This window comes from Tinamus guttatus, unplaced genomic scaffold, assembly GCF_059628265.1.
Source record: "Tinamus guttatus ecotype Peru unplaced genomic scaffold, ASM5962826v1 Tinamus_guttatus_pri_ptg000142l, whole genome shotgun sequence".
NCBI classification, from domain to species: domain Eukaryota; kingdom Metazoa; phylum Chordata; class Aves; order Tinamiformes; family Tinamidae; genus Tinamus; species Tinamus guttatus.
In genome coordinates, this window is record NW_028288676.1 from 138639 (window position 1) to 199586 (window position 60948).

General features: G+C 40.3%; 2 protein-coding genes across 9 annotated transcripts; one reads left to right on the plus strand and one right to left on the minus strand.

Moving 5' to 3' along the window:
* Nucleotides 1-5859: 5859 nt before the first annotated feature.
* Nucleotides 5860-40773, minus strand: PPIP5K2 (diphosphoinositol pentakisphosphate kinase 2). Of its 8 annotated transcripts, XM_088522000.1 has the most exons (30): nt 40592-40773; nt 38899-39094; nt 38090-38180; nt 36713-36798; nt 35316-35470; nt 34661-34762; nt 32755-32916; nt 31858-31979; nt 31016-31117; nt 30390-30476; nt 29315-29394; nt 29117-29222; nt 28386-28471; nt 27563-27688; nt 27334-27455; nt 26463-26645; nt 25601-25742; nt 24948-25171; nt 23375-23502; nt 23075-23189; nt 21864-21971; nt 21664-21780; nt 20766-20939; nt 18297-18470; nt 16972-17041; nt 14830-14949; nt 13864-13926; nt 9901-10032; nt 8588-8716; nt 5860-6169 (listed from the first exon to the last, which is right to left on the minus strand). In XM_088522000.1, the coding sequence occupies exons 1-30, from the start codon at nt 40733-40735 to the stop codon at nt 6066-6068; spliced, it is 3750 nt and encodes a 1249-aa protein (XP_088378126.1). In that variant the 5' UTR covers nt 40736-40773; the 3' UTR covers nt 5860-6065. The 8 variants fall into 8 exon arrangements, with proteins under 8 accessions (XP_088378126.1, XP_088378119.1, XP_088378122.1 ...); XM_088521993.1 differs by lacking the exon at nt 40592-40773 and having other exon boundaries at nt 9886-10032; nt 38899-39109; XM_088521996.1 differs by lacking the exons at nt 18297-18470; nt 40592-40773 and having other exon boundaries at nt 9886-10032; nt 38899-39109.
* An 11725-nt stretch (nt 40774-52498) lies between these two features.
* Nucleotides 52499-59536, plus strand: GIN1 (gypsy retrotransposon integrase 1). The gene is made up of 7 exons (XM_088521990.1): nt 52499-52644; nt 53481-53674; nt 54250-54555; nt 55054-55242; nt 55348-55515; nt 55954-56242; nt 59149-59536. The coding sequence occupies exons 1-7, from the start codon at nt 52506-52508 to the stop codon at nt 59445-59447; spliced, it is 1584 nt and encodes a 527-aa protein (XP_088378116.1). The 5' UTR covers nt 52499-52505; the 3' UTR covers nt 59448-59536.
* The last annotated feature ends 1412 nt before the right edge of the window (nt 59537-60948 follow it).

The window sequence follows — 60948 nt, forward strand, 5'->3', positions numbered from 1 at the left end:
GCTGCCCTGCCCACAGGAGTCCAAAACGGCTACCCCGAAACAAAAAAACACCCCATTGTTTTAAAAGTGGCTTTGGTGGCTATGTGGCCACACTGCCATGGGGTAACGGCTAACCCTGGCGCCCCTCGCCCTTGACGGAGCTGCCACGTTTGGGGTGGACTCCCACCTAGTGGCCAAGGGCGAAACGAGGGGAAAGTTGTGGCCGAGGCCCGCAGGAGAGGATGGATCTTCACCATTTAATAAACTTCAGTCTAACAGAATTGATGTGGTACCAAACTGCCTTTGAAATTTCTAAGCACTAAAGCAAGGTAATGCTAAATGCTTCCCAATGCTGGTAACTTAGCTCCACAACAAGTATTTGAAAGTATAAAATGTCTCAACTTTCAAACTTGTGCATTCTCCATGCAACAACCAAGACCACTGCTCTTCACTTTTGCAGTGCTCTTAAAATTGTCCAAGATTTTACATCCTGAACAAAGATACAATGAGGTACCACGTACCACTTAAAAATGAGTTAAAAGCTTGGGTACTGCTTCAAAGCAGAGAAAGACACACACATTAGTACTTCAGATTTCCCTGCATCATCATCCTTGACAAAATATCGGCGACCTCAGTCCTACAGTGGCTTTGACCACTAATAGGTTCCTGCATCAGTAGCAGTCAACTCCACCGCCAATTTAAACCATTTTTTCCTAAGTATTAAAGATGAAAGAGAAAGGGTTTTACTTCTTTTTCAATATCTGTAACCTCTATTATTATTATTATTTATTACCTTGGGAGAGCTTTTATCAAAATATTTTTCCTCCTTGCTTTTGTATATTCCAGGCTTATATATTGGAAACTGTTAAGATGATTTGAACATTAATGAAGTTACTAAATCATGAAGGCTGAAAGCTGAACCACTGAAAGAATCTGCACTCTCTGTCTTTCTTTCATGAATTTAATTCCAAAGCCTAATAGGACAAACAACATCTTTTATTAAATATCCAGTTCATTTTCCCATATTAAAGACTGTAGTCCTGTATCCTGAAGCCCTGCTTTAGTTGGGAAACTATAAGATAAAGATAAAAACTATAAGATAAAAACTATATCTTTTTCAAGATAAAATGCAAAATACTTGTTTTCAGGACAAAAAAAAGAAGGAAAAAAAGGCCACAATTCTTGGAACATCTTCAACTCACAAAAGTACGTAATATTAAAAATACATGCATCAAATTTAAAAGTAGGCAAAATTAGTTTTAAAATTCTAAGGCAAGTTAAACAAAGATTGGTTATAAGAGAACATATATTCCATACTCGAAACTGAATAACAGCTTCCTAAACTTGCAATTAGCTAGGCAAAAACTACCACCACAATGGAATAAAGCAGCAAAAGGCTAGCAGTGCAGCAACAGAGAGCAGCATGTTTGAAATAAACACTACAACTTTTCCACTGAAAAAAAAACAAAAACAAAACAAAAAAACCCCTAAATGTTCTTCTGTTTAGTCAACAGTGAGAAGTAGCAATATTATCTATTGCCACAAGATTTATCAACTTTTGCTAACCCAACCCAAAAGCTTAGTTATTTTTTAAACAGATATTAAAAGGACATTGGGCTAAGTTAAAAGGAAGTTACTGAAAATCTAACCTGAATATCTGAAGTACGCTATTGAATAAAATCCTATCCTTATCTTTTATGCAGCAGTAGTAATACAAATTTTAGAGAATGTGAAAAATATTCCTTGATTTCCGTTCTGAGCCAAATTTGCTTTTAGCATAATTAAGCTGACTTTGGGAGGAATTATTGCTACTCATGAAAGGCTGAATTTGTTCCTTTGTATCCGACAGAGGAGGTAAAAAAAAACATGAAAAAGGAAAGATGGACTGTCCAACATGGTAATATTTAACAATTACTGGGAAAGAGAAGTAGAGTATCACTTTTGGTTTGATTTCCCCTGTGCCGAGCTCAGTACTTTATAACTCTTCACTTAACTATGCAAGTCTTCTTTAAAAATGACTACTTTCCCTTAGGTCAAATTCATAAATAATTTTAAATATTTCCCAGACTACTGTCCTTCGAGATCATTTAGAAAGGCTTTTGAAGCAATGTTTTAAGTCCAAAAATATTCCAGCTTAACTCTGTCCCACCAAAGAAAAATTAGAATTTTTTCAAGAATCTGAAGGCAAATAAAGCAGAAGGCTCGAGTGATCTTTACATAAAGATTTATATATTATATGTATATATATATGTAATTTTTAACAAAGAGGAGCTTTAGTGCCATATATTATAGTAATAAATAAGTGAAAGCAATAGCTATCTCCTGTTCTGGAGAGAAATGTGTTACAAAAAGAGATGAGTCAGTGGGACGTGCGCACCCACCCAGACCAAATAGGCTTTTTTGGAAGCGAAGAGGTTGCGACACTACTAACATGATCCTTGGGCTGCTAAAAAATGCACATTACCCAATTATCTTATTTTTCCTTTGTTGCTGATTTCTGTCCCTTCTAGCATAGAGAATGGGAATACGTAGTGTGATGCTGCAGAGGATGGCTTTGATGGTATTTCTGTTTTATTCAGAGACAGCAGCTTATATGGATCAAGACTGTTGCATGAAAATGGATTTCTCAAAAGTATGTTGGATAAATGTATTCAGGCCAAAAATAACCTCAATTTCTCCCTTTCAAGCTAAACTTGAGATACCTACATAAAATATGTGACTTTTCCCCCCCTCCCTTTTACTTCTCATTTACCAGAAGGAATTTACTAGCAACTGTCAGACACAGAGTCCTATATACATCAGAGCAAGCATCACCAAAAGAGGCTCTTTATGAAAGAGCAAACAATCAGCAAACTTATGATCATTTTCAAAAAAGATAAAGGCTCTTCCTTTCCAATGTCTTTGCAACAGATGGATAAATATACAGTGCTGTCGGTGTAGCTCGGGAAAAGACAACAACATGATTTTAACTTGAGTTCAGTGTTATTTCAGAAAGATCATGTTTGTCATCTCTCAGCTGCTAACAGCAGTCATATGAAAATCTGTAACTCTTGTAAGTCTGGACTGGAATATCCATTCATACACTATGTGCTAGGGTAAAAAACTTTTCAGCCCTCCTGTTCTCTCTAGAAGCAAGCAGGTATTAGGAAGTTTTTTGTGAATGCAAAAACATTCAGCTTCTTCTAAGATTTTGAGATTGCCAGCAGTTGAGAGGTCAAATACTGGATTTCTGCCTTTCCTAGAGGATCTGTATTCAACTAGACAACAGCACTGCTACATTTAAAAGGATGAGTTAAAATGCTGAGAGATACTGCGCTGTTCTGTATTGACAAATACAAGTTTAAATGTTTATTTTTTGCTAGGCACCTGCATTCTGCCCCATGCATGTTACAGTGCGTTGAAACAGCTCCCAGTCTTCGCTGTGTCTCACGTCTCCTGCTGCCTGCCTTTATCTTCTGCTGCACTTGCTACTGTTGGTGAGTCCCCTGTGGACTATTTGCATCCATTTCTAGATGGGCCCTCTTCCACTCTCCCCATGCTACTTCATATGCCTTCCCACTAAATTTCCCACTCATCTGAAATATAAAAGCACTTTCCCATAACAAATTTCACCTATTAGCATAACTATATACAAAGCTTAAATTTATGTCTTCATTATAATTTAAAAGCATAAAACAGATAACATAAGGCTTAGAAAAAAAAGTATGCATTTAAAGAAAAAACTTTGCTTTTTCTCCAGAAGATCTCTGGCAAAAATGCTTCCTTTTTGAAATAGATATTAAACGTTTACTTAATTTACATATTAGAATGGGAGTACTACAGGAATCACAGCCATATTCCAGCACTGGCTTTATGTGAACTCAATCTCTGAGACCCCCTCGCTTTCAAACCTGGCCAGAACAGGCCGTACAGTCCAAAGTTTAATGTCAGGGAGAGTCCACTGCCTAAATAAAACTGGACTAAAACAGGTTGTGAAGCTCAGAGTACTCAGCCAAGCAGCTGGACACAGCCCACATTGTTCCTTACGGCCAGAGTAGTAAGAGGAAAGAGAGAAGCACTCACAGCTGCTACATACTTGATGTTACCACGCAAGACCTTTGGAAAGCACTGCAGAGTAAGTGACTGTTCTGTCCACCCTTTTGAAAGCTGATTTCTACAACAGAGAATGATAAAATCCTAATTTTTTTAACAAGCTGTTTCACCTACTGCCCAGAGAAATTTTGGCTTTTCCATACATTAATAGCTTATTCTTCGCTACTGAGACTACTCAACATACTTCACATAGACTCATAAAAGAGAAAACAAAATGGATAGAAGCTGCCAGGGATCTTGTATTTTTATTTAGGAGCACATAAAAAAGTTATGCCACAGCTTTGGTTGACTGGAATGATATGCATATGTAAGTTTTAACAATATTTTTCTTCAACGGTAAACATAACATGTACATTCAGTTGTGTGCAAGACAAACACAGTCAATAACACATTTACACCATAGAAAATGAAATGTTTTAAGTACAGAACTGTGAAATGCTTCATATTTTTGGTATTTAATTGGTATTCTGTCAAATTAGTGTGTTGAAACAATTTCACCTACTGTAAGTTTAAACACTCGGACTCTGTGGCGGTGTGAACATCATTAGAGTTGTGGCAAAAGCCTTATTTGCTTGAAAATACTACCTGGAAGTTGTCTCTCCTGCAACTTAAATGTGAAAGGAATTAGCTAACCAGGAGTTTAGTACATTTATTAATAATCAGCCACCTGAACTTAGGACAGTGGACAATATTTACATACATTTGCGATAATTTTAAACATTCAGAAATTTGTCATGCCACAGCAAATCAGGAGAACCACTGAAACAGGAGGATTCCTCTACATAACCCAATGGCTCAAAGCACAATGGACTTGCCAAAGCTTCTCACAGCTCTTGTAAGGTCTTGAATGACTTTTAATGAGAGCTGCTGACAACCACCTGAATTAGGAGAGAGGTATGAAAACCCCAACAGGGCCATCCTGGAGCCTGAGTATTGTGTTACACGTTGCATGTAACGTCAAGCATTGAGTTCTGGCTGGACCACAGTCCCTGTCTGCTTTGAAGGACTGCTAAAAAAACATAGATGGGATATTTACAATTTTCAGGATAAACTTACTACCAGACCAGCTGCAACCATTTCTCTTTTTATAAACCCTGCTTTTTCAATGTCACCCTTTGTACAAACAGATGGGGAAGCAAATAATGCTGTCTTTTCTTAGTAAAAAAAAAAAAGAAAAAAAAAAGATTTTTTGATAAAAACATATAAAAGACAATTTTATCTGCTGGATGATACACAGGTACTTACATATAAGTACAAATATTAAACAGCAAAAGAGAAGGTATTTTAGAATGTTTTATGTCTGATGTAAACACAGAATGAAAGTATGGAGACTCCAAAGTGAAAATACATCAACTTACTCCATTATGCCTAGTTATTGCAGCACATAGGATACAAAATCATTCAAATGCAGAAAACACCTGCTTACTCTCAAAAAGAGGCAAAGTGATTTCTTTGGAAATGTAGTTAAATTAAAAAAAAAAGGAAAGAAAAAAAAAAGAGAGAAAAAAAAAGCTCCTATCAAAGACATGTGTTACCTTTCAGCCCCCAAAAGAAACTCACAGGCAAATTATAAACTCCTGAAAATAGAAGTTTATAATGACAACAGATAATGCTTCATTACAGCAGCATCAACAATGCCACCATAACATATCACTGGACAGGTTTTATATTTTTGTACATGTTTATAGCAAATATTTGAAGACACGAAAAAGATTATTGTGCAGCTTTTCCATTAAAGGTGTGCAGTTTATCCAGCTGATAAATATTTCCTTAAATGTTTTTAAAAACTGAGATCTTTGACCTAAATATGTAGAGCACACACTAGTTGTCCTTAGTCTATATGGGATTAAGTGCACTATGAAATGCAGACACAAATGGCTTTTGAAAGCTCAACCATCATTTAGTCTGTTTCTCCACAATCAAACGCACATTACAGAATTGTTTAAGAAGGTGCTTCCAATTTCTCTGCCCAATTTCATTTCTTCTCACCAATTTCATTTCTTCTCAGAAAGAGTTTCAGCACTAACTTTTACATTGTGGGAGGTTTCTTCTGGAGACAGCTTAACACTAGTTTCACAGCCAGCAGATCCACTGGTAGCTGCAAAGATAAGAGAAGAAATTATTAGATTTTATAGATATTTTTCTATTTTTTCTTTATGGTTATACATATTTTCTTTATGTTTATAAGAACATCCATGGTAAAAAGATTTTAAAAGCAAAGCAAATGCAACAAAAGTTACCTAGCACAGAAACATACGCAATGTTACAATAAGTAGAAGATCTTAAAGTAAAAAGACCTTTAAGTTACACATTTATCAATCCATCACTATTAAAAATTCATTATGCGAACACTAAAATAGTAAATAAACCTCAAAACCACACATATTATCAGTAGGATAAGTACTTGGTTTGACCAAGTGAGCCTATCAGTAAAAACCCTGGATTTTAATAGATAAAACAGAAGAAAGCAGGTTTGAAAACCCTAGAAAGCAAGAAATTAACTCAGAACAGAAAAGCCAAAGCTGGCAGGGGTCAGAAAAAGAGCAAACAAACAAAAACATTCTTGGAGCTGCAGTACAATAAAAATCATTTCAAGTATAAGAAAGGGACTAATAATTCAACCTTCCCTATTCGCATAAATCTATCAACCTTTCCCAAGGAAAGGCTTCTAACATAGACAAGTCTAAGCAAAAGTAGTATAACTTTTTCTAAGCAAAAGTTAAAAAAAAAAGGGGGGGGGGGGGAAAAAACAAAGTAGTAAATATCAGTGTTTACCTTCAAACTCCATGACCCAACAGAGAGTAAAGTCAGCAAGTTCTTTCCGAGCAGGCTTGACCAGCTAGTTTATACCAGCAGGGCTGTCTTTAAGAGGCCCGAAATGCAACCTGACCTTGTTCTCAAAGCCTTTAAAGCAGCGCGGATGCCCAAGAGCAGACAGCGTGGCCAGCTGGCAGTTCAAGCTGCATGTGCTGCACACACCCAAAGCTGTCAGCTGCTTTCACCCAGCAGGAACGGGGAGTCCGACTGACCTCTCATGGTGCCACCCTTCCAACAGAATAGTATTGACCCAAGTATCACAGAAAAGAGGAGGAGGAACTTCCTAATAGATGCCACAGCTTACTTCCTACAAGTTATACTTACACATTTTGAAATATTAACATCTTTCAGAAAATCTTTTATTTAGTAGCTCCTTGAAACACAGGAGGTTCCATCTCTGTGTGAGGAAGATGGAACTCATTACTGTGGGGGTGACAGAGCCCTGGAACAGGCTGCCCAGGGAGGTTGTGGAGTCTCCTCTGGAGATTTTCCAAACCCGCCTGGATGCCACCCTGTGCCACGTGCTCTAGGTGTCCCTGCTGGAGCAGGGGGGTTGGACTAGATGATCTCCCTTTCAACCTCAACCAGTCTGATTCTTCTCTGTTTAAATAAACATTGTTTGGTATTAAGAGTTTGCACTGTTGGAGGGACATTACCCAATCTACTTAGCAGTAGTACTAAGCTAAAGAAAAAATCCAAAATGTACCATTAGAGCAAATGCCTAAGGATTCTTATCTGAACACACAGTTTGTAATAAAACCACATTTGGATGAAAAACTACAAAGCATGGAATAGTAATGACAAACTGGGGGGCATCCACAAACAGCCCAACTCAAAGGGAAAAAAAAAAAAAAGAATCAAGCAAGGTCACATTAGTAGTTTAAAGTCGAGAAATGATCAAAAAATAAAATAATTAAAATTATTATTTAATTGCTTTTCAAGCAATGTTGCAACTTCCAGGCCCACATAACAATGAGCAGCAAAATTCTGAAGTAGTCAAATGAAATGAAAAAAAAAGAAGAAAAAAGGAGAAAGCTTTTAACTGTAATCACATACATATGCTCCCTGCTCATGCGTATACATTTTAATCAGTAAAGGAAGTGTATTTTGTGTGTGCAGTAAGCTAGTGTTATTGATCAAAACATCAAAAAATGATTTTGTTTGAGTCTTATTGGTCTTTTTCCTCTTTCTTAATTTCCCTGTTACAAAGTTTGTGAGGAATCCTGCCTTTGAACAGTCAATTTTCAAGATGCACAGCATCAACCATTTGAATTTCCCGGGTCATTTTTCTTCTTTTCCCTATTTTGTAAATAGTAGATCTTCAGTTAGGATTTTTTTTTGTTCATTATTACTATTCATATTTGCAATGCTGTCATTTAAATAAATACCTCTGTTCATCTAAGAAAGACTAGAAAACCTGACATACTTAAAGAATAAGACAAAAATATGTGAATTTTCAGATTGCAACATTTCTTTCAAACACTCTGGAGCATAAGAGAAATCAGCTTTTAACAAAGCTTTACTGTTAGGATAACATGGGCAATGCTATGAATTCTACATGACTACTAAAATGCTCCCACCTACATATGTAGGGAATGCTACGAAAGAGTGGAGAAATTACACAATATGTAAGAAGAGAAATCCTGCAAGAAACAATTAAATGAGGTTTGTTATTCTACCTCTGCCAGAAGTTACTTACATGTGGGTATTTTCTCTATTGCTAGCCTTTCAGGCAAAGCTTCAAGTGGTGTTGGGAGAATTTTTGCAGGGGTGTATGTATTTAACAAACTCTTCCTTCCTGACAGTGGACTCATGCAAGTTGGAGAAGCTGAAAGGGGGCAGGGAAAAGATACACATCACAAATATTAAAAATACCATTATTAATAGCAAAATGCTAAAAATAACAGTGACAGAACCATGTATCTGTCTATCAAAAATCCAACAGCATGACCTTTTTTTTGGTATTTTCTCCCTTCTTGTAAATTGACAGTTCTTTACAGCTTTTAAAAGGCATCATCTTTCCCAAACCTAAACAATATAACAAAACTTTTTAAATACCGAAGAACTTTAAAATATTTATGAGCTGCGCTGATTTATCAGTAACACCAGTTTTCTTAAGATTACCTTCCCTCCTAGATGCAGAAAGCCTGCACTATCAAGTTAGCTGCTGATTCAAATCTAAAGCATATAAACTTAAAACCCCAGTTTTAAGAAAGAAGCAAACCCCCTGGCATTTATATTACTCTTGTATCAGTACTAGCACGCACAAGTTTTCTCAATGAAAGTATAATTCTTTAAACTTTTCCTCAAAACAACTGTTTTTCCACTTACCTGGCACACAAATTACAACCATCCTACTAAACAATAAAGGGGAACTAACTGAAAAACAGTTTGCAAAAAGCAATGGGAGAATTGCAAGAGGAAAGCATCTTCCCCCACACATGCACACGGACAGAACTTGCACTTTGTTTCAGGATCACACAAAACATGAAACATGCAGCTCAACTTATTAAGGGAAAAAAAAAAAAGTAATTGCAGGGCCCCCTGCATGTGAAGCAGCAAGTAGTGTCGAAGACACAGGACATCACAGCGCTTCTAGGTATAAAAAGCAGCACTGCGTCTTTACAGGACAGCGGTACAGCATGAAGCTGAAAGCACATGCTCAGTGGTAGTAAAAAGCATTCAGTGGTAGTAAAAAGCATTCACTATAATCCAGCTGCAACTGATGGGACCTTAGCGTGAGAAAATAAACCTAGTATTTCATAAAATTTTTGGTCCATTTTACCAATGAGTAGGGAAATTACCTCAATGGATTATGATAACTTTCATATAGCAAGAGGATACCAAAAAAGTTAATACTGCAGTTAATCTATGTTGTGGGTTTTTTTCTTCCTTTTCTCCTTTAAAAGAAACAACATTCTCAGTTTAATCATTTGCTATAAAATAGTGAAAAGATTAGCTAGAAAATATTTAACAATTTAAGATGAGTATAATTACAACTAAAAGCAGTACATGTCTCCTGGAGATTTTCACTTGATGGAGCAGCAACAGAGGCAAGAAATTCATCCACCTGCTTTAGAGACAGGGAATTGTGTAGGGTTTCCAAAGGGCATATAGAAGGCACCATGGAATACAGTTCAAAACCTGCAAAAAAAAATAATAAAAGAAGATTTCCAAACATAAGACAGGAATTAAGCTATTGCATGGGCAAGCATTAATGCATAAAACAAAATACTTATTTTAAAATAATCAATACATGCAGACATAATACTCCTGAAATCCTGATGTTAATACAACATGGAGTTGAAAAAAGGTGGGCCAATTTCCAGAATAAACTAAAGTTCCATGTAACGGGAACATGGGATACAAGTCCCATGCACATGTACAAGTCACATATACAAAACTGGTTTACAAACATCATATCAGTTCATGAAGAATAACCTTCCTTTAAGATTAAGTCACTAAAAGAAGTGAAGAAATGGCAGTATTTCTCCTACTCATTCTCATCTGAGGCAGAACACTGAACAGATAACTCATTCATGCAAGTGGACAGCTGTGTTGTCAACAGCTGGCTGAGACAGAAGAGCTAAAATGCTAAAGCTCTCAATGAGAAATATTTGAATAAGTCGCCTTCTATCATCTCAAGTATTCTGTGAAAACAATTGTTGTCTCAAGTATCCATGGAAAACCATGATTAGCACTCATGTACTTTTAGGTTACAGGTTTACAGATTTACACCTACCTTTGTGGATTTAAAAATCAGTACTTAAAACACTAAAAGTTTTATATATTAGCACAGGTAAGTATACCAAACGAAAATCTAGAATTTACTGTAGAATTACTCTTCTACATTAGTATTTATCATAAACCAACCATGCATATTTGTATTACTAACATATCAAACGCATTTAAACACATTGTGGCATAAAACTGCACTTCTATAAACTGAGCAAGTTGGATAACTCAGCTCTCTTCATCCAATTGCATTTCAAGAGAGGAAAATGTGTCCATTAGCGTTCTCACATATAGCTTTAACATTCCATTCAATACTATAAATGTATAGTTGCTACATTTCCTTTACGATACTTAAATGAAGAAACAATAGTGAATGAAATAATGTTTAGAATTTCAGTTCAAGGTACATTTTTTTTTTCTTTTTAAAGAAACAGCAATCTAACTGTGAGCTGTTCCCTCCCACAAAATAACAAGCATCAATATTCCTCTGCTAGCCAGGGTTCCCCATTTGATCCTCCCTTAGTGATTTACATAGAAAAAATAACTCCACAAAATTTCAACCCAAGGATGTCTGGGTTCATATTTGGATGCACCATGGCCATACTCAAATTTGAGGGAGAGCCACGCCAGCTATACAATCAACTGCAGCGTGCTTATGCCAGCTTCACTAAAGTAAAGAAAAACATTGCATTTCTGGGAAACTTTCCATGTGCAAAAGAAACACCAACACATTCTTCAGTTGTATTTTTTTTTTCTTAAAAAGACAGCAGCTAAGCTTTAGTGTAAGCACTAGAAAGGCTCGCACACATGTTAATAGCCTGTATAACTGTGCATGCATGCAAAGCGCAAACCCTTTCTTTGCATTGCAGTAAGATGCACAAGAGTTCTCTCTCTATCCTGGCAGAAGTGTCACCAGCAGCTGAATTCATTTTTTCACTTTTCAATCTTACTCTTGCACAGAATGCAGTGGGACACTGTCAGGTTCACTTTTTTTAAATACCTATTAATGTTTCAGTGCAATATTTAAAACCTGAAAGGAAATTCAAAATGGACCCTGAAAAAAAGAGGAAAAAAAAGAAAACAGCTCTTTACTTTTAGGAATTCTCCCTCTTCAGGTCTGGAGACCTCTGCTATCAGATAGCCATACCCCAGCCATACAGTATTGTAATACTTTTATATCTAAAGTATATGACTTAGAAACGCAGAAAATCTACCTAACGTGTTTTATTTGATGATTTTATGATAAGTTCTGGTAGGCATAATGAATTTGAGAAACTTAGCCAAATATTTAATAACAAAGAAGACTGACAGTATCCGTTTAATGGAGCCATTTCCTGCAAACTAACATCCTTTGGTGTTTGGCTGTATTCACTCTTTGCCCTCCAAGTGCAAGGCAAGGAAAGGGTTAACGCAGCACTTCCAAAAGCCACCCTGCTGTCTTAGGTTTAAGAGCTAGAGACACATACCACAGGAGCCTAGAAATTCCACAGAGGCATCGGACCAGCACCTAAAGAGGTGTGGGTGCTCTGCACAGAGGCCCAGAAAACAAGGTAAAGCTCCGTCAGAAGGTAAACTGTTTCACCATGTTCCTTGAACTAAAGATGAGGGGAGGGGGAAGGCTGGGGAGTGAGTCAGAAGGTGAGAGAACAATATAAAAGGAAGAGGAGGAGAGTGAAAGGGACACAGAGAATCAGAATGACAGGCCAGGAGACAGACAAAATGACACCTCTATGTTTGCATGTTAGTAGGGGAGCTCTCAGAAACCTTTATGTTTCATGGGAGCTCACATGGCATGCGATAGCTCGTGAAAGATGTGTGGTAAAACAGCTTCATTAAATGAATCAGAACCACCAATGCATTCATTAAAAGCAATTTGGATGGATCTATTTTTAAAGAATGCAGTCACAAAAGAATGCTGAGTGGAACAGAAAGTAATCCAGCTAATAAGCATCTATACTCAAATGCAGCCCTTACTTTCTGCCTTCGTAAAGTTTTGGAAATACTATCCAATTAGATTCTAAAGATAAAGAAAAGGTTCCTACATATCGTATTTGAAATATAAGGCTATAGTGGGCCTTTCTAGAGCAAATCCAAACGTCAGTCTTACTATGCCAGCTTCCTTCAGGAAACACTGCAGTGCAGCTCCCTAGGAGCTCCAAATGCAGGTAGTTAAGGAGCATTTTGCTTCATGGCAAAATGAAGCGAACACTCACTTTTCCTCAGCCTCACTCCTAAACAGGTGCATTTTGAATCTAACACAACCGTGCTGATGCTTTCCACTGCACTTGCCATGATATATCATCATTACCGTCCTTGGCCCGCAGTCGGGTGCCTTAAAACTGAAATTGAGAAATCTGGAAAAGGTACGTTAAGATCTGGTGTATGCTGAAGACCACGTGTGGTTTCCATGAGCAGGATACATTTGGGGTCTATTTAATCACGTAGAAAGTTAGGCACGAAATATTTTGCTGTGGAAGACAAAGATATAGCTCCATCCTTTGTGTTAAACCAGACTCCTACATATTTTTTTTTTTTTTTTTTTTAAAAAAAGTAGACTGAAGACAAGTTCTCTTTCATCCTTGATTCTCAAAAGGCCAATGGAAGCGACAGGCAACCCTTTCCCTGTAATTTTTTAGTGCAATATTGCAGTAATTTGCACACCCAATGAACAGAGGAGAAGTATGATCAGGTAAATTTTTGGTTCATTGACAGGTATTGTGATTCAGCAGGAATGGAACTAGAACTTCTGCTCTAATTCTTTTTTTTTTTTTTTTAATTTAGCATCACCTCAAGAAGACAGTCATGAAGTTGATTTGTCAGCTCCATTATTTGCTTTGGAATGGGAGGGAAATAGCTCAGCAAAAGGAGACAAAGAAGCAGCAGCAGCTATCAAGAAGTGTATACCCAATAAAGATCCGATACGATTGTTTTTATCTTGTACCATACAGTCTGATCACATGAGAAATGGGGGAGAATAATTTATTAGAGATCATGATTAACAGCAGCATTTCAATTTTTGAAGATTTTTCTGATGAATGAATTTTGACATCGTATTTATACTAATGGATGATAAAGAAGAGATTTAGGATATCTAATGATTACAGATATATTTGGAGTTGTGCTTGAAGTTAGGAACGACAGACGGTTGGATGATACTGTACACCCCATATTTGAAATAAAAATAAAAGGGATGAAGCAAGGAACCTTTTGTTTTCGTTTTAAAATAAAAGCAAAACGTACCATTGGTTGGGTGTCGAGCAAATGAGATAGAAAACCTTTTAACAGCAGAACCGCGTGTGGTGTCTGAGAAAGAGAAAAACAGGTACCTGAAATTCGTAACAGCTACCAAAAGAGGGACATTTTCAAAAAAGGAGAGGAAGAGGAAAGACAAAAAAAGAAAACAAAATAACCAACAAAGGAGATAAGAAGGTGTTAGAACTGAGTGGCATGCAGAGGGGATCAGGGAAAAGGGCTAAAATCTAAATAGAGGTTAAAAGAAGAAAATTTGGGCTGTTGGTAACTACAAGATGTGTCATGAAGTGTATGAAAACAAGCAGAATGAGCTGGTGATTCTGGCATAGGAGGTTATATCAGGTTAGAGTTGAACATTGAGTAGTGATTTTTTTGGGGGGAAAAACAGCAGGAATACTGTTTCATCTCAATGTTATAAAGGGATTTACATTCTGAAATCTATGGAAAGAGTTTCTGCTCTACCCCAGATTATACAAAACTGAAAACCTCCTGCTCTTCAGTAAGCCAAACCCCACCAGAATAGAGTCAGGAATCCTAAAATTTTCACCATCAGTATTTTTAAGTTAGTTTATCATTTCTCTTATTCCTTGTGTATGCTGTAAGCAATTTAGTTCAAGACCAATAAGAAATGATAAAACCAGAAGCTTGAAATGAGAAAAAGAATTTCAAAACGTAAAATTTAGTGTATTGAAAAGGGGCACTTGCTGAAATCTCTTGGCATGTATTGCAAGCCTGTGAGCTAGTGTTCAATTCAGGAGAGTAACAAGAATTAACTACGCTATTAAATCAAACACAAGCAAGCTACGGGCAATACAGAAGCAACGGAAACTCATACAATTAATACTAAGGCAAAGGATTCTAGGATTCCATGAAAATCAGTAACCTCGGATTTATCTTTAGAAGCTTAATGTGGCCCGTGGGTTGGTGCGTGCATGTGCGCGAGTGTGCACATACCATCTATGAAGCCAGAAGAAGTCAGCTTTTTACGATGAGTACGAGCATAATCCTGTAGGTTAGGTGCACTCGAAGAACCCCCGAGCACTGAGGTGCTAAACAGGCCCGCACACTGAGACCCTGATGGGAGTTAGAGAAAATACATACAACAACCAGGTGTTCGTCCATTCACATTGGGGATGCATGCAGCATGCAAGCACGGGGCTCTTACCACACAAAAGGCAGCTTTTGGCAGTGCCTGGGACACGTTCACAATATGCTTGTAATGTCAAAGTGGCACTTGGAGGCTGAAACTGTCATAATTTATTGTGCTGCTACTCCTGACCCAGCACCCTCTGCTACAGAGGGCAGACAGGATTGACTTTACCAAAGTGACTTCACGGTCTGTTTTCAGGTTTGGTAAAGAAAAGTTACCAGTTAGCGTCCAGGTAAGCAGAACCAAAGCAACAAAACAAAAGCAAGATGATGATGTAAACGCTGCGGGGTTTAAAGCTGGCGGTCCTGAAACAAATAAAAACTGGGTAATACTGCTCATTGCTTTCATCCAAATCAACCTTGGAGATGAGAGGCTGCAATGACGTACTCATGCATTTCCACAGATTAACATGGAAACATTTCCCTTTTAACCTCTATGGAATGGTAACCAAAGCAGAAATACTCTACAGTATTTCAAGTGCCTTTGTTGCCAAGGGTAGAAACTGAAAACATCTACAGGTTTTCATCAAGGTTAGCTCAAGCTTCTTCCTAGGAAAGACTTCTGTTTATTTCCATGCAATCGAAATGCTTTTGCTACCACTTGTATAGTCCTGCCACTAGGAATTTTAAGGTATCTCTGAAAGTCATACACAGAAATAAAAATTTTTATAATCCACCATATATAAGACTTACAAATGCCAGTGAATAAAACGGAAAAAAATGCTGTAATTTTTTTCCTTTCATCTTCACTATGACTCGAAGGGAAAAATGGTTCACTAGACCAACTATTTGGAGATATTTCCTTTCATTGCTTTGGATGACCCAAATGAGAGGAAACATTACTAGCACATGTGACCAATCACAGCCAAAAGAAACAGGTGCCTGGTCTGTGGCAAAAGCACCAAAAGTAACATCTTGACCTACACACACAAATATTTCATCTTCCACAAGCCATATTGTGTCACACTGACGAAAAAAAAAAAGTTGTTTAACTTAGCAAGCACACATTAAAACAGGACTTCAGTAAACGAGAGCACCTGATGTATGCATTTTACTACAGAAAAAAATATAAGTAGGGAGAAAAGTATCACAGAAAGATTAGACAAAAATGCACATTTTTACAAGGAAAGGAAAAGCTACCTCTCGCCTGATATATATATATAGCTTATGTATTTTCTATGCTGCATTTTTCCCATGAAAAGACATTTTACATTTGCAGGAAAAAAAAATGCAATATTGATTTACATTAGTGCAAAACGTCATGTTTTTGCATGTTGGTCAAATGAATGCCTGTTTCAGAGAAACAACAGGAAAACATCACTTGTATTACAAGAATTTGAAACAACACATTGAATTATAGCAAAATTAATTCTAACACTTAAAGACAGAAATTCATTTTTGAAAGGGTCTGTGTGCAAAAGCCCTGATATACCCAAGAAACTTGAAGTTTGTTTCTTTGTTACCACACCTTCAATTCCATCAATTGCCCGTGGTAGGAAACATTAACTGTCTTTAAGAAAAGTTTTAATGGTTTCCAATGTAGGCCTTTCAATCCCAGAGATTCTGCAAAAACCAACAGCTCAGTCATAAACTATGAAATCTTAAAAAGCTACATTACGCTAAAAATAATCCTGTGTACCTGTTCTGGGCAGTAAAGAGTCAGGAACGTTAACAGTCTCCAACAATTTGCTCTTTTCAACTATTATTTACGTAAAAACTTTTGCTGCAAAAAAATAAAATTGTCCCATTCAAAAGGTTGTACTGTTTCAGACAATCAGTAGATATTATTGATTACAAATACTACCTGGTCCTGGTCATGAAAAAGATTTAAATCAATTGATCAATAAATTAAATAAAAGGAAAAAATAATACAGGAAGCACAACTGTGCAGAACACCGGGCAGAAGAAAAGCTAACACGAAACGAAATGTCAATTGTATGCACATACCTAGACCAGCCTGCTTTTGTTCCAGAATAGTTCTTGGTGTTCGTAAATTACTATTGCTCTCTGATAGGACCTGGATATGGAAAACAGAAAAATAAGGAAAAGTAGAACAGGAGCATGAAATGGCTATTTAATTTGATACAGCAGCCTGTTTCAGACAGACAAGTGTTAATAAGCTGTATGATAAGTGTTAGTAAAAATATGTAAAGGAAATATGAAAGATCATGCAATATCCCCTTCTGAAGGGAGTCCGTTTTGACATATGAGTTCCTTGCAATGAAGTGGTGCAAAGCAAGCATTCAGAATGGAAAAGGACACAGACCAAGACATGTATGAGAACAGACATTTGAGACAGATTTTATTTTATTTTACCAAATGCACTCTCCTAAACTGCGCCTGTATTGAAAAAAAGGAGGGGAGGGAAGGAAAGACAGACAAGCTATTGAGGACACCATACAATCACTGACCCATGCACGGCCTCAATCAGTGTCATCCTCAGATGCTCACAGCCTTTACCAATATTTACTTTCCCTACATAGTTCTAGAATTTTCCACAATAAAAAGAAATTACGAAATTTTTTTATAAAAGAGAAGGGTAGGATCGACAGAACACCATCCATTGCCACAGAGGTAAAACAATATCTTGAAATACTAAACAGCCTTTAGGTCTTCATTGATTGATGCTTCGAAATGTTTGTACCCTTTTTTCCTTTTTTCTTTTTTTTCCTGCTTCCTCCCCAGCATTTAGAAACATCTTCAAAATATTGTACAGTTCAATGGATGATGTGCTGTGTTGGGAGTTTTAGACACCTCCAGATACAGAAGGCAAGAATTATTAGTGCTAGAGTTTGTTCCCTGCAGTAGTTAATACCAGGCCACTGAAAATATGATATATGCAAAACAAGTTTTGAGTAGCAATATGAAGTTCCAAATAAATTACTTTAAATGGTACTGTTTGCCATTATTTTAAAAAAAAATTCAATTTACCTACCACCAAATTAAGCAATGCCATTTTCAAAGTCTTAAAGGACAACTAAGCCAAAGCAGAAATCTCTTTCATTAGGCAGTAGACTGTGTCTTTTTCTACTGTGTTAACATTTGCATTTCCTAAAGAGGAACCAATTCTTCAGGGAGATGTGCAACACATTCCGTGGAAAAAACATGCACTTGCTCTTTTTTCCCCCCCCCAAACATTCTCGGGAAGTAATTTTAAGAAGTGGAAGAATTTGCTTCGAATGTAATCCATAACAAGGGATTAGATGTCCTTAAAGACAGTTGGTTGTTGCTCGGAATGCATAATAATGTTGAATGAAGTAAAGTTTAAAAACCTGTTGCCATGAGCCAAAAATACTGGATGTGAAAGCCAATGATTTAGGGGAGACAGGGGAAGAAGTGATTTGTTCCCCTGATCTGCGTCTTCGACGCCCAGTACCCACACCACTGGTGTAATGCAGCCAGGTACCAATACACTCTGGGCTAGACACACTCAGGGGGCTCTCTTCCTGGAAGTGAGAAAGGGGGCAAAAAACAGCAAAGCATGCAAAGTTAGATTCAACAGAGCCAAATGAACAGGAAAGAAAAAAACCCGCTCTGCTCGCACCCGGACTCTATACACGGCTTCTTTCACAACTATCCTACGGGGACTAGGGACTCCAAAGCTATTGGTTCTGCTCGTGATCACTTGTATCTTTAAACACAACAGTTTCATCACGTTCTGGTAGGCTAATTATTAAAAATAGCTGAGGTCTATAATGGTTTTAAAGCTTAAAAAATTCCTCTACATGTTGAAAGTAACATCTATTATTCTTGACATACTATTTAACAGTTTCCCCCTCTAAGCACATTAACCCTTCCTATTTAATACTTAATAGTTTTCATTTCTAATCTGGGAACTTGACTAAATATTTCTAACACCTTTTATAATTGCCTTGGAGATTTTACAGCTGACTGTCTGGTAGTGGCACCATGGGTCTTGCAACTTAAATTATACTAGTTTTCTAATGCTGGACAGCTCTAAAACTTGAAGGGACATTGTCAGGCTAAGATTCCCCCAAGCCCTACATAACTATTATTACAATGATTAATAACAAACATTTTTGGTAACATAGCATTTGATTTTCAATGCTGACAAGCATTGACTTTACTGTTATAACTCTACTTTTTTGTTTTCATAACTGAATGTGGAATTGCAATGCATCTTCTGTAAAGATTGCGGCCTACAACCCAGATTAAAAGTTACATCTAATACTACCTGACAGTGTCCCTTAAATTAATGGACATAAGTGATAAGAGAATTGCCTATAGGAAAAAAAAATCAAGGCAGCTGCAGTTTAAGTTGCAATAAAATGATACTTCTAAAAACACGTGAAAATACCATTTGGTGTAATTCTTCGAAATATTTGGCTTTGCAGATTTCAGTGTGCCAGATGAGATTTCCAATTTTAGTTTTTAAAGAAAAATTAATAGCAAATCATTTCTTTAAGTAGGCGATTTCCTTCCCAGAAATAAATGCTGAATGCTGCAACACACCCTATTTGAACATGCATTACCAGCACAGCCAAAATTTAGCAATTTATGTCCTTAATATATTTTTAAAGTAACTTTTAAGTAATTTATAAGAATGAAAACAGTTAAAAAGTTGAAAATAATATTAAGTTGTGCGTGCGTGAACTCATAACGAGGAGGGGAGCTTGCATGATCATAGTGAAAGCAGCTTTTGAAAACCCGAAGTACTGATGTTGTGAGCATTGGTTTATGATAAAACTTGTAAATAGAAAATGTAAGACATTCCCATTTACTACCTCTGTTAATTTATGACAGCCATGTGAAGCTATAAAGATATACTTGTAGCAGAAAACCATGCATCTTGTTTCTCTCCACACTGCTAAACCAAGCTGCTCGTAATCCTGCTTCCGCAGTGCTCGCACTGCATACAAGCAGCGCATTCCCAACACAAACACCAAAGGAGAAGCACTGGGTGCAGATCTTAAGTTCTGATGGTTTTAAGCAACTGAAAATGAGGCAATGGGAAGCTGTTAGTCTACTTCTAGCACTCAAGTCACACAGGTGCCACTATGCACCAGCTGAAGCTTTTCCACTCAGCCACACAAGTGGTACCACGACCCCGCTGTGCATCCTCCACTGCTGTGACACTGAAGCCATATCTGAAGCACATCTAGATGTCACAGCCTTCAAAACTGCAGACTAGACTGTTTGGGTACCTAAACACTTTGTGAAATACAAAACCCACCCACTTCAAGAAAGACTGCCAGTTTGTTCTCTTACCTTCAAGGGCTGGACCACCGGAGCCACTTTCACTCCGCGTGAAAGCAAAGGCAGCTGGAAACATTTCTCTCGCCTCCGGCTTCCCCTTTGCCACCCCAACCCTCCAGCATCCCTCTCAGCATGATCACCCTGCAAGGTTTTTGCTTTATTCCCCAAAGCAGCTGCCTTAATAAGGATGAATACAAAGCAATGTGTGTTAGTTTGAAGGAGATGTGCGTTTAGACTGAAAATGTTTCCAAATAGTATTTTTTTTCCTTCTATAGTTTTAAGAGTGGGGTGGAGAGGGAGCAAAGTATTAGCAAAGTATTTTGTGGCAAAATAATCACTCATTTCAAAAAAAGCCATTCAGATAGATCACTGCCATGTGAAATTTCCCACAGAATTAGAGCAATCCTTTTAGGAGGCATAGTATCATTCTGGTTTTGTGTAATCAAAAGCAGAACTGCCTTTTGTTAAAAGCAAGCAGAAAGTTAATTTCTGTAAAAGACATGCTCCGGAACAGAAACACTTACTTCAACAGAACCAATCTTCCTGGATCTTGGAAGAGGTGACTTTCTGTGTATGTGAATTGGGTCTGACACCATTGGCTTGAACATCACTACTGACCGATCTGTTTCATCCCTTTTAGAAGCATGTGCCTCCTCATCACTATCATTTCTATGAGAGGTTTTCTTCGAGCCTTCATTCTACAAGCAATAGATAAATCCTCTTCAATTTAACTACACATTTGGCACCATGTAGACAGAAGTGATCATTAAGTAAACCTTTTGGGCAAGCCAAAAAAAAAAGATTAATCACATAGCATTTAATGACTAGTCATGAAAACATATTTTCCTCCAGGCTTTTTACGCATCTGTGGGTGTTTGCTCCTTACTGGCAGCTGCACACGACAATAAGGTCCTAAGTAACCACACTGCTCAACTACTCCACTTTCTCTTCACATAGCAAAGGAATTCTGGATCCAGAAACCAATCACAGAAGTCTCACCACTCTTTACTATCACTTATTTCTAAGAAAGCAAATAGTAACTACACATACAACTCCAAATATATCAGTCCTTCCTCAACATCTACTATCAAAAATTCCAGACTGTACCACTTCCTAAATACTTCTTGCATTTGCCAGAACATCGCTGATATGGCACTACCTGCTGACACCATTTTTATTACAAGGAGTACTTTGCATTTCTAGCAAGACAGTTGGGCAAAGTCAAATGAAGGTGTAAAGTATGTGTCTATTTCCCCAGCATCCATCCAAATCGGAAGAGCGTGTTAGCATTTCCTTTATTGTCTTAAAGCAAATAAAAACACATTTTTATTTTTCATCTAGCAAAACGTTTTAAAATTTGTTTTACATATATCCACATCTTGAAATACTGACTTTTGTTTTAAAGAAAGACACAATTATTACCTCTCGGGAGGCAGGTCTATATCCATATCCAGCTGGTAAATTTTTATCTTCCTCACAGCCTTTGGCTCCTGGACTAAAGTGCAGCTCTACATGAAAACGTTCCTCTGAAGAAAGTTCCTAAAGAAAATGATAAATATGTTTAACCCTAATATACAGTTTAGAATCACAAATTCCCCAAAATATTTACCCACTTTAAATACCTTGTTTGGATCCTCATAAAGCATGATAACAATCTGTGTCATGTAATTGAGTTCATTGACAACATTCAGGTAATCCATAGCTCGCTTCCACTGTTCATCTTTTGACTCCTAATGAAAGGGGGAAAAAAAAAAGCACTTTGTGAACCACATTTAAATCTAGAAAATTGAAGTCAGTGATTGGCTTTAAAATGACTTATGATCTCTGTGTCCCTCACTCTGCATTTGAATTGATTTTACTTTCGAAGAAGTACAAAGCTCTTTCCAGGTAATGAAAACCATATATATAAACACATCATGGACAACAAGAAAAAAAATATAAAATGATTTTAAAATACTTAAATGCCTAAACATTTATGTAAGTTTTCATAATTTATTTTCTTCCACGTTCTTTTGGTAGTGATAGCATATGTAGACTTGTAGAGAGAAGAAACAGTCCAAATTCTCCTGATAGGAGTGTTTGATTTTGTTAGAAACTAATTCGAAGTAGTGTTTGGTTGAAAAGCTTTCTATTTTTATCTATAGCCATATCTATAGATATGTATGTATACAAATGCACAAACCCATAAACAAATGTGTGTATGTATGGTGGGTTTATTTTGCACCACCAAATTCAGGCTTAACAAGACAGAGGACAAAAACAAACAACTGAAATTATCAAGCTGTGTTTCTAGATATTTCTCTGCTAGTCAAATGAACAGAATAACTTCGGGCTTCCAGAATATAGGGTGAAGAGAAAGCCTCTACCACGCATTCCCAAGCTATTTAAAATGAATATCCACCTTTTTCATGCTCTAAAAGCGGTGCAGTGATTCTGAAACACACTGCATTTAGAAAACTATCTTACAGGAAACTTAAAATTGTCTCAGCCTGAAACCAAAGGTTATTCTGCTATACCACCCTGTGACACCGAAATCTAGGCCTAAACATGATTTTTGGCTCCATAAGTTCACTTACCAAAATCAGAATCAAGTATATTCAAAAGAGTATTCATTCAAAAATTAACTTAGTATTCAAGTACTATCTAAGGCACTGCATTTGTCCTCTCCCTTCAGCTCAGTAGTGAGAGTAGAGGTAAGTGAGAGTAGGTAAGAGGTAAGAGAGAGTAGGTCGTAAGTGATTTGGAGGAGCTTGTCCTTTCCACCGAGCAGTTAAAAATTGCACCATAGATTCTTGAAGCCAGAGTTTAACAGAAGAAAAAGTGTTTAACTTACATCACATAAGGCACCATAGCGAAGGGTGGATAACAAGGAATGAACATGACTCTCGCTGGTGAAATACAGCCGTGTGCGAACGTGCCGCTCAGGGGACATAACGCCCCGCGAGTAGCTAAAAAGTCAACAAAGTCTTATTAGACCATAACATGAGCTCGTTTTAGAAATAGCTTTTAACAAATAAATCATAGTTTTCAAATGACTGATCTGGGAAGACATTTCAAATATGAAAGCCATACAAGACCTCCAGTAAATCTTACAAAAGTTACTTTAACTATTAAAAAAAAATTGAAGACTTACAGGGGGTGAAGCTTATTTACAGTATCATCATCTTGAGTTCTCTGAAGGTCAGAACGAATTTTTCTAACTAGAGGAGTGCAGTAACCTTTGGCAATCTCTAGTTTCTCTGCCTTGGAAATACCATACTCCTGCATAGGAAAAAAATGACTTAGAAATCTTCACCTTTGCGTTCAAGGCCCAGATATTAAAGTCTCCTAATATTTTGTTCTGGCTGCAAAGTGTTTTTAAACATGTTTTTAGTGTTCAAGTGTACTTCTCTTCATGTAAGACAGGGTCTGCCTGTATGCTCTTTGGGTCAACATGAAAAAAATCCGTTCACTTGTGAAGTAGCTCATTCATTAGATAAGCCACAAAAGCGGATGCATCCTGGTATGAAGAAGCTCTTTTCCTGAAGCAAAACATCCAGAGAATGTTCTTACCCTGCACCATGTTCAGGCATTTATAATGAGTTTAATCTCACCTGATTTCAATTCACTACCCCTTTTTTTTTTTTTTTTTAAACTGTCAGCAGAGAGAGGCACAGTATCTATTTTAGCCTGGGGCAAACCATCCCAAAGGAGATCCTAATTCATCTCCCACAGTACTGAAAACCACGGAGTATTTTAAGAGACAGGCATGTGGTAGTAAAATACAATTGAAAACTAAGTATAACGACAAATGCTACAATATTTATGACACTTAACATCTCCTTTTTCAAAAGCCTCATGCTCTATGCTACCCATCAAATGAAAGCAAATTCATCGTTATGATGGATATCCTGGTTACCCTGTCACCAAAAGGTGTTTTCCCTTTTGTATTGTGGGGGTGCTCCAGGTTTTCCTGAATTCCTTCAGGATGTACCCTTATTTTATATTCACTCTTCTCTGAAACTCTATTCAAAAGTAACGTTTGAGGGTCATTGCTCTTCGGCTCTCCCTGCTGCAGGGAGTTTCAGAGATGTGGAGGGGAAGAAGCTCCCTCACTCGCTGCATAAGATCAGGGCTCTGTAACTGCACAGGTACTTGGAGACAGTTTTAGTCTGTTCTGTCCCACAATGTAATTTCACATCCTACAACATTTTAGACTAGTCTGAACCAAACAGCCTGCAGTGTAAGGAAGTTCAACTTGTCTACTTCTGGCTTACTTAAGAAAAGTGAAATTAAACAGTTTGGGGTTATCTGCTAATGTCTGTTTGCAACAGCCTGAAAAAGCTTCTAAAAGCTTTAATTAAGTTAAATAAACTTTCAGAAAACGCAGGTGTTCACACCACCTCCACTTAAATCTATCAAGAATAACTGAGACGAACAAGTTCATTTTAATATGCTGCATTACAGGAAGCATATATGCTCAGAGTTTATTGCTGCTGGAAAAGAAATAATAATTCTGAGCACATTAAATCTGATGAATTATGTATCAAAACTTTTCCGATGCTAAATATTCTGCTTGTTACCAGAAAATAAGAAGTGAAATGTAAGGCTTCTATTACTGCCAAACATAGGAACATTCAAATTAAAAACATGACAGAATAGGCATCTTTCATGTAATTTGATTAAATACTTATTTTAGAAGCAAGTCACTACCCGAAAATGCTTACCTGAGGAATCACAATGTCAGCTAAAGCCTTTGAAAGCCTGTATAATTCCATTGTGTTTTCTAATTTTAAGGAACAATTGTGCTGAACATCATATTTTATACAGTCATAAATATCAGGAATTTTGCTAATGTCGTATCTTCCATTCTTTGTTTTGAAGTCTTTTTCCAGCTTGGCCCACCTGCGCAGCATCAGTTCTAGTGTTTCACTGTGGTACAACTGAATATCTGGACAGACAGACACCTCACGTAAGTATTCAGGATCGTGCAAATAACAAAAGCGCATTTTCAGTTATGTTATTAACCCTTTAAACAATTTAACAGAAGCTCTGCTTTACTTTCATTTGCTTTTCCTATTCCTTCTGCAAACTGGCGAGTCCCAACTTATTACGACAAGAATTTCTGCAGATACTTGAACGCTTCTAGATGCCACGAGAGCCGTTACCTCCAAAATGACTAGGGGTTCTTCCTGCTGCTCTCACATAATTTTGGAAGCACAAAGCTTTTATTCTAGGTTCACACACACAAGATCAGACTGAAAACCATTCCTGATTAAAGTTCTGCTATAAGCCAGTTTAATGAGGAAAGGTTATATTACAATTCTCTCTCAAATGTATGTTGAGAGAAATTAAATATAACTACAAAATATTTAAGTACCTGCAGACTTTGGATCTTCCATTCTTTGCCTGATCTGAGAAGTCAAGCTCTGGATTAAGGAATAGACCTTGTCACACGTCTTTACAGGATTTTTGATAACCTGCATCGATTTTATCAAAGAGATGCTTCCAGATGGAGTAAGCTGAAATTTCAGATAAACACAAAATTACCTAAACAAACTGGTTCATTTTTAAACAACTGAGGAATCAAGATAAAATTAAATATCATTTTCAGAATTTGATTTTAGTAGGTATGCCCTACAGAGTAAGGGCATTTTAAAGGATTAGATTCTTTTTTAAAGTTTCCTAACTATTTTCTCACTGTTCCTAAAAAAATAATACTTACATTTAAAGCCAAGAATAATTTTTTTTTTATTTTGTACAAAGTCAGCATGGACTTTACTTAGATGTGCTAATTTAGCATGTTAATGAGATGTTTCTTTTCACTGTTTACAAAGTATTCTATTGCTATTCAGCAATATATCATTCTTGGAACTAGGAAAAGGCATTGCAACAAGTTAAAAATCGGTACAAATTTTAATAACTAGGCAATATATATTGCATTCCCCATCCCTCATATACTTAAATCTCTTCAACAATTTAAAAAAAAAGTAAAAAGAATTACTAATGTCTTCTCTATTAACAGTTATAATCCTGTCAAAGTTTTAGCTATTCTGATAACTCATATGGCAGGAAGGGACAAAATATTTGAATGAATTTCCTGCAGATTCCTTCGTAGTCCAAATTACTTGCAACCACATAATTTTTCAAAATAGGTCAATGAAATCCCTGCCTACTTCTTCAATACAAATATTTGCTTAGCTATTTATTTGACTTCACAGAAAAAGTCATCCCATTCTAACCTTATCATAATCATCAGCAGTAAAATCCCTGTCCCTCTGGAGAATTTCATGGAGTCTTGCTTTAACACGATGCTGGCAGCTGCTTAAGGAATCACTGTCACTGTCCAAGAGACCATTCATGTTAGCACTCTTCACCATCTGGACAAGAATAGGAGTCAGCTCACCCTCTAAGGCCAGTAGTCCCTGCAAGAAAATAATGTAATTAGCTGAAAGAGATGAAGATGAAATGTAAAAATACCTTCAAAACAGAACACCAACAATTGTAATCAAGGTTATACCTCTTGCCTACATGCTAGATACACAGGGACATGGCAGGTAACTTGTGCAGCTTGCAGGGAAGCGGCCCCCAAAGCACCATCTTTGCGTTTAGGTCTGCTAGAGCGGAGCTCAAGGGTGCTGAGGACAAGCCCCAGCACCAGCTGAAGCGAACCTGGCACATCAGGGGTGCTGCCCAAGCTCCAGGGAAGCCCTGGCTGTCCAGCTCTTGGGCTGCGAGGGTGCCTGGAGCCTCTCCCCAAAGCTGGGAGTAGAGGTAAGTGCTCTGGTGAACTGAGCCACCCAGTGAAGACCTATGGTAAGAGTCAGCAGACTGAAAGACTGGAAAGGACTGATGTCTATTCCTACGGCTGCAAAAGTTCAACTTGTCTGCAGAGAGCTGCTCCCTCAGAGATTCACATGCCAGGCACATTAATTGGAAACCTATCACATTGCGCTACATACTTTTTGGAAAAAAAAGAATTAATTCCTTTGAAGTGGAGCCTTATTGCAGCACAGACTGTAATAAACCATACAACACCCTCAGCCTTCAACAGAAAAACACAACCCTGTGAGTATCAGGGCTCTGGAGCGACGCTGCAGGTTCCTGGGGCACCTTGGCAAAGGCGGCCGCCGTCATCTGCACGCGGCCCTCGTCGGAGGCGTAGATCTTGAGGTCGTGCCGGTAGGTGCTGTGCAGCCGCAGCAGGCCGCAGCCGGGGAACCCCGCGTAGTCGCCTGCAAAGAGACACGCGGCTCACGCGGCCGTCCCGCCCTCCGGCAGCAGCCGCAGCTTAGGCAGCTCAAAGCAACCTTCTCCTCTTATTTTCATTAATTTGTTTTACCTTGTCCACCTGGATACATGCACCTGAAAGCCCTGCCCAGCTCCTCCGCTTGAACCCTGCCTGCCGGGGTCAGCTCTCCTCCCCACTTCAGGACCAGCAGCAGGGACGGCTCGTTTCTTCTGTTGTCTAATTGTGCACAGGGAGAGCAGGTCAGTTGTGAACTACATTAGAAACCTTTTTTTGTTTATAAATAAAAAAATAACGAAACTATGCAGGGCTGTAGGGAAGGATCTCTTCAACATTATAAACTTTTAATAACATTTTACCATTAAGAATACACTGGACTAGAGAGGACAAAACAGGCACTTCAACAGAGAAACCTGCAGTAGTTCAATTAGAGAGAAAATGTAAGTGGAGAGTATTTAGTAAGAAATCTGAGGGGGGGAAAAAAAGAAAAATCAAAAGCCAGAAACTTAAAACAAATGGGATGCTAAATACCTACAGTTACTTCACTCAAAAGCCAGAAAAGCACAAGAATTCATTAAAGATAATGGTATAACAGATAGATAATAGTATAACAGTGTATGTTTTTTTTTTTTTCTCCCATATCTGCCCCAGGCCACTATTTCTGGTCAGTCCATGAAGTTTCTTTTTCCCAACTCTTCTATTACCAAAAAAAAAGCAATGTTAAAGCACAAATTTAATACCTCATTTTAGGCATACAACTCAGCAGTTTAAGAGACTGCTGAACATCTGCCCTCAAAATAAACATTCAAAGCAACATATTCTGCTTCTTAACATCACAAAAGTGATACCATGAATCCCTTCATTATGTAAATAGACATCCTATTAAGACAAAGTACACACTAAAGTAATACTATACCTTCCTCTTCACTGGACGTTTTGGGGCAACCATGAGGAAGATATGTTAGCTGGACTTTGCGATTTATCCCCGAAAAATGCCCATACCTGAAGGAGGAATTGATGGAGGAAGCAGGGAAGAGAGAAATGATTATTTCAGATAAGAATATAGAACTTTGAATACATATTCGAAGTTCCTGTGCTCCTGCAACAGTTGGGGTATAACAAAGAAATGCTGCTCGTTGATTCATGCGTACGGTAGCCCCAATACTGAAGCAAGGCTTGCAACAAACCTTATTCAACAATCTGACTGGGATCTGCCAAGCTTGCTGCAAGATGGACAGTGGAGACACAGCCTGAGTGCCCACAGGCTCCAGCAGGCTTCACTGTGTCACACATTGCAAGAATGACATCCCACGTTTGAGGATTTTGGGTTTAAAAACATACCCGAAAATAAAACTTGAGATCAAATAAAGTGGTCTTTTCATAAAAAGTGTACTAAGACACATGCTAAATTAAGTATTAAGATCAATAAAAAATACAGATAGGAGAAAACATGGAAAGAGGCTGGGTCTCCTTAATCTCAAACATGAGCTCATCCTTTCTCGTACTAATCCTTATGCTTGAATTAATATATCAGTGCATATTATTTGCTAATCATTGCAGTTCCAAGCATTCACTGAAATGACTGGGAAAGGCAAAATAGCAGACATCTGCACAGCTGTGAAGCATTAGATAAAATTAAATACTTACATTTCCAACACAGTCTTTAGCTGTTCAAGTTTTGCTTTACTTTCTTCAATTTCAGAATCGTTGTTTTGCCCAAGTTCCACAAGAAGTTGCCTTGCTATATCAAGGACTTCCTAAATAAACGAAACATAGGATTTCCTTAAAACAAACTATATTCTTGTCATAAAATATGAAGTGGGGAGGAGGGAAATAAAGAAAGACTTGCCTGTAATTGTTTGGGCTTTTTCAATTTTAGTTTTCCAGATTTGTATCCATCACATTTTTCAAAGAGATCAAAAAATCTTTAGGAGAAAGGATATTGATTAAAACAAGCAAAAACAAAACAAAAAAAAGCAAAAACCCCACACCAATAAGTCATACCTAATAAGTATTTTAGATTTTTACTTAAAGAAGTGACTTTTATAATTAAAGTGGCCCGAAATTAACATCCGTGCATTATAGAAAAAGCATGCTAAAATCTGAGCTTCAAGAGCTCAGGTCAGCCTTTACCCATTCAGATCTTCCCTCCCACATGACGAAGTCAGAGGAATTGTGATTTGCAAAGCAAAGTCAAAAGACAACTCCCGCCTCCACAAAACACCCTACGCATCAAATGTCCATATTTTTGAGCATACAGTGAGGTCTAGCTAGTCTTAGTTTTCAAAAAACATCCTTAACAGAAATGGAGAGTATCAATTACAAATATACAGTTCTACACATTTACAACACGCACTGCTGAATGCAAAAGTCTAGTCCCAGAGCGAAGAATAATTATGTTTTACTGAAATTGCACACAATTCCAAACCTCTAGGTAAGGCACTTTATATTCTCTAAGCTAAAGACGGCAGGTATAAAAAACACCATATAATCATATTGCAGAAGACAAAAAGATGGTGCAAAATGTAACAGTTTGTGCAAGCACATCAGCAAGATAAAAGGAGAAAGTCAAATGGTGAAACAGAAATATGCTCTGCTATAATATTTTCAGTAAGGATTAAGTATTTTAAGCAAAGGCATTTTCACCAGGTTTAAACAGGAGCATACAGAAGTCACAACATGGGATGAAAGAAGTCAAATTACTTTTATTGTCTTTTTAGAGGTGCACATTTGTTATTTACCTAGAATAAAGCTGGTTAGAGTTAAAAGAAAAAAAAAGAAAAAAAAAAGACAGCAACAACCAAATAAACAAATACAAACTCATATTCAAGCAACTTCTGCTCACCTCATTGCATTATTTTCACATGCTGACGAAATGAGCTTGGTTCAAGAGCTACGAAACTACCAAAATTTAACTCACCGTTGATGTTTGACTTCCATTTTCATTTTTTGTTTTGGTGTTCGGTCCCCATGACGTATTACAGCTATAACACATCTAAGCTCCATCCTGAAATGTTACGAGTTTTTCTTTAGTTCAATGTTTTACCTTAATTTTTATTAAAAACACCATGAATCAAGACAGTTGACACAATTATATTTGACATAACTACAGCAGTGACGGAAGGATATGCAAGAATATAAGGTTAACTGAAAATGATGGAAGGTATAAAAAAATACTGATTTTAAGACTCGGGTAACTACAGAATATCTATTTGAAGTAGTTTTTAAAACAATTTTGAGGTTTATTTAATGAGAGAGCATGTTTATTAGAAGCGCTTATTAAGTTGGTGCTGAGCAATGATTAGCAGTGAAGGAAGCTATGCGTAGAAGATGCTACACTTGAAAATCTGCTGTTCTATACTCAGCTGGACTAAGGGTCAGAAACTCTGATTGCTGGCATAGCAATTGTGATTCCTTCCTTGTTTTCACCACACAAAACAAGTGGTCATAGACGAAAGTGGGCACACCTTTTGAAGAGAGAAAAAAATTCACACACGAGTTATATTAGGGCTTGACATCATTCAGGTAGAGCTACTATTCTCTTACATTGTTCCAGAAGTGGTTGGCACAATAGGGATGTCTTCAGCTTCCAAAGGAATCGACCATGGAATCTGAAACTGGGGAGCAAGTTCTCTCATTATGATATTTCTAAAAGAAGAGAGGGGTGGAAAAAACAAAACAAGCTGTTTAAAGCATGTTGAAGAGTCGCTTACACAATACATCCAAACTCCAAACAGAGGTATATGTATACTTTTAACCAGTTTGGTTTTAGAATACTAGTGGCATTAAGTCTCTAGATATGTATTTTCTTTTAATTGTACGCAATACACTGGCTAAGATAGTATTTTTAAGCTACTGTAACCCTTAATTATATTTGCCATAGAAACGACAGAACCATAACTTGCTCAGGATTCATAGGAAACCTAAGTCTATGCACTGCAATTCCTATATAGACACCTAGGACCAGATTTGGTCTGGTTAACATAAATATTCAGATACCCGACGCCATTATCTAACTGACAGTCCCTGAAAACCAGCAAGCCGTTCTAGCCAAAGACTAATTAGTACTTTTATTTCTGGGAAGTTTATATAATAAAAAGTGGAATAACACATAAAGACTCTGGCCAGAACAAAATGGTTACATTACACCCATATACAGAAGATTCAAAACATTTTTACTGTCCTACTGCCTTTCGTCAAATACAAACAAATACTGAATTTGAGATTAACGTTTAGCTTTAAAGTTGTGCATTTTAAATTAACTCAATTGTTTCAGAAAGAATTTGGGAATAATGGGAAAGTCGAATATAAACTTGCAAAGTAGCACATAAGAGTATCACACAACACAGTGAACAGGTAAAATGCCTGAATGAAGTCAGCAAACTTACCCAAGTATCTTAGCACAATCATCATAGTATTTCATGGAGTTCTTCACAAAACTGAAGCCATTCACATCACAGACATAGGACTGGCCATTAGCACGCAATAAATCAAAGCCGCAAACTGTTTGCTGTTTCAGAAAAATAGTTTTAAGTCATGTCAGGCAGGCACACTTTTGAGTATTAAAAATATTAATTATATATATATACACACACACATCTTATGCAACCATTTTTATATTTATTCATTTTACACTCCCAGTTTCTCCTTAAGCTTTCCCTATACCTGTAGCAATATCAACACTGCAGGTAAAGTTCACAAAACTAATTCTCAAGACCCTCAGTGCAGGCAATGAGACACTGCTTTCGAGGGTGACAAGCAGGAACAGACAAAGCACCAATAAAATGATTTTGTCCACATTGTAATTTAATTGGATATTTGAAATAAATAACATATTAAATAAGAGTATACTGAACTACACAGACATGGAAAATATCAAAAAAAGACCACTAATCATGTCAATACTAAAATAATAATAATCAGGCCCAGCATGAACACAAGTTAACAAGAGTTATATAAACTTGACTACTGCAGCTGTGTTTCCGTAACTCAGAAAACATGAGCACAGCGTGTGCGTGTGATGCATAAAACACACGGTCTGTGGACTGGCAAAGCACAACAATAACAGGAAGCTCACACAATAAAAGCATCCCGTCCAGAACTTTCTAAGGCAAAGGCGGACTTCTTCCAGACTAAACAAAATGCGGATGCAGACTCTTCTCCCTCCTGGGAAGTTTGCAGCAGGGTAACTACTGGTTCTGTACATGTAAACATTCAGGCAGTTTCACATGGTAAACAATTAATTAGCACTAAATGTTTGATCAGATAGCAAAGTATCAGCTTACCTTGAAGGCAAGGCATACTTTCCATGCAATTAACTTCTCTCTGGCATTCAGGATGACTGGATATCTCACTTCTTTTCCTTCACTGTCTCGTTCCACTTTGCCGTCCAGAGCTGGAGACTTTCGGGCTTCAGCATGAGCATAGTCTGGACCTACTGTGTACACCTTTATTAAAAAATAGCAACTCTTGATTCAGTGTAATTAAGCTGCATTACATATATGCAAGCACCTTAAATTTATCTCAACTGTGGCAGTCAATGCAAAACATGCAAATTTGTAAATTTTGATTAAAAAGTCTCTAACTAACCAGGCAATAGCCAAGTACTGCCAAGTATCTCATCTCTTCTCCAACAGGACCAAAGAAGGCTCTTATAGGAGATCTCATGCAACCTCAGCACCTCTTTGCTTCTTATCAGATGGAATAAGGGACTAGCTTAAGGCACTCAAACCTTTAAGTTGACAATATCCCTTCCTCGGGCTGCATTTGACTATGTATGGTTGAATATAAGGTAATACTGACTCACTTGAAAGTCTAATGAGACTAGACTTGGCTTCTCTCAAGTGGTTTTATCTTTGTCAGTGAATTTAAGGGAGCAATTGTAGGTAGTCACACTTCTTCAAACGATTCTCAAAGGCAAAGTCCTCCAGCCCTCCACGTGGAAGAGGTGGGTGGCAAGTGTCTCATACCACTACTGCAAGGCACGGCCTGCCGTACCAGCAACTGCCTGCAAGACCTGACTCTGTTTCCCACTAGATTTGATGAACGCCAAGGAGAGATTAGAATAGTTTAAAATACGGATGACAGGAACACCTGCAAGCAGGTCAGCTCAAGTAAGAGGGCAAGCTGCCTGATATGAAGTTGACATTAGTCCTTTTACTTGAACAGAATCTGTTTTTTCAGGATGCTGAGGTCCACAGCTGCTGTTCAGTAACTGCACAATCACACTGTTGACAAAGCCGTCCTCACCCACCCAAGTCATCTGCAACTCTTCAGATCGTTAGGAAGTTTTATCTTTGGAAGTAGATAATAAAGTTTTTCCACAGGCTTCTGTAACCTCACGCTAACCGACTGCTAAATGTTCTGCATCCTGTTGCACTATTCAAAGAGTACAGCTTATAAAAGGACAGCAATTTGCAGACCACAGAATTGGTCTGAAAAGATAAAATCAGCTTCGCCCTCACGCAGCTCCAGCTAGGAGAAGGTGACTGCTAAATGTCAAGCCTCCCTGACCTTCACTCTTGGCCTAAACATGGTCTCCCATGCCCATGGGCAAACAACTGTTTGTCAGGTTTTGTGAGGGACCTGCAATTGACTTCTGATACAAACATAAACAAAGCAATAGATAACTGGTCGGAATCCCCTTCTGTTGTTATTACTGTATTTTACTGTTCTGTTATGATGCCCCTAACCTTGTATCTGTCCAAGTAAATGAGAAAAAGACAGAAAACAGACAGGTATGTTTAGCACACTTTTTTGACTTCATATAATTTTAGTAAGTAACTAGTGCTTATTAAAGAGAAGATAATATTTGGTAAAAATATATAAAAACATATTTCAGGTACAGGTTTGTTGGCTATTTTCAGAAAAAAAGTATCAAGGTAGCATCTGTTTGCATAGGAAACTGTGTGGTGGTGATAAAAAAAACATACCAAAACAAAAAAACAACAAAACCCACAATGTGCCAGGTATCAAGCATCCAGTGCTTAATTGCAAAGAAATAAGCAAGGATACTCTGAATTATAGGTACTATGTTTTGCTAGAGTTAGAGCATTCTCTGCTTACAAACTGTACCAAACCTTGATTAAAATGAACCCTTGACACATAAATATACTTTCATCTTTAAAAGCTGACAAACTCTTAGAGCACTTGATTGTTCTAAATATAAATCAGAATGCATAGTTGTCATACCTTCACATCAGTGCCATCTGTAGGCATGAATTCCTCATAAATATAGGAGCCTGTTTTTCTCACACTGCTTTCAGGGGAATAAACACTGCTTCGGCTGCCAATCTGAAACAAATATTTTTCTATTAATAAACTCACAGGCTACTGTCTGAGAGACTTTTAAAACTCCCTAGAGTACCCCACCAGGGCTGATAAAACAGATTTCCTGTTCTAGGTGAACCAAAGTTTTTTGATGGTTCTTGGAAGATTTTTATGATATTTATCTTGGATAATCTTGGATTATTTTGGAAGATCTATGATATTCTAAAAAGGAGAGCACAGGAAGTAGTTGGTAATTACTAAAAAGAATAGGGGCCTTAATTCATTATGCAAGTTTTCCTGAAACTTGCTTTTCTGATCTGCACAGACTTAACGTGACGAGAGCAAAGATGGATCTGCAGTTTTTGGGTGGTTTTTGTTTTTTGTTTTTTTGGGTTTTTTTTCAGGATGAGGAGGGCAGAGGGGGTAGAAAGAAAAGGAACTGCAACTTTCCTATTGAAACCACTTTTGTGCTCTCATGCCAGGAAACTGACTCCACCCCTTCCCCAAGAGTTAATGTGACCAATTTTCCACTTAGCATGACAGAATTTCCGTACTTTTAGTACACTATTCTCCTCACCTTTCGAAAGAGCCTCTGGCTTCCACCCCCAGCAGATGTTGGGTAATAAATGTAAACATTGTGGTCCTCAGCACTGACTGGCTTTTCTACAAAAGGTTTTTGGAAAATCTCCCCATTCACCTCCACATGATCTTCTCCTTCAATCAAACTGCATTCTGAAGAAACAGTGCAAACAGAAATGCAATGATGTATGCATCGAAAAAAATGATTAGAGATTAAAGGTGATTTTGGTGGATGAAATTAAGATTACTATCAATCCTTCGTTGGCTGATTTGTTACTGACTGCACAAAGACTTCATCATCACATGCTGAATGTGTTTGCTGTGCCACATCTAAACAGTATTAAATCCTATGTTTCAGGATTTCTGCTGATAAATGCAGAATCGGAGAACAAATCATCCCTTATAGATGCACAGTCCTGTATATGAGCATGGGCTGTAATTTTTGGGGTGTGGTGGGGAATTGGAAGGGGAGGAGGTTTGTTTTGAAGGGAGGAGGTGGGACTGTTAGTTTCTTTCTTTCAGTGCCCTTCTCTGAAATACCAGAGCGATCACAGCTAGACAGTGAACGTGGGGCCAAATGCAACAGCACTTTTAATCTGCTGAGAACTCTCTCACAATCTGATTGAGTACCCTCTCCACTGTGTACTCAATCAGAAATCACTTTGCTACAGGTTAGCTCAGCACAGCAGCTTTCAGTTGACTTCAGTAGCACAAAATGAGTCTTCTTTCCCCCAAGATTATACAGATGGTTTGCACCTAAAATTCTCTGCCTCTCCTGAGAGATACAACATGGTAATGCTCTAAGTTTTCTTATTCTTATTTCTTACTCTTACGGCTTAACCAGTCATTGCAATCTCCTATAGCTGTATAAGGTTTGATTTTTAGTAGAAAAAACCCTTAAGATTTGATTTAAAGAAAAAAAAAAAAAGGCACAAGAAAGTGATATTCAGAGAGATAATCTCTGCAGAATCTCTCTGGACTAAATTTCCTTTACATCATTCCTTGTATTTGGAAGAGAGAGAATTCAATAGTCCCGAGTTGCTTTTGACAACCCTATCATTCTATTCTAAGCAAGATTACTAATTGCCGTGCATAATGACAGACAAACTTCCTCTCCTTTGAGAGTAGCTTTCATATCAAATTGGTAGTGTATTTCTACATCAGTTTGAGTTTGGAGGGCCTCATCCTAGCTGGCTTGTGATGGCTATAAGAATTTCGACCTCAGACTTCAGAATCATTCTTTTCAAATGCATACTTTAAATATTGGAGAAAAAAAAAATCTCCAAGTGAATGAACTAATTCTCTAGGAAGCTAAGCTTATTTTTCCAATATGAAACCACTGTTCTCCAATGGAAATCAAAAGATAATATTGATATTTTTGTCATCAGTTTTTACCTTGAGGATTGTTTGGGTCACGGTTTAGAATTGCATAACGAGGAAGTAAAATGCCTTCAGCCTTAAGAATACTGTATACTTCTCTCCTAGAGGAAAAAAACAGAAGTTGCACAGTAAGATTTCAGGTCCTGAGAATATTTGTATTTTCCAGCCCATGAATGTGTGGAATCAAAGAGGTAACTAACACCCTAGCACCTAAGCTCACACATATACTGTAACACCCCATTTGTATATATGGTGCTTCAAAAAGGCTGTTGATGGAGAGTGTCACCTTGGCAGGGATCTCATCGGTACCATTAAAACAATCACGTTGGCAGCACCAGTGCTTTCCCTCCATGCTCATAGGGCAAGGGCAATTTGCACAGAATGAGTCTCCCAGCACAGGAGATTAACAAGAAGGGTTCCACAGCAACTGGAGTCATCTAAAATAGCAGGTCTGCTCACTGACCACAAAGCTCTGCCATTGCTTTTGCTTACTATGTTTTTTTCTGTTAGTATTTGCTAAGCAGGATCACAGCCCCAAAAGAAAATTTGCTTTGCTATTCAAAGATCGCGTGGTCATTCTGCAACCCTCAGGAGTTCTCACTTTCCAGAAAAAGCCTTCCATAAGCCACGTGAATTCTTTAATTACGGAACATTTTACAGCGGCAAATAGCAGTTATGGCCCAAAAGGCAAACATGCTTTTATTTCCTCATCTCAGAAAGCAATCAACTGTTTAATATACTTCCAGTTCAGCTTTTCCTGTTTCGCAGCTGGCATCATCTTGCATAACAACTATCTTAATTGAGGCTGTTCTCTTTCAATACATTCAGCTGCCAAACACAGCGCTCAAAGTGTAACATCAGCCCTGCACAAGAAACTGAACATTTCAGAGCAACTTAAAGTCATGAAGCAACTCTCCTCCACATTTCCATAGGTGGCATCAGGATCTCATGCTTTAAGTTTTACAACTCCAAAAGACTTGTATAAGAGGTGATCAAACATACATCCAAAAGTCAGACTAACAAACACTTTCAGACAAGCAAATGCTATGTCACTTCATGTTAGTGCTTGATAACAGAGGACTGTACAATCCCAAGTCTATGTTATACGTATTTTCAGACTTTGAGACTTTTTTATTGGCTAGGCATGAGAGAAGGGTATTCCAAATGTCTATCTCAGTAAATCTTCAAAGCTATCAATATGAAGGAAGTCAAGGCAGGGAAAAAAAGCATATCGCAGAAAATTGTACATAAATTAATAAAACATGAAATTCACTGTAATTTTAATTACTGTACAATACATTGAAAACGTTGTAATGTGATACCAGAAAATTCTCCCAGTCATTCCCTTAGAAGTGATTTGTTCTTGATATCAGGGTAGTTACCACCCCTTACCTGTCTTGTATGTGATACTGCATATTCAAGTCATTGATTACAAACGGATTCCTGAGTTTTGCGTAGGCGACTGCTTTGTCCAGTGGAAAACCTAAAACGTTTATTGAAAAATACAGGTTAAAACTCCCATGCCCAACACTAGTTTGGTAACCTGATGCACAAACACTAGGGTATAACCAGATGTGTAGCACTGGGAGGATGTTCCCTCCCTTAACAAGACGCACTTAATGTGAGCTGAAGACAAACATGGAACTGCAGGCCAACTTCAGTATGTATTAGCAGAAACAGTGGTCCTGTCTCCCACTCCCTCCTCCTCACCTCACATTCCCTAGTGCCAGAACTAGGGCTTGTGTTGCCTTTGCCTGAAATTGTGATTTTTAACCTCAACCCACTCACCTCTGGTTCACTGAATAGTCCCACAAACAAAATAAAAGTCTTAAAGAGAGCATCTGAGATGCAGTAACATGCAGCCAGAGACCCAGCACACCCACTGCGAGCACAGCCTGCTGTTACAGTTGGTCCCAGTTGGTATTAGATCAACAGTGCTCACCATTCCACTAGTATCCCAAGTACTTACTAAGGGAACAGCTATTTTAAATGTCATGCCAGACCAGAACTTTCACACACAATAAAAATAGCATCATTTCAAGAGGTGCACTGCAAAAGTCAGTTGTATTAGATTAAATGAGGGCACTGCTTCCTATAAAAATCCAAGAGAACTACAAGGCAAAAACAACTAAAAAAAAATCCCCAGTCTGGAAGAAATATTTAGTTGTTGAAAATATTTACTGTATTAATAAAAGACCTACCTTTAGAATGAAAGGAAATGAGACAGTCACATGCAGGCCAGTTTTCTACTGGCTCATTCAAAATGACATCCTCTTCAAATATTACAACAGTTATGTATTTAAACATGGAGAGGCGTTCAAGAATTTCCTTCATTGGTTTGGACTTAGATTTCTTAGCCATTGAACAAATCCCAACCAAAATCTGTCTTTCTGGCGGCTGAAGAGGGGAGAAGAAAAATACAATTATTAAGTCTTCTCAGAATGCAACAGTGCTTTAGCAGAATAATACTAGCACAGACATTCTGTTAAAATTCACATTCGTGATTAAAAGCTAAATTAGAGGTAGTAAATTGCTAGCAGTGTGGGATGGTAGCATTTTGCCCTGTGTTCTTATGAAACATGCTTCAAGACATTAAGTTGTTCAACAGCACTCTACTACTTTGAAGTATTTTTGTGAGCATCATACCAGAAACAAATGTATGGGATCAAAAACTGAGTCAGAAATGCCACACTAGAGTGAGATCATTCTTGTGGCTTACTGCAAAATTAACCTGCAATTTTTAAATAATTTAATCTTTCTAAACATATTAGCCAGAGGGCCTCTCAGTTTATAACCTATTATTAATAGGTAAACTATGAAAATGAAAGCTAATCGAGTGAAAGATATTCCTGTAGACTTCTCAGGGTTATTCTGGGTATAGTTAGTTTCACTTATCTTCTGTACGGTCAATATGCTCTTTCACTTTACAAGCCCTTAACAATTTTAGTTTCCTCAGTCATGTCAAGAGTGACACCTGTCACATCTGTTTAAAAAGAAAACCTCACAAAAATCCTTTATTTTATTATTCTTTTGAACATTGTCAGTTACTACTTCTTGTTAAAATACAGTGACTGCAGCAAACAGTCTGAGCTCCTAATTTTGCAGTAGGTGCTGGAATTCCTATTAATCACAGTCAAGTGTTTGATTAACATCTCAATTAAATTTTAGGCATGCTTGCAATCAGCAAATTCAATCTGACCATTCCCTGAAGTGAAAAGTTACTGTAACACAGCATGACTCATGCAGAATCAAACAAGAGCTTCAGTCTTAAGCTAAAAAGTGGCAAGCACAGTGTTAAATACAATTCACAACATTCTGCAAGCATAAAACTAGGGTATAACTTAATACCACATGCATTTTCTAGAGGTGCACCAAGATAAGAAAGAAGGAAAGAATAAAAACACGTCATACCCTCACGAAAACAACAGTAAGATGATTATAAGATGAAAATAAGAGTCTGTTCAAACTGAAAATCAAAGGTAAATCCAAAGCGGCTGACAACATATACCACGGGTAAACTCTCCATCATAGTTTACTAATTATCAAATAGGGCTAATGTGCTGAAATTTAATTCCAGAAGCCAAATGAATTCTGCAAAATTGGCACAACCCCTTGAACTGTCCTCAGAATCTGCATTAAGATCAAGCACATCTATTTCCAGGTTCAAGGTATACTCATATATATGTACATGTATTTTTAAGGGTGCTGCTTTTCCAAATGTAACTGACAGGTCATTATCTTAATATGATCAGACACTTCCCAAGTTAAATCTAATACTGAAATGGTGATCTAAGAGAGCCAACGTCATGTCCCAGGTAAAACAGCACTAGAAAGCACGCAGGATAAAATCAGACCGGAAAGCACAGAGCGCCCACACATCCCTCAGGTACATACAGAGTCATACTCCTCCTCCTCCTCCTCCGCATGGCCGTAGAAGCGATCGTAATCCGCGGACCTGGCCGAGTCCAGCAATTCCTCGCTGTCTTCTCCCCCGACGAAGAACCTCGGCGGGTCGTTCTCCGTGACAGTCACGGACATGACGACGAGCGCTCCGGCGACCTAGGTCGAAGCTGCAGCGGCGCCAGCAGCCGAGCCGCTGGGCATATTCCCAAGGGCAGGGAACGCAGGAGCCCCTGCTCTTCGCTGCTCCCGGGGGAAGCCGCCCGCCAGGCTCGGTTCAGCACTATCAGCTCTCCATGGTGCGCTCGGGTGGGTGCTCCGAGAAACCAGCCGTGCGTTACCGCTGCCCTGCGCCGGTACGGCAGCTTCTTATCCTAGAGACAAACACCCACAACTCAATAAAGCCACATTAGGGAAAAAAAAAAAAAAAAAAGGCATCTGAGTATAAATATCTCTCCAATATAAGACACAGCATCCGAAACCCTGCAGACCAAACAATCTGCATTTCTGCAGGTACATACGGAACTGGGCGAAGTAATCTCTAGATATTTCAAAATGCTGATGCTTGACATTTTTAAAATACCCAGAACAGCTCCGCATTCTATCCAGCTTAGCAAAGGAAAAGCACAGAGGACATCTTTTACACAAAGATAAAGGAACAAAAAAAGTTTCCTCCAATATTGTGAGATATTTAAATCTCTATTTCTACCAGCTGCTTTTCCTACAGTTTCCTGCTAAAATAAGCAATGAATATAATGAAAATGAACAGGCAAAAATATTGAAAAATAATCATATAAAGCTACTACAGAGGCTATTTAAGAAAACTATTCTTTCAAAAACAGAATAGAATTCTGTTTTGAAAGCAAAACATATGCAAGCACTGCCAACTTGATGCCATGTGCTTATTTAGCTCAATTAAGTGTTGCTTTATTTTCACCCTGAAAAAATATTTACAGAAGGATCCATTAGCGCTGCCTTTGATCAAAACTACTTCTAAGCATCAACTTCCAATGCCACAGTGAAACAGAGACATATTAACCAGTCACATCAAAATAAAGACCAAGCCAAGCGAGCTGTATATAGAAACAATGAGACTTGATGCTCAGCACTCTGTTATACTAACTAGACAACTGTTATTTTAGAAATAGTGCCTGGTATTATCCTACTAATTATAACTTGTTAGCATTTGGAATTTTAACAAGCAGCCCTCTCTAAAAGGCATTTAAAGGCAGGCAAGTGCAGAGCAGCCACGCAGACGGCACTGCACACACTTGCTGCAGTTTGCCCTGCTGCTTCTTGAGCAATAATTTTCAGGCAATGAGAAAAATTATTATAACATGGAAACGCTCTAAATTAAAGGGGCAAGAACAAAAACCATCCAGATTGTTTATTAGTCAGATCATTATGCAAGTGCTATTGAACAACGATGTCTCAGCAGAACTGAACTCATCTTTAAATATCTGCCAAAGTAACTCTGAGTGTTCTATAAACCAAGTGAAGCAATAGGAAATTTCCAGTGGCAATCAGCCATTCGGCCTCCTGTTGAAAGAGGGTGGCAAACAGAGCAAAAGTACCCAGAAAGGATCTGTCGTAAGTGAGAGCACGAGAGATTAAGCACGGGTAAACAGTACAGCTGCTTGGAATTCAGAAAAGCATTTGTTTCCCTGTGAGAGTTAGAAATTAGGTATTGAGAGAATCTCACTTACAAAACAAAGGGTGAAGAAAACAAGCAAGAAAACAAGCGGTCCAAATCCTGCTTCAAGTAAGATTCAGCAAGGCTGAGGTTACTGACAGTGTGTGCTGACAACTAATACAAGGTGTTGGAAATGGTAGGAAAGATAAAAATTGGCAGAGCCTAAAGAATTGGATCCAAGCTTAAGAAAAGTGAAAATAAAGTTTAACAGTTCCTCTCAAGACAGTTTGCCTCTCCTCCAAATTCTGTAAATAGTCTCCCATTTAAAAGTATAATTAATTGTCAGGTGAGTTCCTCACCAGACCATTAACAATAACAATAAAAAAAAAATCATTCTCAATTCTGTCAAGAGAAACCGAGAACTTTTTGGAAAGCTATGGTACAAATTGCGGCGTCCTACTGGGTCACACACAGCCTGAAATTCTTGTCACTTCCTCTTTAGAAAAAGAGGGAGAATATGAAGAAAAGGGTAGAAGACCGAGGCACAACAAATCTACAGAATCACTAGCAATGGAGAGGACAAGAGCGTGTGATTGTTCATTACCTCCTCTAATATTTTCACTGGGGGGCAAAGACTAGCAGGTGGAAATGACAAAGAGAGGAGAATTTCCCCCCACTCACAACAGACATAATTAAAAGTTTTGGAAATGCAGGTAGTGTAGATTCTCTAAACATGCATGGGTTCAAAAGGTGATTAAGCAAATCCATCGGAAAAGGAAGATACCAGCTCTGACACCATCTTTTGAAGCTCTCAGGGGGAATGCTATTCTGGAATGACCAGGACAACAGGCCAGAAGCTCTTCCCTACACACTGGACCTAGCTATTCCTCTGCATGAGAGACAGCCAGGATGTGAAAGGGATGGGTAGAGAGGGAATATGTTTACTACACCTTCCAGGCTGTCTCGCGATTTATTTCTATAGCACAAGCTTTCAGACAGTGAAACTCTTGGACAGAAAATGAAAACAAAAGTCTTCACAAGTTCTTCAAACTGAGGGTTTTGTTAAAGAGGAAGAAGCAACCACTTAAAGCAAATAAGCAGCATGTCATCAAAAGGAGCTTTTTGGCCTTCTTCCCCCTTAGTTTTTCTGTAGTGCCTTTTGTGAAAGCAGATGTACCAAAAGAAGCTTCGCTTGATGTTCCGGATGGGCTCGGGATTCGGCAACAATCATAAAGAACGAGGTGACTACATCAAGCATTTATTCAGGTGAAAGCACATAAAAGAAGCAAAGCACAGATAACTACTCTGTGCCAGAGGGATACTGGATCCGAACATCCTCTCGAGCTGGCAGATGAGAGAGAGAGTTGCTGACCGGCTCCCGTGCAGACAGCGCAGGCCTCAGAGTCAGGAGTTTCTCCTGTCCCGGTTCTCTCCGCACTGTCCTCTCTCTGCCCGGTGCATCCTGGCACATAGGGTCAGTCCGACCCAGGAGGCAGCCCAGGGGAGGTACAAACTCCACCTTCAGTTGCGCGACTCTCCCCCCGGGTGCACAGGCGCACATGCCAGTCGGGGGTCCCAGCCCTCAATTTGAGGGTCCTGCCTTCCTCCTCTTCTTCCTCACTTCCAGGTGTTTGATCTCCAGAGCTAGTTTGGAGGACGTCTGCGGTTAGGTTGGATACAAGCCTGGCCGAGCGCCCAGGCTCAACAGGTTTTTGGAAGGGGCTGCCTGTGCACTTTGAGAAGCCACCTTTGTGTTCGGCAGACTGTTTTCCACAGGATTGTTGCGAGGCATGCACCCATCTCAGCACACTGCTGGAGGAAGTCCTCTGCTGCAGATTTCTTAGGTCAGTTGACAACACTCCCAAGAAAGCAAGCGCCCTGTTCATAAGCACATGCGTTCCAGCTGCCCATGAGCCCCTCTAGCTCCTCAGGGAAGATGAGAAGTAACATTCCATGCTACTTCAGGAAACGTGGTAAGAGCCAGCATTTATTAATCTAGAGAACAGCCAAACTGCAGTTGTAGGAAAAACACTTGTATATTTTGTTTAGAAAACCATCCTCAGCCTATCCCAAAGAAAAAGCATAAGAAACATGGCAAGATAGGTCTTGCAGGGCTCCAGGTGCTGCTGGGGAGCTTTCTTATCATTAGAAAAATGCATTTTTTGTATCTTAGGAAAGTCTAAGGGTAGAAATATCTCAAAAATACCCTTTGTAATACCTAAGGGTAGCTGCATGAAAGCCAGCTCAGAGTACAGATTTTCTCAGCTCACCACACGAGACTATGGTTATTTTGTAACTCTCTTATAATGGGGTGGCAGGGGGAAGGAGGAAACTAGTGTAAGGATTAAGGATGAAGTGACAGAAATCTTGAGATTAACTCATTTCATAAATGAACCCTCTATTCCCTATTCTGGCTTCCAGATTTTTCCATTTGCAAAAATAAGACCAAAAATAAAGGATGAAGAAAAGGCACTGACCCTTTTGTAGTCTTATAAACTGCTACTGCTGAATTGCCGATAAATTGGCATTCTAGTGATTGATGATCACCATCTTATCTACATGACAGCAGATGCTGTAAGTTACTATCATTAGCACAAATTTGCGTCACTAGAGAAATAAGTAAATTCTTTATTTTCAGAATAAATGCTTTTAGAAATAAGAATTAAGATTGTTCCCCTCCAAATGCTTGGGCTACTATGAATTTTAAAGAATCCACTTTCTTTGGATGTGCCACAGAGAAAGTCCAAGGAAAGGGGCATGAAAAGAAAACATGAAAATAAAGGGCTGTAACTACAGTAAATAATTTATAGAAGTCTTCTAAAACATCCACAGTAACCCGAGGTCAGAAGAAAATGCAGCAACAAGCATGTGGTAGAGACAGTCACTGGACTGTTGACAGAAGTTTCTAACAGACTGTGTCTTAAGAAGAATTCCATCTTCCTTGAAGCAAGGAAGCTCCTGTTTTTCTGCATCAAGAAGAGAGCAGCAGCAGCAGCATAAGAGGCAGAGATGCTCCATGTTATATCCTCTCACACTCAGTGCAGGAGCATAAACCTAATCAGACAGCAAAGATTAAAAGATTACATGTGTACCCCAACCAGAGAGGACTGCAATGCAAGCAAGACCAAACCCAAAGCTTTCTGCTGGAACAAACACTAATCTGTCTCCAGCATGGCAATGGCGAGAAGACCCAGGCAACAATCTCCTCCTGTGCAATAACCTTTCAAGGTAAAACAAATTAGATCTGCTCCCTTTAAACCTCCGCTGTTACGCAAGGGCTTTTTATTACAGTTGACGGATTCAAAATCTTGTACTTTTGACCATCACAATTGAGCAGTGTCATTTCTTTAGAAGAAATTTCAACCATACATACAGCCTGGTCATTCCACCTGTCGTAAAATTTTCTCACCATATCACCATATTATACATCTTGGCCAAAATAAGGGAGCTTTATGTAGACTTTTTCTAGTAGAATCATTCTCAACTTTCACAAGGAAAGTCTTAAAGAGGTTTCACAAACTGAGAAGCAGTCCCTACTAAATGTCAAACATGTTTCTTCAAACCATTTTCTGCCCTTACTCTGCACATTATGGCAGCTCAGGAATCCTGTCTTGGTATTTCCCATATTTACTTAGCCCATTAAAATCAGCATTCCAGTAGCTGTCAGCAACAAATTGGCCCGACACGGCAGCAATGATCTGAACAGTCATGTATAAAGGGCTCAAAGTTTTAGAAGCTCTGTTATGAAACATTTATAAAAACATGACTTCTGTAAAGCACGGAAAGCTTTCCTCCAGCTTTTCTTTTGTACAGGATAGCTAGCTGAAAAGCAGAGTAAAAGTGTTTCTCATTTGTAATCTCAAGGAAAAAAAAAAAAAAAAAAAAAGCTATCAGACACTAAACAGCCATAAAACATTCTGCATCAGGAGCCACATGGGAAAACTTACTTTCGAAACACCATCATAAAACAAATCAAACCCACCTTTCACCTATTTACATTACAGATTTTAAACAAGTAATTGTACAAGGAGTGTTCCTGGCGCTATCTGCTTCATGATTCCATACTTGAAATAAATAAAACACCAGCAGTTCCTCTAAAATATTGTCCCTTTTCAAATGTCAGTTCTTACCACAGTAAGCTTATTCAAGCTGCTGAGAGTTCACTACCAGCTTCCTCCAATTCAGATTAAGGAGCGAAAAACTCGACAGTCTGAACAACTGTCACCTCAAAGTCTTTTACGACAAGCTGGGCTGTTTTTTTGTTTTTCCAGGAACTCTTACATTTTTCAAAACACGCTTCAGCTTTGGATCTGCAGGACAGAGCCAGAGGTTTCCCCGTCCCATGCAGCTGCAGTGCGCAGTGGCAGCAGCAGGGTCGGGAATGGAGCGTGGCCTCCGGAATGCTGCCCACACGACACGCACGGTGCAACAAGCCAGCACGGAAGGGCCCTTTGTTGGGTGCTGCTGGCACGAAGGGGAAAGCGAGAGGGACGTGGAAGAACAGGAACACAGGGTGCCGATGCCAAGGCAGGCGATACGAGACAGCGTCAGGGCTGCAAAGCTTCCCTATGAAGTCGCCAAGCGCAGTACATCACATGTACGTGCAATACGTACGTGCATGTACGTCCAAATAAATGTGGTAATAACTCAGATTTAAATGCAGACTCTTGGACTAAAAACAAGGTCACATTCAACATACAACAGTGACATTGAGTCTGATAGGTGACCAGGAAGAGGAAGGCAATAGGACCCGGAGAAGGTAGGAGGACCAGCGAAAGGATGTGAAGCCACCAAAGTCACTGTGAGCAAACCACAAATCACTCGCTGTTTAGTACTACATCTTGCATAGCAACAGACACTTGGCTCTCCAATGTACTTAAATACTCCACGTCTCCTGTGCCCTACCTTCAGTATTACCTAATATTCACACATTCACAGGTGCGGTGGCGTACCAGCCTGGTTAGGAACTGTGAATTACAGACAGCCTCCAGCTCCCACCGACAAGGAAGAGCTCTGAGCCACCACAGCCTGCTCTGTGCTGCAGCACAGGGACAGCCAGCCCTTTATCATCTTGCCTTTCCTGCACCTTATGGAAAGGTTTGGGCCCTGTCCAGCTCCCAGCTGAGCACGTCACCTCCTTCGGCCCTGCCTGCTGGCTCCAGTTGCCTTTGTTACAGGGTAGGGCAACCTCCACAGGCAGCCAAGAAAGGGTGAAACAACAGAAATTTTGCAACACTGAAGGTGGACAGCGCTCTTTGGTGCTACTACCCAGCCACCTGGTTGCACCTGCAAGCCAAATTTCTTAATTATTTGAATTTCTCAAAATAACTATGTGGCTCAGCTAGTCAACTAACTACATTTTCACAGGAACCTGAATTACTTTGTCCCAAAACATGCTGCCCAACTGGAGCACCTAAAGCCAGGTTTCTAGCTGACTCTGCATGTTACGGCTCAGGGCGCCAGGAGTTCAGAGCTGAAACCCGCCACACGGACCAGGACCACATTCAAGAGCCGGCCCTGCCGAGTGGGAAGACCTGCCTGTTAAGCTGTGGGTGAAATAAACGGCAAGCCTCAAAAGGCAACTATTACATTTTCTCAAATATTAATTATTTGGCTGAGTCTCCCATGTTTGCTGTCTTCTCTAGTAATTCCACAGAGGAAAGGAAAATACTTCTAGACATTTCGAGATCCCAAGCCTGACATAGAACTTCTTTTCTGTGCAAATACCTTAATCCTTCCCTTACAAAATTCTTTGCTTAAAGCATTTTTTGCCAACACCCCAGCAGCTAATGTACGACCGTTCAGCACACCCAACGACATCTGCAAAAATTCAGTGGAGAGCGTCAAGAAGCCCCAGCCGCTGCTCCCTCACAGCGCTTCATCCTTCAGCAGGGTCTAAGTTGCCAAACGACCCACTGGAGCCCTCCAGCAAGGATGCTAGAGCAGTTTGAGAGGGCAAAAAAGCCCTGTCCGCAGAATACCTCCCTTTGAGACAGAAATGGTGCCTTTTTAAAAGTGGCAAACAGTATAACAAGCTGCCAAGGAGCAGGCCTTGCAAGGGCCTCTCGCCCTTGCAAGAACCAATAACCTTCACACGGCCCAGGTTCATTTCTAAACCAAATCTTGTCACGCACATCACAGGCAGGGCCATGAAACACAGTCATCCTAATGGCAAGTCTGAAAGTTTTAAGAAAAGCAGATTCGGGATTTTTAAAGCTCCTACTTCAAAGCAACTGGAACGGCTTCTCTGTATGCTCTCAAAAAGAAAATTAGTTACTGCAACTTTTCATAAATACATTTTTTTTGTGATGATGATTAAAGTTGGTGCCCAAAATCCTGTAGCAAACTTCCAACATGCTGATTCTCGAGAGGCCTGATCTGATCTAATCACTCTGATCCAACCAGATCACGCATCCATCCACAAAGAGTGTCAGCTAAGCAGGGTAACCCAACCAGCTCAATAAATAAGTAAATAAATAAATGATATTTCTCAAAGAGGAAGCGTAAAAGAGGCATATCTTATCAGGCGACTCTCTCCCTCCAAAAAACCTTTACATAAAAGCAATAGCTTTGTTACGGGTAGAATTAAAACTCATTAACAGTGGTAGGTTTAGTGGCCTACCCTTTCATTTAGAAGAGCCGCAAACAAAGGCAGCCCCGCACACGTGCGGCGCGGGCAGAGCGCAGGAGCCGCCGTGCGGGCGGGGGGCACCGAGGGCTCGGCGTGAGCGGGGAGGCCGCGCGCAGCCTTGCGGGGACGGCGCCTCCCGCCGCGAGGGCTGCCCGCGCCCGGCCCCGCCGCACGGAAACGCGCCCAGGAAGGCGCCGCGGGAGCGGCCGGGGCGCCGCGCAGCCTCCGGCTGCCCCTCGGGGCAACGGCCGCCGGCGCCGCCTGATGCCCGCCCTAAAGCTCCTGCTAACAAATAAATAAATAACGAGAAAATATAGATATATTGGGGCTTAATGGCCATGGCTGCCCCGCTCCGGCGGAAACAAAGCGGAGCCCGAGCCCCGCGGCCATGAGGCCCCGCGCGGGGAGCGGCCCCGGGGGGCCGGGGAGGGGGGACAATAACGGCCTCACCTGCGCGCGGCGCCGCCGCTGCCGCCGCGCGTGGCGCCGCCCGCGCCCCCGCGTCCCATTGAGGAGCCGCCGCCGCCGCCTCCCTCCGCGCGGCGGTGGGCGCGCCGACCCCGCCCCCCGCCGGCCCCGCCCCTTGCGCCGCTTCCGGGCGCGCCACAAAGGTCCCGGGCGGGAAGCCGTGGGCGGTGTGAGTGGAGGGTGCTGTTTCTTCTGTGACTGCAGGTGTGTACGGCGGCGCGGGGGGGGACCGCGGAGCGGGGGCGGGCATCGGCCGGGAGCGAGCGAGGAGAAGGAGGAGAGGTGGGGGGGGAGGGGGGGAGAAAAAGGTCGCGGCGGCGTGGCCGGGCGCATGCGCGGTCCCCTCCAGCAGCCACACGTCTGCGTGCGCCCGCTGAGCCGTGGTTGCCGTGGTGCCTGGGGCGCGGGGCATGCTGGGGGCTGTAGTCCCGGCGGCCGCCCGGGGAGGGGGCGGCGGCCGCCATCTTGGCGATTGGCAGGGCTTGTGTTTTACCGTGGAGAGTGGGCGTGCGCCGCTAAGGTGTCCCTTCTCCAGCAGCTAGGGCACCTGCTGCTGCCCTTGCGCACTATCAGCTGCCGAAATGAAGGCAGACTCCCCAATGAGATGAAGTACAAGCACTGTGGTCCTGCTTTGACACCTCTTACCCTTGTGCGTTTTGTTATAGCCAATAACCATGCACCAGAATGCACACGGCTTCTGGCGAGATAGTCACGAGGAGTCAAAAACACTGAAGGAATAATGACAGCCTTTCTCCGTCACGTGGCATTTTTGTGCCGTACACGGAAGCTTGTGTTGGGCCCAATCAATCCATCATCTTGAGGGTTAAGATGTCCAAGCTGCAGGAAAGGCAGCAGTAACATATGGCTGAGCCTGACTTCCAGCCACGCTTGGGTAGCTGGAGAGCTGGCCTTTGGCAGCAGCCTGGACTGAAGCTTCAGTGCATGTCCCTGATGTACAGAATATCCTAAATGCACTTCCCCAGTGCTCTCTCACTGTCAGAAGTGCTAGTTAATAAACTGCTTTACAAAAACAGGACAGTAATTGTATCATGATAGCCTAACCTTAGCTGACAGCAGGGAAGCTATCAAATTAGCAACGTGGTCAATGGCTTTAGCTGATGCTATCAGATTAAAAACTTCCGAGAGGTTACTGTGCCAGTTAAGGTCCCCATAAACAGGATTATGTTCAGGCTCTGCCCCTTTCCTGTGCTGAAATACCCTCTTTTCATAGAATCATTAAGGTTGGAAGGGACCTCTAGAGATCATCTAGTCCAACCCCTTGCACACACAGGGTCACCTAGAGCACGTGGCACAGGACTGCGTCCAAGTGGGTTTTGAAGATCTCCAGAGAAGGAGACTCCACAACCTCTCTTGGCAACCTGTCCCAGTGCTCTGTCCTCCTCACTGTTAAGAAATTTTTCCTTAAGTTCCTGTGGAACTTGTGTTGTTTCTGTTTGTGGCTGTTACCTCTAGTTCTGTTGGTGGCCACCCCTGAAAAGAGGCCAGCACCATCCTCCTCACTGCTTCCCTTTAGGTACTTATATACACTGATTAGGTCCTCTCTCAGCCTTCTCTTCTCCAGGCTGAACAGGCCCAGCTCCCTCAGCCTCTCCTCATAGGGCAGATGTTCCAGGCCCCTGACCATCCTCGTGGCCCTGCGCTGGACTCTCTCCAGCAGCTCCACATCCCTCTTGTACTGTGGAGCCCAGAACTGGACACAATACTCCAGATGTGGCCTCACCAGGGCTGAGTAGAGGGGCAGGATCACCTCTCTCAACCTGCTGGAGACGCTCTTTCCTGATCTAAAAGAATACAGCAATAAAAAGCTTGTGTGCGCCAGTTCTCTGGTCTGTGGGAATTTTACCTTTGCTTTAAAACACAAGTGTAAGGATGTTGTATGACAAAGGACTTGGTTGTTTATGAAAGCCAGGCCCAACTCATGCAAAGTTAGATATTCTGTGGAGCAAAGGTCTTGTCCTTCTTAGAACTGTAAAGTTCGGTGCATGCGTTTGCTATTGATAACAAAGCAATGTTTAGTGTCACTGCTTATGTAGAATATGAGGTTCTATAAATAACACTAGCAGAAAATACACATGGCATTTGATCTTTCTTTCTTGGGTGGCAGGGGGGAATAGAGTGCTCAGGCGGTCCTAGTAAGTGTAGAGCTATTTACGCCTTCCACATTACTAAAGGCAGGTTAGAGTTGCAGCGTGAAAAATAAGCGCTCTTGACTTACGTACTTAGCCTTCAAACAGCATCAGCAGACAAGGAAATGATGTGGGCTCCAGAGCGCCTGGATGCTGTCATTTCCCATAATCGTATGCCACTAGCAAGCACAGAAAACACTGATTATTCTTTCTAGCCAGCTGCTGCATTGTCACATTGTCTAATTTTGGAGACGTTGCAGGGATAAGGGGAAATTTGCTTAATGCTGTGGCTGACCAGCATTCATTAGGAAATTATGAGCTGTTGGTCTCCAAGCCTGAACTCGCTCTTGCCGAAGTCAATTAAAGCAAGATCAAACTGCCATTACAGCTGTATGCTTGTTGCTGCTGGGGCATATTTAAAAAAAAAAGAAAAAAAGAAATTACTGAAAGCCTGCATGAATATTCCTGCCTGTTGCTTGTCATTAACCGGTAATTATTATTAATCTATTATTTCTGGACCCAAGCTTCTCCTAAGCCAATTAAGCACTTTACTAATGACTTTTTAGCTTGTTGTTGCGATCAGAGAAGGGAGCCCGATTATTACCTTAACCGCAGAATCTGATTTGGGATTTCAGAATCTAATTGCCAGGTGAATTAACGAACACAACAAATATCCATGGCAGTTTCCATCTCGGGAGTTACTTTTCCCCTATTAGTCTATTTGTGTGTGTTTTCCTTCTTTTTTTCTTCCCCTTATCAGAGTGACTGGGATCACGTAGCCTCTGCTGCACCTGGGCTGGGTAAACGGTCCATATTTCTCACATGTGGCTGTTACGCGCAGGCCTTGGCAAAGCCTGCCCCGCTCCCAGGCGGACCTCTGGGCGCACGGGAGCTCCATGAGTCCAGCGAACGCGCTGCGTTGGCAGGATGCTTCCCTCTGAACAGCAAGGAAGCCAGTAAAAGCTCAAGACGTGCTGCCGCGGCAGGCGCTTCAGCCAGCCGATACCGTGGGCATTGCTCAGGGTAGCAATGGTCCGCAGCGGGAAGAACGGCGGGCTGCACCTGAAGCAGATCGCGTACTACCGGCGCACGGGGGAGTACCACCCCAGCACGCTAGCCAGTGAGCGAAGCGGCATCAGAAGAGCAGCCAAGAAGTTTGTTTTCAAAGGTAAACATACTCTCTCACTGTGCTTTGGAAAATGGATATTTAGGTGAAGAATCAACGATACTACGATGCTCTGCAGCACGCCCTCTGGTCTTTATACATGTGCTCTGTAAAACAAATAGCCCTGCCTCTCCCCTGTTAATATATAACAGCGGCCGCAGAAATAGAAGCCCTTAGCACGAGGGCTTTATGGGTGCATCTGAGAGCCAAAGCCTGTTTCAGATGCCGGGCACCAGTCAGCAGGTGGGACCCGCCGGCCCAGCACCTCGAAGGGAAGCACCGACGGGCAGCGCGGGACGAGGCCCGGCCGGGGTGCTCCGTGCACACAGCGAGGGCTTAGCCAGCCGGGGTCCTCCGCGTCTCCCTGCGCTTCCCGCTTCTGCTGCAGGCCTGTGAGGACAGCGAGAGGGCTGGTCCTTGTAGGCAGCTCTCCGTGTGCAGGGCCGCAAACCGCCCAGCTTGCCCAGGGAGGAGGCAAAGCTGCCAAACCTCACATGGTGGGGGTGCCCACAGGAGTTTCATCTTCCAACACTCAATCCTGCTTCTCCCCGCGCCACCCTCAGTGTGAGCTCGCTTCAGTGAGACTTCCCGGGGACAGAGTGTGACCTCCGCAAGTGACAGACCCATTGCCTCATGTCTAGGTTGATAACCATGTAAACACGTGGTCCTGGGGAAGAAATAATTATGAACAAAGGAGCTGTTTTCGCACAAAATTAAAGACAAAGTAGAATAGAATATCCGTACTGGATGGTGCCCCATGTTTTGGTAAACTAAGAGCCAAAGCAACAAAAGATGAAGTGCTGCTTTATAATTTATTGGTATTTGCTTTCTCTTTTCAGAAAACAAATTGTTCTATGTTGGAAAAGACAGAAAACAAATGCGCTTGGTAATTGTTTCAGAGGAAGAGAAGAAAAAAGTGCTTGAGAAATGCCACGAAAATGCTGCAGGCACTCATCATGGCATATCAAGGACACTGACTTTAGTGGAATCTAATTACTACTGGACCTCTGTAACAAATGATGTCAAACAGTGGGTATGGGCTTATAGCTCTAGGGTATATTTTTAATGTATTCTTTGCTATAAACACTTTGTGATTCCCCCCACAAGCTTCATCTCTCTTGTGGGCAACACAAGAATACTGAACTCAGGCTTTACCTAGAGTTCATTTACAGAAGTTCCTTACGGGACTTAGGAACACACATCTCCTTGGGGAAAAAGCACAGCTTAAGCATATAAGTATTTGCACATTTTGAACAATCTGAACATCACTGACTCTTAGCGAGTCATGCAGGGGTTTTGAAAAACTTGCTCCACATTGGAGTTTCTCAGGTTGACGGGTAACATTAGCAAGAAAAGTTTTTAAAATGTTTTCCTTAGCTGATGAGCAAGTAAACACTTAGTGTTAGAAATGCAGTCACAGCTAAATATACAGAATGCGCTGAAAGATCTAAGGGTAAAAAACAATCATGAGAAAAAGAAAAATGAGTGTGTTCGGTGTATCCAGAGGATACAGAGGAACAATGGGAATTTATAGTATTATCCTCCTGCTTGTTTTAAACTGTCACCACCCCTCTTTACTGAGATCTTCGTCCCTGGTTTCTGCACTAGGTGTATGCTTGCCAGCATTGCCAAGGGGCAAAGAATACAACCAGCACAGCACCCAAATTGCACCCTATCAAAGCCGAGGACCCCTGGGCAGCAGTTGCTATAGACCTAATGGGACCTTTTAGTGCAACCAGCAGAAGCCACATGAACATCATTATTCTGACAGATTTGTTCACCAAGTGGACTGTTCTGCTACCGCTGGGCCATGCTTCGGCAGCTGAAATTGCTAAGGCAATTGTAAGTGTGTTTTTCTTATATGGGCCACCTCAGAAAATGCCTATGGATCCAGGGAAGGAGCTTGTTCATCAGGTAGGTCTTGGCTTGGATGATTTGTAATTGTTAACATTGTGTAACATTTCTCTGGAAGGAAGAACAAAAGCAAAATAACTTCTCAAGGGTCATAGTTCAGGCTTTGTTACTCAATAGAGCTGGCACAGGCTTTCACTCTCCAACAATTGTACTTCATCTGCTCACATTGACTCATATACTAGACAGACCAATGTCAAAAATACCCTAAGGTGCAGCAATTCTGAAGAACTTTACACTTAATCCTCTCAAAGATGATGAAAGGCTGTGATATGGAGCAAGTGACAAACCAAGTGGCAAAACTGTGTCTAGAAGCCTTCATGCTGGCTCCTAAGCCATACTTTAACTGCCACCCTTGAATGTGGCCTGTTACGTGGGTATGTTTATGTAAGACTTTTCCCCAGTTGCCATGAGGAGTGGAAAGTTGTATTGAATTTGTTTACTAGAGCTGCAATACTGAAGAAGGAACCATTCAATAATTATGTTCTTTTATTTTTAAAGATAAACCAAGAAGTGTTTGCACTCTTTGGAATGAAACAAATAGTAGTGGGCTATCCTCAGACAGATGAGCTAGATGAAAGAACAAGCAAGACCATCAAAGCTTTCCTTAACAGCTACTGCAAAGAGCACCCAGATGATTGGGATGAGCATTTATCTGCTATTGCCTATGCTTTTAATTTGATTAATGTGGTATGTGAAGTCTCTTCCCCTCCTGCAAGCTGGGACTGATGTCCCTGGAGGTACCTGCAAAGCTGTTTGCTAAACATGCTTACTTTTTGCTCCCCACTGAAATAGGAGCCAGATGAAAGCACCCCATATTTCCAAATGTTTAACCGTCACCCGTATGTGGCTGAGTCAACAAATGTGCATGGGGAAGGAGAAGACAGTGTGTTTGCCAAAATATTTGAAGCAACGAAGAAAGCCAGGCAAGCACCGGAGGAAGAGAAAACCACCGACTGTCAGGTAAATTCTGTAGATTCAGATGTTAATTGGCAAGAAGACTGAGGAGACATAAGGTGGGAAGATTGGAAATGTAAAGTGAATTAAACCTTTTAGAGTAGTGAGTTGTTCTTTTTTTTTCCTCACCGTGGGGTTCTTGGATCCCAGTGTACATATGCTTGTTTGTATGGAGAGGAGGTAAACAAGAAAACAGGAGGTTCTCTTCTTGGCCAGGGTGTTTGTGTTGGGCCTTGTGGAGTTGCAAAGCCAGTGCCTGGTGAGTGTTATTTAGAACAGGAACACTGATAAAATCAATTTATTGAGAACTTTGCTTTTTTCTATGGTACAAATTACACATACCCAAAGACTTCTAATCTTAGGCCTCAGCATTATTATTCAATGCTAGAAAAATCTATGGTGGCTTTTAAAAAAATAAAATATTTTGTTTGTTTCCTCTCATAGGTAGTGAAAGGCCGGTCAGATGAACAGAAAGCCCGAAATAAGCTTACTGTCAAAAGGAAGCCAAAACAGTTAAATCCCCTTCACCTTAAAGTTGGGCATGAAGTCCTCAGACAAAGAAAAAACTGGTGGAAAGATGGCCGTTTTCAGTCGGAATGGGTCGGGCCTTGTATTATAGATTATATTACAGATAATGGCTGTGCCATATTAAGAGATGCCACGGGATCCAGGTTGAAAAGACCCATCAAAATGTCTCACCTTAAGCCATACATAAGAGGGTCCAGTGAAAAAGGTATGCGGGTGTATAAATATATATATATGCAGATATTTTGAGAGGACAGTTTAACTTTTCTGTCATGGTGTGGTATTTGGTAAGGTAATGAACCACAAGGACACAGGCTAATAATGTAACTGCATACGGTGAACAGCAGGCATGACTACTTTGAAACCTGTGCAGAGCAGAGAGCTAATGAATCATATTTAAAGGATCTTTAAAAATAGCTTCCATTAAAGCTGCTTCCATGTGGTTTGGCCCTATTCGTGCTGGCTGGTGAAAACATACTGAAAGCAGAGCCGGCCTGAACTGTGTTCAAAGACTGCTTCCTGACTTTCCTCCAGGCTTCGTGTGTGTGGGAGAAAAATTCACCTTGCGTTTCCTTGTGAAATGGAAACCTGTTTTTACCTCTTAGTCTGGCTAGTGCAGATTGTGCATGTTTATAACCCCCCACCCCTATCTTCTCTTTTTTAGGAAACTATCTTCCCAAAACCTTAAATACAAGGACTACCTCAAATTAAATTATGGTACTGAAATGGTAAATATGCTTCTCTTACTGGAGTAAATGAAGCTATTTCAGTCAAAGAGTGAAATTTTTAATCACTTAAAAATGATTTAAATTCCAAGTTAAATTCCAATTGAATCGAAGATTTAAATTCAAAAATAGCAGCCATTTCTTTTCTACTAATGCTGTGTTTGAGTCACTTCAGACACTTAGAAAAAAGAGTATAAATTAATTAAAGCATAAAAAAGTTTAGTGCAGATATTTTTGTAGGATCAGGGTCTAATATGTTCACCACTGACTACTCCAGAAGCTGTAAGTAAATGTACATTTTCGGCCCCTTTTCCAACAAGAGATTAAAGATTAGTTGTCCGATACAAGCAGAAAACTGCTTAGATTATAAATATTTATAAAGCTTAAAATTCTAGTGTGATGTTCATACATAGTGAAATTGTGGAGGAAAGTAAACCAGGCTGTGAAGAAAGCATTCGCAGGGCTTTCTGTGACGTAAATGTGAAAAGGTGCACGTAGGTAAGGGTATTTGTCATGGCCCTGCTTACCAAATTTAAGTATTTTGCTTACACGATTTCGGAGTGGGGCATCTCCTGTCTGTATGTCAGGCCTTCAAACTGTGTCTTGCTTTGTTGAGCACTAGAGACACAGCCTGGCAATGCAGTCCTCATTTTAAGGTGAGGAAGAATGATACTAAGGTAAGAAAGGGCTGCTAGTAGCAAGATTCTTTTACTTTACTTATTTTCCCCATAACCTAGTCTGAAGGTGAATCTTGAGTGAGTGTTTTGGCAGAGCTCCCAGTATAGGCCTTGCAGGTTTACAGACTGGTAACAGTAAATCTAGCAAAATAGACAAAACCCCAAAATGGGTTCTTTGCTACCTGGCAGACTATAGCTAGGCAGAAGTTCCAGAATACCTTAAATCACATATATACCCATTCTGTCTGAAGCAGCACTTTTTTCTTGTTTGAAATGTGGGTTAGTTAATATTAAACTCTGGGTCAGTGCTCTAATGTTTCAGGAGTGCAAATAAGCAGATTTAGGACACATCTATTGAGAAATACAGCTAGAAAAGTGCAGAATCTGCTTTCTGCATCTCAAAGGCTTTTGTAGCCCCCTGTGTAGAGATAGTTATCTGCTGAATGGCTTTTCTGATTTAACAAAACACCTCATTTTACCCTGCCAAAACACCTCATTTTACCCTGCCATCCTCCTGCGAGCAGGCAAACAGGCCCTAACATCATCCTCCAACACAAGGTGTTAACCCTACGTTAACTATTACATTTCTAATTACAGACTATTTTCATTTCATTGGAACTCACTTGGAACAAATCAAACACTTCAACATGTTACCAGATAGAAGAAATAGTGGTACTATAGAATAACAATCATTTTCTCTAATTTCTAAAATAAATAAATGTGTTAATGCACAAGCTCAGTTTGTAATTTTATGTTTCTTAGTTTCTAAAGAAAACCCTGTGTTGCACTGAGACTTCCTGAAGAGAGTCTGGAGTAGCTGCATTTTTCGTGTGGGGTATACAGAGTAAAAGCAGTTACCTGTAACATTAGGTAACTACTACTCTACTAAGACAGTAGTTCAGTAGGTGACTGTGGCAAACCTCAAGCTGGTTTATTGACATTGCAAAGAAATCCTGTTCACAGGAAGCACTGTGAGCACTATTCTGGGGAGGTACCAGATACTCCTGAGCATTTGGTTGTTAGTGCAATTAGGACATGTTGGGTGCAGTTCTGGGCTCCCCAGTACAAGAAGGTTGTGGAGATTCTAGAGGGGGTCCAGCGTAGAGCAACAAAGATGATTAAGGGACTGGAGTGTCTATCGTATGAGGAAAGATGAGTGATCTGGGCCTGTTTAGCCTAGAGAAGAGAAGGCTGAGAGAAGATTTGATCAACATGTTCAAGTACCTGAGGGGTGATCGTAGGAAGGATGGGGCCAGGCTTTTCTCTGTGGTGGCTGGTGACAGGACGAGAGGTAATTGGGTGTAAGTTGAAACACAGGTGGAACTCAACCTCCATATGAGGAAGAACTTCTTTCCTGTGAGGGTGACAGAGCACTGGAACAGGCTGCCCAGAGAGGTTGTGGAGTCTCCTTCTCTGGAGATCTTCCAAACCCACCTGGATGCCACCCTGTGCCATGTGCTCTAGGTGTCCCTGCTTGTGCAGGGGGTCGGACTAGATAATCTCTAAAGATCCCTTCCAGCCTCAACCATTCTGTGATTCTGTGTGACATGAATATTATCAGACTGCCATCACTCAAGTATTCTCGCCTTATTATTGAAATTGCTTTGAAAAATAAGTCAACACCTCAGCCATCATTTTGTTTGTGGTTAATGATGTCAATGACTCGTACTGGACTAGAAAGATCCGCTCTAAAAGATACTTTTCTTTTGCAGACAACCATTACTTCTTACATGGTGCAGTAGTCGTTGACCACGACTATATTGGCTTTTCTGAAAGATCACATAATCCACGCCAGCAAGACCCCGCTGAGGAAGGGGGAATAAAGGCCTGTGCAGGAGGTGTGGTGTCGACTGTGCAAATACCCCCTTCAGCTGGCCAAGACCAAGCAGCAACAGGATGCAAACAGCAGCCCGGGCTCATGAAAGAGCACGGCGTCGAACCCAACGCTGCCCAGCCACAGCAGTGGCCTTCACCCTGCTGGACACTTCAGACCAAGGCAGAGGATACCTAAGCAAATAAGTGCATGTCATCTTTTACTGGCAAGTTTTCGACTTCTGTGCCAGACCGGGACACTTTTGGTAGCTCCTGATTCCTTGGACAAATGCACTTCACTGCTGTGTGTATTTAAGAATCCTGCAGATGTCCTGTGGTTAAGTGACATGGGCATTAAGAAGCCACCCCTGTGTTACCAGGAATCCGGGCACAGCCTAGAAGCAGCACATCATCTTCCTGCAGTTGAACTACAGACAGGCTGGTGGCAGATACGCATGTACGGAGCAAGGTGGCCCTGCTCCCTGTGTGTCAGCTCAGGGAACGTCTCACCATTTCATTCCCAAAACCTTTCCTCAGTCCCCATCTGGCTCATTCTTAACATGCACGGATATTGTGGGATTAATTAAATTTAAGCAATTTAATATAAATTTTGCCTCCAGTGCTGAAGAGTGAAGAAACTCATGTCCTCCTTTATTTTGTTATGAAACCCTTTCCCATTCTTTCTGGGAAGCTGCAAACTCTGACCTTTACAGCTTTTATTCTCGAGTTTAGCCCACAGCCCTAAGATCTTGCAGAACAGTAAAACTGCCAAAATCAAGTACAGGCAAGGTTCTGCATATGAAGCAATGGGGCCTGCCGCTGCTCCCTGCTCATCCAAAAGGAACTAGAGAAAGCAATTTTAGTCTCCCAGGCAGGCCAGAATCTGAAGGGTGCTCAGTGTTTGCTTGTGCTCTCTTCACAAGCCTCTGATTTCCCTTGCCCTCACTTCTTAGAGTTACAACAGGTTTGGAGGAGAATTCCTCTTCTTTCGTTGCCAGTGCTCTAGGAAACCTCAAGGACCGATCCTGTTTATTCTCTGAATTCCTTGACCCAGTTGCTATTGGCCTGCACCTCCTGCTGAGAGGACTGCATCTCAGAGTAGTGGCAAAATCTATCTATCTACTCAGGGTTCTGTTAATCTTAGGCAGAAGGACTTAGTCCTCAAGGCCGTTTAGCTAGCAAACTTAGATAGAAATTCATATCTGGTTTATGGTTTGACCTATCACAGGACATGGCTATCTAAGAACTCAGTGTCGTCATGCTGTTCTTGAATTGTGTCCTAAAATGCCTTCTAAAGATAAAGTACTTCATGTAGTCCTACATACACCTTTTTTTCTTCCACCGAGACACTGTTTCATAAAGAACGTGCCTAATAAAGACAGTTGGATGTTCTCTCCTAGCAGCCTCTTCCTGTATGACAACTTTGTGCCAAACACTAACATGGGCAAGGTTTGTGCTGTTCATTGATAACCATGCTCCAGCTTAGAAGCCCCTCCATATATAAATTGCTTTTAGCCCCAGTCTATATTGTCCTTTGAGGCCAATCGTTTTTATAAGGATTTTTCTAATGCAGTTGAACAAGTAAGTGGGCTTGCCGAAATACATTTTTTCCCACCTAAAGAGAAGACTTGACAAGAAACAACGTTCTGCTAAGCGGGCTTGAAAACAAAATGACAAATAACTGTGTGCTTGTAAGCAGG

What these genes read in the sequence shown, in the direction of transcription:
- PPIP5K2 (XM_088522000.1), bottom strand. Translation starts at nt 40,735, where the DNA reads ATGTCCGTGACTGTCACGGAGAACGACCCGCCGAGGTTCTTCGTCGGG. An exon ending in CATTTCCTTTCATTCTAAAG is followed by an intron (nt 38,181 to 38,898) that starts GTAGGTCTTTTA and finishes TAAACGTTTTAG; the next exon opens with GTTTTCCACTGGACAAAGCA. An exon ending in ATGGAAGTCAAACATCAACG is followed by an intron (nt 29,395 to 30,389) that starts GTGAGTTAAATT and finishes TTTCTCCTAAAG; the next exon opens with ATTTTTTGATCTCTTTGAAA.
- GIN1 (XM_088521990.1), top strand. Translation starts at nt 52,506, where the DNA reads ATGGTCCGCAGCGGGAAGAACGGCGGGCTGCACCTGAAGCAGATCGCG. An exon ending in CAAGAAGTTTGTTTTCAAAG is followed by an intron (nt 52,645 to 53,480) that starts GTAAACATACTC and finishes TTCTCTTTTCAG; the next exon opens with AAAACAAATTGTTCTATGTT. An exon ending in GGAAGGAGCTTGTTCATCAG is followed by an intron (nt 54,556 to 55,053) that starts GTAGGTCTTGGC and finishes TTATTTTTAAAG; the next exon opens with ATAAACCAAGAAGTGTTTGC.